Source organism: Hibiscus syriacus, unplaced genomic scaffold (assembly GCF_006381635.1).
Source record: "Hibiscus syriacus cultivar Baekdansim isolate YM2019G1 unplaced genomic scaffold, ASM638163v2 tig00109972_pilon, whole genome shotgun sequence".
Taxonomy (NCBI): domain Eukaryota; kingdom Viridiplantae; phylum Streptophyta; class Magnoliopsida; order Malvales; family Malvaceae; genus Hibiscus; species Hibiscus syriacus.
Window position 1 is genome coordinate 2,452,506 of NW_024062543.1, and position 72,089 is coordinate 2,524,594.

Genomic DNA, 72,089 nt, shown 5'->3' on the forward strand with positions numbered 1-72,089 from the left:
AATCGCGTTGCGATTTTTGTTTCGCATTGCGATTTTGTTGGTCATTTTGGCAAATCCAAAAAAAGTTGATTAAAATCGTATATTATAAGGCATTTTTGGTCACTGAGGCGATTTTCTCTAAAATTTATTGGGCCTTAATATTTTTAATAGATCTAAAGATATTGGGTAAACATAAATGAACGAACATAACGAACAGAAGTAAACGAACATAAATGAACGAACATATTATCGAATATTCACAAACGTAAATGAACAAACGAGCACTATGTCTGTATTCATTCATTTAATTAAAAGAAAAAAAAACTTATTCATGTTCATTCGTTTAATAAATAAATGAACATAATAAACATCACGGGACCGTTCATTAAACGTTCGGTTCGTATAGAGGATTAGCTGGAATTATATTAAATCATAATATAATAAAATAACTAATGTTCTGACTGCAAGTCAGCGGGCGCGAATTAAATCCTTCCAGCACCAAACAAAAAAGAAAAGAAGAATTTTCTAATGTACGAATCAGAGAACTAAAAATTAATCCACTGAACGGACAAAGCTGCACTAATCAATTAGATGCAAAAGATGAATATATATATATATATTACGCCAGAATCAACCTTTTGCAAAACGAAAACCAAATGGATTAGTCGAGGAACTGAATATTCAGTTCAGAGGAGAGTCACAGGTTCGAATTGTGAAAGGAACTAAGTATGAATTGAACGAAGAATATGATCTTCCATTTCTGTTGTCTTTCTTTTCTTCCTCTTTTTTTTGTATAAGAGAAGAATAACCGTCTGAGTTAGGGCTGTAAATGAGACGAGAGATCGTGAGTCATTCGAGATCGACTCTATCAAGGCTCGATAATACTCAGATCAAATGGACTCGACTCGAGCTCGAGCTCGACTTAAGTTCTTAACGAGCTGAAACGAGCTACTCGATATTCGACTCGAAAAGCTCGTGAACAGCTCGAAAATATAATATTAGATTTTATTTAAAAAATAATTATATTAATATTTATGTATTGATTTTTTTTTAAATACAGTAAGATTTTCATGTATTAAGGTTTAGTTCGAGTTTGAGTTTGAGGTTTCAATTGAGTAAGTTTAAGATTTTTTTTTTCATTTTGAGCATTTTGAGTTACTCACGAGCTTCAGTTCAGGATTTCGAGTTCGATTCGAGCTTGAAAATTTAAGCTCGCGAGTTTTCAAGTCGAATCGGACTCCATTTTTAGAGTTTTTAAATTGAGTCGAGTTCAGCAATACTCAAACTCGACTCAACTCGTTTACGCTCCTAATCTGAGATTCGGAGAAGGGGTTTGGTAATCGCGTGCAATGTACGTATTGGCGGGTTGATTGCGTGAGGTTGCGCCACTTTTCTATTTTAGATTTACTTATTATAAAATAAGTGTTTAAATTTTATTTTTAAAAAATAATGTCTAAAGATTTTTTTTATTAAATTTGGCTAACGTTATCTCAATTATATTTTTAGGCACATTCATTATATTTTTTAATTTAAATATTATTATTTTAATTAAAAAGAATAATATTTAAAAAACTTAATTTATTTATAAAAGAATCCCAAAATTTAATGAAATTATAAAAAAAATCCTAAAAAACTAAAACCTTTCATTTCAACCCATTACCAACAGTGGAACGTCGGAGGAACACCGACAAAGCGACAAAGAGGATGGGTTTTGAGCGGAACTACATGTCGGTTCAAATGATGGTGACGGCGTGGCTTATGAACGTCAGGATCGGTAGGAATCGACGAAAAACATGACGATTGCGACAAACCTCCGAACGCTTATCCACGGCAAATGATGATAGCTTACGAACAAAGGCAAACGGGGTTGATCGGGAGTCGACGCCGGCACTAATGGCGGTGACGGTTACGAACGGTCGGCCGACGACCATTGAAGGGGGAAAGTTGGGAAGGGAGAAGGAGGGAAATCGGGTAGGGGCGCAGCACACATGTTTTTTAATTAAAAATAATTTTTAAATTTTTAAAATTTAAAATAATTCTTAAAATTACCAAGCTCAACAAATTCACTTAACGGTCAAATTTAACGACCGTTACGGTTCATGCACCTAAAAGTATTCTGATAAAACGTTAAACACTAAAATTCGGGCACATATTTTTGTATTAAGCCTTTTTAGATTTATTGCACGTCGTTCTCGCGAAAAAATAAAATTATTAATCTAATAATTGTAGTAATTATCATCTTAAACATAGATGGTTTCATTTTCGGAATATATGTTTTTAAAATTATTTATTAATAGGACATGCATAAGATTGTTTACGAAAATAATTCTTATTTTTATCACGAGAGTAAAGGTATATTTTATAATTGTATCATTATTCGATGTAATGTCTCAATTAATTGATGTTTTGATTCACATAAAAAAATAGATTTTGTCATTTAAATTTTAAAATACATGCATTTGGGACAGGCTAATGAAGGATTGGATATTAAAGCAAATATCTAGGAAAATTTCACGTGCGTCAGTCTTAATATACAAACTAAGAAAATATACTATCGGTTTTGTTTATTTTTTTTTAACAAAATTGGTAAAAAATTACCAGAAACATTATTATTTCTTCCGGTTTGTTATTATTGGGCGCTTTATAGGGTTTGTAAAACGCTACCTAAAACATTATTTTTTCTACCGATTTTGTTATTATTGGGCATTTTACCGAAATGTTTAAAACATTAATGTTTAGGTATTTTTACCGGAAATATTAAAAAAATAATAACAAAACCGATAACTACCAGAAACATTATTATTTCTTCCGGTTTGTTATTATTGGGCGCTTTATCGGGTTTGTAAAACGTACCTAAAACATTATTTTTTCTACCGATTTTGTTATTATTGGGCATTTTACCGTAAATGTTTAAAACATTAATGTTTAGGTATTTTTTACCGGAAATATTAAAAAAATAATAACAAACCGATAACACATTTCCTTAACCATATATTAAGCCGCCGCACGATAGAATTTCCCCAAATATTGATGGAGTTATCTGGAATAGAGATAGTACGACTACTATGAGAGAGGTGTGTTTCGGGATATTTCAAGGAGAATAGTTATTTGGTTCTAAATACTCTCAACTATTTAACAATAAACACTCAATCACTCTACTACTGCGACTGGTGTTCGAATCCACGACATCTAAGAACTTTAACGTTTTCATTAATTACTGAGGTAAGTTGATTCGTGCAAAAATATTTTTAAATATTAAAAATATAGATATTAATATAATAAATTAAATATATATTCATTAGAATCATTTCTATTATAATTTATAAAGACATCTCTCACAACCTAATTTATTTTATTCATAATATTATAATTTAAGCTCTAAATATTATTCAAAGAACCAAATTATTTATTTTATTAAACCAATTAAAAAATTTATGACGAATTTGAAACAACTATTTTTATCTCAGTATATTCTCAGTATATCTAATAGATATTTCTTCACACATCTACTAAAAATTATAAATAATAAGATAATATTATTTAGCTCTAAAACTAATAATAACAAATTTAACTTTTAAATTTTATACGTTGCTCTCCCAGACATATAAGTTATAAAATTTGGGTAAACTACAGATTTGGTCATTTTTGTTTCAGTTTTTATAAATGTATAACCACTCGATTCAAAAACTATAATATATGATCACTTTCGTTTCATTTTAATTAAGATGTGTCACTGTAACGTAGTTACCATGAGTGGATGATGGACATGTTAGTAAAAATGTTTAACTTTTATTGAACACTTGAATTTTGAATAATTACTAATCATGAGTCTTTTTGTAGTCCCAAAATAGTTCAGGGATAAAATCTCAATTTACCCGATTTTTTCCATATTTTCTCCTCCAAACCGATCTTCTCCGCCGCTTTTCCTGCTTCATCTCCGTATGCCGTGACCTTTACCTGTCCTACCACCATTAAATGGTGTCGGTTAAACCAGAGCCTAAATCTAAAGCAACCGGGCTTTCCTTTCTCCTCTAACTGTGTTCATAGAACTAATGTGTTCATAGAAAAAGCTTCGACAAAATCTAATCCAACGTGTTTTGCTACTTCAAACTATTAAACCTATTCCTGTGTGTGTAGTTGCTGCAACTTCGAAAGACAAATGGAGTGGAATGAAGTTTATAAAAACAGATGAGATATCCTATCAATAAATGTTCTATTGGAACAAGGGGAAATTACCATTTGTAGGATCTCGGACTGGTATGTTGGAGGAGAACCAATCATGTAAACCTAAGAAAAACCCATCTCCTAGCATCCTATCACCGCACAATTATACACAAAGCTATCCAATGGCTTTCTGGTTAGTAAGTCCCGTTGTGGAGTCCCTTCGCTCAGAACCCATGGATTGAGCTCCGTAAAATTTCCACCTGAGGCGGTAGGACCACCGATCACTATAAGGCGATCACCGCATGCTCTGAATGCAAGACCCCAACCACCATTAATGGTGGTCGGAGAGTTAAAGGTCACCGGCGTATGGAGATGAAGCAGGGGAAGCGGCGGAGAAGATGGGTTTGTAGGAGAGCATATTGAAAAAAGGGGGGTAAATTTAGATTTTATCCCTAAACTATTTTGGATTTACAAAAAGACCCATGATTAGTAATTTATCTAAAATTTAAGGATTCAAATAATAATTAAACCTTTTTACTAATGTGCCACATCATCCAACTCACGACAACTAACGTCTCTGTGACCACTCTTAATTAAAATGAAACAAAAGTGACTATATATTATTATAGTTTTTAAATCGAGTGACCATACATTTATAGAACTGAAACAAAAGTGACCAACTCTGTAGTTTACCCTAAAAATTTATTCTAATACTTAAAATTCAAATATCTTATTTACAAAATTTGGTCAAAGATGTCTCTTATGAGGTGATAATTTAAGGACTATGATCAAATTGTTTCATTGTGTAAAGATCAAAGGAAAACTTTTAAAAATCACTAGAATCAAATTGATATAATATCTAAAAATTGAATAATATTTATGTCAATTTTATGACCAATTATGATAATTTATGTTAGAAGTTAAAAAATCGATAATTAAAATAAAAAGATAAAATAGTTAAATGATCAAATAAAAAAAATATTTATAGTTAGATTAAAAAATTTCCATATAGTTAGGTGATCCAATGATGGATTTATACGGCGATCTGATTCTCATTATAAATTTAAAATTATTATATATTTTAGATTTTTTATATATTATTATTAAAAATATATTTTTATCTCTTTAAATTTTTATAAGTTTAAATTTATTCTTTAAAATTTTATAAATTTAAATTTATCCCTTTAATATAAAATCATGTTTCCATATATGGGATGACGCTGATGTAGTCTACACGAAATATTAATGTTTCATGTACAGGCTACAAAGATAACAAGCAGCTACGACATCGTTTCCTTGGTATCTAAAGGCTTAGCCAGCATATTCATAGTGTCCCGCACCACGTCTGAACCCACCTGATCTAGTTGGCTCATGACGAGCCTAAGTTAGCTATTGGGATAGGGAATAAATTATTGATAATTATGCTAAATTATCATAATGTTAAAATTCATTCTTCATATTTGACAAATAATAAAGGTAAAATTTAATATTATACATTTTTAATTTTATAAATATATTATATTTTTTATATATAATTTTACTTTTAGTTAACTATAATATTTTTGGGGTAAAGTATACAAATGGTCCCCGATTATAGGATAATCCTTTATTAAGTCTCTCAACTATTAAAATTGACAAAATGATCTTTTGACTATAGATTGTTACTTTGTTGAGTCCATCGACTATTAAAAGTTACAAAAATGGTCAGCCTGCTATTAATATGTTTCAAATTGGTCATTTCCCGTTAAAAATTGATGACATTCTGAGCTGAACGTTAACATACTAAGTGTGATATGATAGTTGTTTGAGATCTTGGGATCTGATTTTATCACATCACTATTTAATAGGTTAATGTTCAGCTCATGCTGCCGTCAATTACTTAACGAAATTAACTAATTTGGAACATATAAATAGTCAGGTGATCATTTTGTAACTTTTAATAGTTGAGGGTCTCAATAAACTAATACTATACAATTTAAGTATCATTTTATAACTTTTAATAATTGAGGGACTTGATAAAATAGTATCCAATAGTTAGGGGACCATTTGTATACTTTACCCATATTTTTATTGGAATAAGAATACTTTTCCAAGTTTAAAGAAGAAAATAAAATTCAAACTCATTAGTACAAATCCACTAAAGTCTCAATCCCTTCATTCTCTCTCTTGGAAAATTTGATTGCACGAATTCAATGGGTTGAATCATTTATTGACCCCTCGTATTTTCTTCGCACACACACAATACATATCAACATGAGGTGTTAACCATGTGAATATAAATATGATAAGTTTTATACAATTAGGAAATGTGTTTGAGAAGGTGATTGTTGAATCATATTATTAATTGGTGTGGATTTTCTTCGTAAATTAATGAATACTAATTTAAAATAGACCACATATATATATATATATATATATATATATATATGAGTTATGATCTATTTATACTATGTAAAATTAATAAATTTTACATCATTTTATAGTCATTAGATTTAATTAAAATATATAACTCATAAATAAATATTTTTTAACTCACAATAATATTTTTTTTCTTTTTAGGTTAGAGTTTTCGGTTTAGGGTTTAAGATCTAAGCTTTAAGGTTTAGGGTTTAGAATTTATAATATGAGGTTTAAGGTTAAAGGTCTAAGCTTTAGGATATGAGGTTTAGAGTAATGGTATTATGTTTAGGATTTTAGGATTTAGGGTTTAGGATTTAGGATTAAAAAATATATTATTTTACTGTAAGTTAAAAGATATTCATTTGTGTGTTATAAATTTTAATTATTTATTTATTTGAATCTAGTAACGTGTTTTTTTTACACGTAGTAGACATGTAAATAATAACTTTAGTAAAACGTCATATGTTCTTACAATATGAAATCGTCCTCGTGTCTTTGTTTTGTGTTTTTACGCTACTTCGCTCTTGGGATTTCAAGTCAAAGAGCAGATCACATGCAATAGTTGCAGCAATGCCTTTCAGACTTTTCTACATCCATTTAATCAAATCCCATAAAAGGGAAGAAACAACGATGAAGGTATCAAAATAATATGGTTTTTTAATTATATTTGCTCGATTTTAAATATATATCGTATTTTTTTAATAATTTGAGTTATTATAATGTAATATATGTACATAATTTTTATTAGCGGTTGACATTACACGCATACTCAAAAATATAATAGTTTTAATTCAAATTCTTTGATTAGAATAACATTTTTTTTACTATTAAAGTCATTTGATACGTTCCAAATTTAAAGTTCTACTTTTATAATTTATTTCATTATACAGAGTTATCTTTTTAATAGTATTATATAGAGTTATTATTATTGTTTGTTGTCTTCCAGTTTCAAGATTTTGCCCTGACTAATCTTAATCGATATGAGTCGCACACTTGATTTTGGTGAGTGAGTCTCCCAATGGAATTTTTTTGCATACACAAGAACACGAATTTGAGACCTTAGTTAAACGATATCAAGTTGCTTACCACTTCAACAACTCCACTGATATTATATAGAGTTATTTAAACCCTAGAAAATGGTCTGATAGATTTGTACGTTTAAAAAAAAAAAAAAAACGCATATGCTGACCGGTAAAATGTTTGACTGTAAATACTATTTTTCTCTATAATAAGTGGTACATTACCATTAACAACAAACAATTTTCTCATGTAAAAGAGTCATCCTTTACGAAATCGAAGCCCAGTCAAAACCAAGGGAGATATTTTCGTGTATAAATATATATTAAAATATTAAATCTATATTTTATACGAATACATTAAAACATTAAAAGGTATATTTAAAAATCATATAAAATAAATCTCAATATGTCTAACATTATGTTTTAAACTTTATGTAGGTAGAAAATCTTCGTTGAAAGACTCACTCATCAAAATTAAGTATACAATCTGGATCGATTCAGATTAATCAGGACGAAACTTTGTAACTCGGGTGAAAACAAAAAATAATTAACCCAAGTAACAAATTTATATATACGTGCCCTTCACGATACCAGACATAGGATAAGGAATATGACTGCCATATAGCTAGCCATCGGGCCGCCTTCCTATTTTAAACTCTCTCTCACGACCATTTTTCACACTTAATAAATTCCCTCTTCTTCTTTAAATATACTTTCCTTTTCCGTTTCTTCGTCAATCTTGTGCCCCCTTATAACATGGAAAATTTTCATGGATTTTTCACTGGCTCGTCGACATTAGCGGCGGCTGCGGCGCTCGGTCACGGCGGATTTCATGGTGGAAAGGGTAATGGATTATCGGGATTAATGGACGTTCCGGCAAGCTTGAACGTGCATGGCGGCGTCCTTTCTCAGAACGAAAGCTTCGTTGACGAGATCGGCAACTTGGCGAGGACTGAAACGAAATCGGAGAAGAAGAAGGGAGATAAAAAGATCAGAAAGCCGAGGCATGCTTTTCAGACAAGAAGCCAGGTCGATATACTTGATGACGGCTATAGATGGAGAAAATATGGCCAGAAAGCTGTCAAGAACAACAAATTTCCAAGGTATACATACAAGTTTATTCTTTATGATCCTACCAAATCGTTTTATTTTTCAGTCACTGGATTTATCATATAATTACATTAACGTATATTCGATACATTAATAATTTATGGTTGTGTAAATCACATGTTTAATACTTAAATTATTAGTTTTGATCAATTTTAATACTTAAAATTTTATTTTTTTCAGAAGTATACTTAATATTTAGGTTTTTGTTTCATTTTAGTACATAACTATTAAAAATTTAACACGTGATTTGCTCGTGACACTTTTTATGGGTAATTTGCATCATTCATCACTCAATTATCTTCTCACTCCTATTTTAGTGAGTAAAGTTTAATTATTTTAATTTAATATTTAACTTTCAAATTACTCCTAATTTAATCACTCTAACTTTCAAATTGATTTATTTTTAATTATATATTAATAAAATAATAATAACAACAAATGTCATGTCACAAAAATTATTAATAAATTAAATTAGAGTGATTAAAATAGGAGTAATTTGAAAGTTAAATAGTTAAATTGATTTTTTTTAAAATTTAGTACTAAAATAAGAGTGAGAAAATAGTTGAGTGATGAATGATATAATTTATTCATAAAAAATGTAGCGCCGTTAAGTTGTTAAGTTTTTAATGGCGATGTACTAAACTGAAACAAAAACTAAATGGCAGGTATGACTGTGTGATGAATGACATAATTTATTCATAAAAAGTGCAGTGTCGTTAATTTTTTTTATAGCAAAGTACTAAACTGAAACAAAAATTAAACGTTAGGTATAGTTTTGAAAAAATTAAAAATTTAATTATTAAAATAGACTAAAATTAATAGTTTATGTACTAAACACGTAATTTACCCTATATAATTTTATGAATTTTTTTGATATACCATTCTTAATTCATTGATAGTATATATTACATCAAATATAAACTCTTATTTTGTTTGGTAAATTGTTTATCGAATTGAATCGTTTTAGGTTTTTGTAGGGCTTGAAAATAATTATAAAATTTAATAACATTTTATAACTCCCGAGAATTCAGTGATCAAAACCATCATTTCATTAAGTAATCTCTATATACTTTACTAAGTGGCTGTTTGTTTACTTCAGAATGATTAAGCGTTGAATGATTCAAATGCGGAATGATTCAGAGGCTCTGTATGAATTAGCTCTGAATGTGACATGATGTTTGATAATGGCTCTGAATCATTCAGAATGTACTTCTGTGCCGAATCATTCAGCACTGTTTTGCTGAACCAGTCAGCACTGAATCATTTAGAGGTGCGAAACAAACGCGTTGAATGTGAACGATTCAGCATTCAACGCTGAATGATTCCATTAAGAGACAAACAAACAATCCCTAATTCTTGAAACTAGTAAGCTTCATGGAGCAATTATTATCATTAATTGAATTATTCTATTTTTCTGCAGAAGTTATTATCGGTGTACCCACCAAGGATGCAATGTGAAGAAACAAGTTCAAAGGTTAACAGAAGACGAAGGCATGGTGGTGACGACTTACGAAGGCACGCACTCACATACCATCCAAAAGTCTAATGACAACTTTGAGCATATCTTAAGCCAGATGCAAATCTATACTTCTTCCTTTTAGATCATATCTCGCACTGAGGAGAAGAAAACTTTGTTTTGTTTATTTTCTCAAAATTTGTTGGAATTTTGGACGTAAATTTCTATAAATAAGAGTAGGGACGGATGCAGGATTTTATGTTGAGGGTGAATATGAACTTTTAAGATCTTAATGGACGAATTTAAACTTATAAAATTTCAGGAGAGCGAAAATATTTTTAATAAAAATACATAAAATATAAATAAATATATATATATAGTAATTTTATATTTTTAGGGACAATTGTCCCTCCTGATCCTTTTAATTCATCCTTGAATAACATAATCAAAATGTGAGAAATGAGCTTTTTTTAATGAAATTTGAGTTGGGTAAGGAGTCAAGTTATTCGGTTAAATTTAAGTTATAAAAATATTTTTATATATCTATATAGACTTAAAAATAAAATTGAATGCATTTAACTATTTCAATAATAAAAAATATTATTCTATTTAAATTTGTAATTGTTATAGGATTCATTACTAACATATATATATTTATACACGAATAACATGCTGAATATAATGGATAATTTTAAATTGGATAATTTTAAAAATTAAAAGATACATATTTAGCCTGAAAAACAAAGGAGTATTAAATTAGAACTGGTATAATAATTTAATTAAGAAATGATTAAAATAATTTTTAATAATAAATTGATATTATTACAATAATGATTTTGTATTTTCATACTTTTATACGACATTTACAATTAAAAATCACATATTCAAGTTTTTTTTGAATTAATCACTGGTATCTGATCTATTGACCGACTAATCTAGATCTAATACTGTAGAGGCGAGGGCGACCCTCCCAACCCAGTTTGCTCCATTCACAAACGCCAGTATTCGAACCCCTGACATTGCTTAAGGGATCTATTGTCTCATCTTACTAGATCAACTGGTTGTTAGTTACATATTCAAGTATTAAAATTACTATATTCTATAATAACAGTCATTTGGCATGTATAAATGCAAGAATAAACTATTTACGCTCATTTTATTTTTCTATAAAATCATAAAAAATGTATATTCCTAGTCATTTAAAAATAAAAAATATCATATGTTTTTCGGTATGTTTTTCACTTGTTTGACAGTTTTTTCATTTACCTTTTAAGTGTTGCTTTGCAGAGGCTACCTCTGGTCAAAACAGAGGAATGACGGGTCATCCAAATCTTCTCAGTAGCCGAAGAGAGCAAGAGATTCTTAGGGGTCTTGGAGAGGTCCAGCAGGTCAGTGATAACTCCGTAAAAATGTCATATTTGAGACATTCTCACTTAAGTTATTGACTGTCTAAAAGCCCATTTAGGATAATATAGATACATTTAGGAGCATATAGTTGCATGTGGTGAAATTATGTTTGCCACGACATTTTATTTTGTAATCAGTGATGCATTATGGGGAATGTGTTTTCTTTAATGATGTGCACGATTTGGGAGCAAGGAAAAACAAAAGGGAAATGCCATGACATAAGGAGACTGTTGAGCAGAATGCAAATGCCGAACCAGTTTTCGAGAATGATCAGAACGAAAGAAAAATATTTTTAGTAAGAGTCAGCTGTCATGGCATAAAAAGTGATTTCTGCAATCAACATTAAAGGAGGGGTTAGTTACCATCTTTGCACCAACTCTCACATAAAAGGAATGAGCTTTAGGGTGCAAGTGTAATTTTAACACAAAACTCTAGGTTCATTCTCCCCTATAAATAGAAGATGAAGTCTGACTTTTTAAGGAGACTTTGAACTTTTAGACAGCTGCCAAGAGCCTAAAATTTCGGAGAAAAAGATCTCTATTTTTTTCGTCAATCGTTTTTGCCGCGGCATTCCTCCGCTGACAAGTTAGAGGAGTGGCGAACTAGGCATCCAAGAGGAGCTAGATCGCTGGGACAGTTCGTGGTGGCCGAGAGAAGCTCCGACAGTGCACGTCGAAGGCTTTTCCTCATTCCCTTTGCTCTTTGCTTTCATATTTTATTAATTGGGTTGTAAGGAACGGATTAACTTGCTTTGTGCTTGTTTATTTTGAATCCCACCATGAACTAATCCTATTTGGTGGGAGTTTATTTTGGATATTTAAGTTTTGCTTTAATGAATGGTTGTTTTTCTATGTTATTATATGTTTTGTTTATGAAGCTTAGTGCCTTAAGGTTGTAGGAGCTATGAGAGTAGCATTTCCTTAAGTGAGTACTTAGTGTTCGAGAGAATGTCTAAGTAGCACATCCTTAGTATTCGAGAGAAACTAGGGAGGAACCACATAAGCAAGGGGTTCTAGATAGTAACTAGGCCTAATCTACCTTAGAGATAATGCTAGAATTTCATTCGACTAAAAGGAGTTGTGCATGAGCGATAGGTTAGATGTTAATGCTGACACAAAAAAGTATTGTCGAGACATATCCTGTTATCTGGACCAATAGGATCCCTGCAGTAGCTAACGCCAATCGATTTTGCCAAGGCATCTTCAATCTGTCGAGTCCCTTAACTAGAGATAGCATAGAGCACCCTTAGTAAACTCTGTCGGGCAGATAAGACATAGAAGTAAGACCATTCTGAGAAGTAAACTTAGATTTTCCTAAGTAACTCCTATCACTCATTCCCATAGTAGTTTGTCGTGTGAGGAAGTTAAAGTCCCATAAATCAAATCCTATATTTACATTTTATTTTGCTTTTACATTTTCATTTGTTTGCACTGAACACAATATAATTTGCCACGACATCTTTATTTATTATCATATTACCTATCGCTCATGCACAACTTCTTTTAGTCGAATGAAATCCTAGCCTTATCTCTAAGGTGGATTAGGCCTAGTTACTATCTAGAACCTCTTGCTTATGTGGTTCCTCCCTAGTTTCTCTCGAATACTAAGGATGTGCTACTTAGACATTCTCTCGAACACTAAGTAATCACCTAAGGAATGACTACTCTCATAGCTCCTATAACCTTAAGACACTAAGCTTCATAAACAAAACATAATAACATAGAAAAACAACCATTCATTATAGCAAAACTTAAATATCCAAAACTCCCACCAAATAGGATTAGTTCATGGTGGGGTTCAAAATAAACAAGCACAAAGCAAGTTAATCCGTTCCTTACAACCCAATTAATAAAATATGAAAGCAAAGAGCAAAGGGAATGAGAAAAAGCCTTCGACGTGCATTGCCGGAGCTTCCCTCGGCCACCACGAACTATCCCAGCGATTTAGCTCTTCTCAGATGCCTAGTTTGCTACTCCCTCTAGCTTGTCAGTGGAGGAATACCACGACAAAAACGATTGACAAAAAAAGAGAGATATTTTTCTCCAAAATTTTAGGCTCTTGGCGGCTGTCTAAAAGTTCAAAGTCTCCTTAAAAAGTCAGGCTTCATCTTCTATTTATAGGGGAGAATGAACCTAGGGTTTTGTGTTAAAATTACACTTGCACCCTAAAGTTCATTCCTTTTATGTGAGAGTTGGTGCAAAGATGGTAATTGGCCCCTCCTTTAATGTTGATTGCAGAAATCACTTTTTATGCCATGACAGCTGGCTCTTACTAAAAATATATTTCTTTCATTTTTATCGTTCTCGAAATGCCAACTGGTTCGGCATTTGCATTCTGCTCAGCAGTCTCCTTGTGTCATGGAATTTCCCTTTTGCTTTTCCTTGCTCCCAAATCCTTCCCATCATTAAACAAAACACTTTTCCCATAATGCAGCACTGATTACAAAATAAAATGCCGCGACAAACATAATTTCACCACATGCAACCATATGCTCCTAAATGCATCTATATGATCCTAAATGGGCTTTTAGACAGTCAATAACTTAAGTGAAAATGTCTCAAATATGACCTTTTTACGGAGTTATCAGTCAGTCTAGCAGATCTGTTCATAGTGCGAATAGAGGTGGTGGCCTATCAAGCCAACGCAGGAGACCATTGGCCACTGCATCAGTTGCGAGTTCGGGAGGTTCTTTGAGGTCGCAGTCTCACCCTAACTGTCCCACCTGCGACAAGAGGCATTCTAGGGTTTGTCGACAGGGGTCCAGGGGTTGTTATCGTTGTGGTTCCCTGAACTATTTCGTTAGAGATTACCCTGAGGCACAGGAGGTGACCTTAGCTTTGACCCAAAGATCATCACCACCGATTCAGAGGGGTAGAGGACCCCCAGAGAGGTGGGAGTTCCTCATTCGGTCCGTTTGGTAGGGGTGCAACCCGATCTGGGGCCAGTACTGAGCCTGGAGTTGTTGCTCGCCAGTATGCAGTCTGAGCGTAAGAGGATTGTGATATCACTGACATGATTTCATGTAACTTTATTGTACCTTTACTGTGTTTTCCCTTCCGATTACTTCTTTGATCGACCTCGGATCTACTCAGTCTTATATTTGCTAACCTAGTCCAAGAAAGAAATATCCTAGTTGAGAACTTTAAGATAGGAGTCCAAGTGTCTAACCCTCTAGGGTTAGATGTCATAGTAGATAAAATTCATCGTAGATGCCCTGTTGAAATTCAAGGTGAAACCTTCCCTGTCAATCTTATGGAGCTGCCCTTAAGAGAATTTGATATGATTTTGGGTATGGACTGGTTATCGGAGTACTATGCGAGTTTGAGATGTAAGCTTCGACGGCTTAAACTTTGGAAGGAGGATAGGACTAGGATCATCATGTTTGGCGAGAAAACTAAAGGTGCAAAGGTTGTGTCGACCCTTAAGGTACAATGAATGTTGGATCAGGGTTGTGAAGCCTTCTTGGTTCACATAGTCAATACCATAACTGCAGTTCCTAGGATTGAGGACATTTGAGCCGTTAAATACTTTCTAAACGTATTTCCATAAGAGTTACTGTGTTTACCGTCAGATCGAGAGCTAGAGTATGGCATAGAAGTAATACTTGGGTCCGATTCAGTGTCCATTACTCCTTATCGCATATCACCGATAGAGTTGAAGTCACAACTTCAAGAGTTGCTCGAGAAGAGGTTTATCCGGCCAAGTATTTTTCTTGGGGGCGACGATCCTCTTTGTTAAAAAGGAGGTCGAGTTGATGAGGTTCTACATCGACTACCGTCAATTAAATAAGTTGACAATCAAGAACAGTTATCCCCTTCCTAGAATCAATGACCTCTTTGATCAGCTTAAAGGAACCTGCGTTTTCTCCAAGATAGATCTATGATCCGAGTATTACCAGCTAAAGGTTAAAGAGGTAAACATTGCAAAGACAACGTTCAGAACAATATACGGTCACTATGAGTTCCTTATAGATTCACTAACGTCCCGATGACATTCATGGATCTCATGAACCGAGTTTGATAAGCAAATGGTTAGGCGAAGGGTACCATGGAGCTTTGACAGAGACAATAGTTGTTACCTTACATTTGATATTCAACTTTGGGGAAAAACATGGGAAACTCTACTTTTTTTACTTGTATATTTGGCCGTTAGATTTCAATCAAACGGCGCACCTTTGGTCCCCTGTACTCACAGTGAAAGCTCATAAATCCTCAACCAAGTCACAGTTATTTATTTATTTATTTAAAGTAAGAACAAGATAATATTCGTTTAAAAATAATTCTCAATCATTTTATATTAAACGTTTACACCTTTGACAATCTTAGTGCTTGAACTAGAAGTCCCAAAAAAATAACAATAATTCTTATACTATCGAGATCATTTGATTCGTGCAACTAAGTCTCAATTACTTGTTAGTTTTGGGGTCTAGCCATCATTTCTGGTTTGGGGTTTCAACTCACTGCCCTTTACCATTCAACTTTTTCCACTCACACCCTCTATTATAACCACATTATGTACTTTTGATTTGTTCCCACAGTTGATGAATTCAAAGAATAATTCATAAGGGTAAATTACAATTTTTGACACTGAACTTTCTTCTCGTTTTTATTTTAGTCATTGAAATATTTTTCATAATTTATTCACTAAAATTTTTATTTGCCCATATTTTAGTCACTTCGTTGTTAAATATTTAACAGTATTATGATTGTATATTTTTCTTTAAAAAATTATGTCATAGCCCCAAAATGTTCTTTATTTCTTTTTTGAAAAACATTGGTTTTGAATTTCTTTTGATTCTCGATGATGAAGAATCTTCTTCAAGATTTCAATGATGGGGAAATGAAGGAGGAAGTGAATTGTAAATCTTGATTTCATGTTGATCGATCGATGAATATTATAGATTAGAATGGTATAGTGTTTCATGAGGTTTGGGTTTAGGGTTAGATTTCGTGAGTTTTAAAGTGATTTAAAATCTAAATCAATAAAGTAGCAGGAGATGATGAGACAAGTTCGTCGATATCTTGAATTGTCAGAAAACACGCCGGAGAGTAGGAATTGCAACATCAACATGAGATAAAGATGAATTTATAAAACCTTCATCTTTGGGGAAAAAGATTTAAAAAAAAAATAGAACAAAGGGGAAATGGCATAATGCCATGTCAATAAAATCAGTCCACATCTGCACACATCAATGCCATGTTACCCTTTCATTAATGATCAACATCATAGTGATCAAAATAGGAGCAAAACAAAAGTTTAATGAATAAATTGAAAATTTTAAATTTTAATGACCAAAATAAGAATAAAAAAGAAATTGAGTGATAAATTTATAATTTACCCTTTGTTTAAAAGATAATTATAAGCTTCACCTTTAAAGAATTAAAATAGTGCAAACGAAAAAAATCATAATTTATTAAATAAATTGATTTAACATCTCTTGCATAAAAGAATTTTATTCTTATTTTAAAGTTTAATTCGACTTCAGATATAATAGTGATACTTAAATGTCTCATACCAAGGAAATATATAACCATAAGTTTAGATATGGTCATTATAATCCCATACAGATGCAATAAAAAATTTATTTTCGCCTCTTTCAGATTTTATAAATTCAAGTTTGTTCCCTTAAGTTTAAATTCGTCCCTAATATAAAATCTCGTGTTTGCCTCTGGATCCAATACTATCATTGAACTTTTAAGTATTATACACATAATGTATGTAGTCAGTAAATTTCATTATGATTCGTGATCATTTGAAGAAGAATTCATGTTATATATGTAAGGAAATTATTTAACTGTTCATAATATTTCTTAACTATTAAAATAGTATGTATTGTACAAACGTAATTGTTCGAACCCATATTATATACCATTTTTTTTAACATTGAGGCTACTCAATGAATTCTTCTATGATACAAAGTATCGGTTTCTCGTAAATAATATAGATCCAAGCCCCAAACGTAATTCTTTTCTTAAAATAGTACTAATTTTTGTTTAAACCTTAAAATTTTAAAATATTTTTAAACCTTAAAATAAATTACTCGAATTTGAATACTTTATATATATATATATGACATGATATAACTAAATATTTTTAAACCTTATCATGTATTTAGAATATATTTAAAAAATTTATTTTTGCATGTTATCCTACACGAATATTTTTAAAAAATAAAGGTTTTGAATAATGTAGTCTGTTATACATTAACAAAGATCTGTTTGACCAACAACCAATTAGTCTAGTGGGATGAGACACTAGATCCCTTAAGTAAGGTCAAGAGTTTGAATCATTGCCATTTCGAATGGAGTAAACTGGGTTGGGAGGGTTGTCTTTGCTTATATAGATACTAGTGGTTATACCCAACAAAAATCTACTTGTATATGTGCAAGTTTAGGGTGGGGGGGGGGGAAATTGAACATGCTATTTTGTTTCTCACGTTGTTTGTAATGAAGATTGGATCATTCGTTGTTCTTTTATAGACTCAATATATGCTGGACCAGCTAGCTGATCACCGACGGAAGGTATGCATCAAAGTATCATCTAAACTTAGATGAATTAAATTTCAAACTCGAGTTCTTCTCGTTTCTTAGACTAATGCAATATTTTCCCTTTACATCTCATCAATGTAGGAGCAACTACTCAATGAAGCCAATAGGAACCTGAAACAAAGGGTATGCCATCTGTCACAACTTAGTTTTCAGTTTAAGAAATTTGATTCCGATTCGGGTTCGTTTCGAAACGCCATATTCATTGAGGATCGATTCTTTTACAGTTGATCGAAATCTACCAAATAGATTCACTCCAGTTGAATCCAAATGATGCAGAGGGTGTCGGCTACGGCCGACAACCTGCTCATCACCATCTTCATGATGACGGCTTCTTTAACCCGTTGGAGTGTGAACCGACATTACAAATTGGGCGAGGCCTCTTGAATTTACTCTCAGATCTGTATTGAAACATTGCAGACATAAACTATAGGTTACGTCTTTTACCCACAGGTACCCGACAGGTCCGATATCGGTCGTCGATGCCGGTCCGAGTGTGAATAACTACATGGCGGGATGGCTACCGTGACAAATTACACTAGAAGAAGAAAGCAAGCATACATGCAAGCAGCTGCGTTCACTCATAAGAGAATCAGCACAATTTAATAATCTGTTTGAATGTTACATTGATGAAACAGAAAAGTAATTGCAATGCCATGGATTTTAGTTTCATTACTGTTATAACTTTTAATTAGGAGGATGAACTGTAAGTAAACTCCTTAGTCTGAAATAATGTGATTTTGTTTGCTTGCTATATTGATTGGATATAATAATTTTTTAGTAAATATACACTTTTGGTACCTGAAATTTGATTTTGAAGTACTTTGACCACCGATTTCAAGGGGGAAACAGTCAAAATGGAGTAATAGAAGAATTTCATGGCAAAGTTTTTTTGATACCAATGAACAAATCCATCTTTAAACCCGTATTTAAAAAGTACCAAAATGGAGCTACAAACACCCCAAAATTTCAAGCCAAAGAAGCAATGCATAATCGGGTCAATCTCTAGAGAGAGTAAATTATGAGGGCGGATGCACTAAGCACTAGCCCTAGGGAGCTAAGTACATACCATTACTTAGGAAAAAAATGTGAAATTTAGTTTAATATGTTAAGGGAAAAAAAATTACACACCCATTATTTTTAAGAAAAAATATTAAAATTTTGACCTCATTTTTAAATTTCTAAATCCGCCACGAGTAAATTATGAAATCAAAATACGCAAACTGCAAATATCTCTGATTTATTGATTGAAAATCTGTTTCAGAAAGCCATTAGCTTTGATTAAAAAAAGAAAGATCTTTGATAAAACATCCAATTCATACGACATCGTCCTTAACCAACTCAACCAATCACAACAGAAGATTCAAAGAAATATGGTGACTGGAAATGAAAACCATAATGGAACATGATACCAACATAATCAAGACCCAAAAAAATATTTCCAAAGGGAGGGCTAACCAGATTGATTTATAAATCCTTGAGAGATTTTGTTTTCCCATTGCTTGATTAACCGTAGTGAATTGTGTCTCTTCACGCGTAGTTTAACCTGAATATGTCATTCGAAACATAGAAGCTTCCTTGTGGTGTTGGCATCAAATGAAACATCTGGGAGAAGAAAGCAAAAAGCCAAAATGTCTAGGTTAGTAAAGCTGATAACCAAAAGATGTCAAAATATTATCATAAACAATTCAGTGGTTCATTAGCAGTGTTTAAATGATAAAAACGAGCCCTTAACTTTGGAACTTGTATCCAAATAAACCCTAAGCCTCAAATTATAACTAAAGAATCCTTTGACATAAATCAGTCCCACATTTGAATTTAGGCAAAAATCATACGATAGGTTCTTACTTTGGTTTGATAAAAGTATAGGGGCTTCATTAAGAAAGAGAGATTATTTTCATAATTTTATAAAAGAAGGTAAGCACATGCTCTTATTACTCAATATCAAACAGAACGGCTAACCATAGATACGTATCAAACTATATGAGTTTGCTCTACGAGAAAGCAAGGGATAAGCCACGAGGAAGTCAACAATGCATCTGGGTTTGGGTAAGTGTTGCTGATGTTTCTTTTATATGATGCACACGGCAAAGTGATGTTTGATAACCTTTCAGAGTATGCAATGAAAGAACACAACACCAATTTATTAAGTGAAAAATGCAATTAGGCAAGCATAGAAGATTAAAATATACATCCAAAGGCTTGTCTAAGATGAAAGAAGACATCGGGCACTGAAGAAAGCTCTAGATTGCTGTCTATAGTAATCTTACAGATATTAATTACTTCGCAACCTAAAGCAGGAGAATAGGAAGAGTTAAAAGCCCACAGAGTCTAATTAATCACGACAAATAATGAATAAGAAAATGTAAATATGCAGAACCACATAGATCATAGCAAAATAAGATATAGAAAGCTCTTTTACAAGATCATGGATCCATCCATATCTTTCAAAATGCAATCATGACATAGTTTAAAGAAATCGAAAATGTTCATCAAATCAATTATCTTATAATCGTTTCACTTCATAATTCAGTTATCAAAATAAAATAAAAAGATGCAATCACTAGGGACGGCAAACGGATACAATATCGTGGATTCCACACCGTACCCGCTCCAATTGGAGCGGGTGTGGATTTAGAAAGTGGTACCCATCCTGGTTAGCGGGCGGGTGATGGGTTTGAGACCTTACCCGCCCCACATCCGCTCGCCCACTAAATACCCATTAAATTTTGGATTATTATGAATTTAAGTATAATTTTAGAGACTAATTTATAAATCTTAATATTAAGATATATGTTGTTAGGCGGGTCTAGCCGGATATATCAACAGTTGGGTAGTGGGTGTGGGGATGAATTTGAAAATGTAAAGGCGTGACAGGTGTGGATTTGAAAAAATTTAACTGAGTGGTGGGCTGACGGTGGATTTGAAAATATTAGGTAGCGTAGAGGTGGGGATGGCGAGGGGTATCCGCACCTGACTCGTCCGTTTGTCTCGCTAGCAATCACCATTGATTCATGCAATACCGTTAATTCGATTCTTAAAATCCTGACAACTAAATAAAAATCCTATTGATTCAATCCACGCTTAGAGCAGATAGAAAACTAACCTAAAAGATAGATTACTAAGAAATCGAATCGCGAGATTAACACAATCGATATCAACGACGAAATCAACAGTGACAAATAGATAAGACTCCGATCCATCACTGAAGAAAGCGTATAAATCCTACAAAAAAAAGGCAGAGATAGAGCTACCTAGCTGAACTTGATAGCATGTTGTTCGCCAGCCAGTTGTAGCGTGCCAGAGACGAATACGAGCACGCCGGCGCCGGATGGCTGACAATCGACAGTGGTGAAATTATGCTTGCACTGCTGGAAAGGAAGGCTGGTTAGCTTAGCGATAATGCTCTGAGAGCCTTGGATCTTTTGGCCTTCGAAGGTCAACATGGAACCTTCCTGGTGGAGATTTCCTAAACCAGCTCGGTTCGCATCGAATGTCGAGTAGTAGTGATCGACGAACGCCTTCGTTACAGCGTCTGGATCCATCGAAATTCTCTTTTCTTCACCAGAACTTGAGCCGTCGCTTCGAGAAGAACTGTGACGCGGCAGTGAAAGGGAAACGATGATCTAGGCGAGCGAAGGTGGATGGATTTAACGGCTGAGTTTGAATCATGAAAATCAAACGACAGTTGGCTCTGCCAGCGTTTTATTTTATTTTATTTCTGGCTAAATTACGTGTTTATCTATTTTAATACCTAAACTTTTAATTTTTTAAAATCATACCTAGCGTTTAGTTTTTATTTTATTTTAGTACTTCGTCATTAAAAACTTAATGGACAGGCTGACGAGGTATAACTCCGGTGGACATACAACCAATTGGAATGGAAGGTCATGAGAAAATGACGAGCTGACCAACATAGTCTAATTTCATGTCTATCAGACAGTTGACAGTGGAGGCCAGATTCGAATGATAAAGAAGTCGAAGATTTAATCATCGATTTGGGGAGATTGATGTATTTTCTTGTAAAACGGAGTTTGGAATCACGTTCAGGGGTCGAAAAGGTGCGTACTGAAAAGTTTGGGCTTCATCGACCGACAAATGCGATGACTGGAGAATGTAGACGTGGCAACCAACGAGCTCGTCCATTAAGTTTTTAACAACATGTACTAAAATGAAACAAAAACTAAATATTAAGAATGATTTTGAAAGTTTAGATGTTAAAACAAATTAAAACTAATAGTTTAGGTATTAAATGCATAATTTACCCTTTATTTTTGATCAAATACTGTAGAGCTCAGACTCTCTTCGTCTATCGGCTAGAGATCCCTCTCTGCGTCATTCCAACGCCGCCAACAACCGATTTCTTTTTTCCCTTTTTTTTTTACTAATTTTATTATATAGAGTAAACAAATATTTTGATATTTGAATTTTGTTCAAAGTCATAATTTATATTTAATTAAAAATTAAAAATTAAATTTAGTTTAAATAATATTTAAATTTGTATAATAATACTCGTAGATAAATCATATACAATTCTCATTTCGTTATCGTTATCCTTGTGACTTGTGAGAGTTATAATTGCGAGTACTGGGCCCTCCGACTCTCACCAACTTAGACGTGTGAATTCGGGGGAAGTAACAAAAAATATATAAATAAATAAAAGGAAAAGCAAAATCGTCGACAGCAGGGTTCGAACCTGCGCGGGCAAAGCCCAACAGATTTCAAGTCTGTCTCCTTAACCACTCGGACATATCGACCTTGTTGGCTAAAGCATATGAAAGATTTATTATTTCGTTTTTCACAATTTCTGCCGCTAGTACCTCTCTCTTAACCCACAAACAATGCCCAACTTCTGCTAGAGATTTTTACAATACATATAAGCATGACATTGATTTGGTAGAGCACAAGGTTCTTAACCTTGAGGTCGTGGGATCGAGTCCCACGGAAGGTATTTCATAATTCGGAGATCTCTTACGGAAACTGCTCTCAATCTGGTGTTGGGGGTAGCCTACTATCTTACCTCCCCCTTACTCCATATATATGGGAAAAAAGAACAACCATTTTTTTATATAAGCATGACATTGATTTGGAAATTAATTATATAATTTAGAATCATTAAAAGGTAGTATATGTTTAAAAAAATTAACCAATTGACAGCACATATTCTCTAATACAATCACTCGAACTTAAAACCTCTAAAAAAAATATTCTATTTTACATACTCATATACTGTATATCGTATGATTTTCCATATTTAAATGCATATGGATATTTTCTTTGTATATTATATTGTCTTTTTTATATAATTTGATAATAAAAGCAGTTACCTAGACAGATTTACATGGCTCAGTAAATCCATAAAAATCACACAAACCGATACATTGTTGTCACCGTACAAGGATTCCTAGTTTAAACAATCTCTTTATAAAAAACCCTAATACAAAAATACCACGTCTAGCATTTTTATTGCAGCTAAAATATACAAAGGAACGATCCCCTCTTCTATTGCTGGGATAGCAAGCAAATCCTCAATTCTTTGAACTCGGACTTTGCCAGCAAAAAAATATATCAAAAGGTTTTTGATGTACACTCCTGCAATGAAGCATATGTTTCCCTGCAAAAACATCAGGCATGGCAATATGTCAACATACTGGTAAATTAAACAAAGTGGTTCGAGACCAATCGCGTCGTTTTCAGAGGCTTGCGAAGAAACTTGATCCTCGTGAGACTAAAGGAACTTACTTGCGAAAGAATCGGAATTTATTATGGTATCCCGAAGTAATGTCGGAGCAGGGGCAGTCCTATATTTTGATGCCATCGGCATGTCATGAGCAGAAATCTTCCAGAAAGATTGTGATCTGATGCTTACTGAAAAAAACGTGAAACTTCGCGGTATAATTGCTCCGCTTCGAATGGTTTTGATACGTATCCATCCATTCCACACCTTAGGCATTCCTCATGCGTAGCCTGGATAACATCTGCAGTCATAGCTAAGATGGCTACATGCCAGTTTGAAACATTGTTATAAGCTTCCACTGATACTTCGCCAAAGTGAATGTGATTATTGATATTCTTTTCGATTTCCCGAATTCTCCTTGTAGCTTCAAACCTGTACAAGTAGAACGAAAACGCTATTGGGGTTAAATACCGATGGTCAGGATATAATCAATTGCGAACTCTTCAATGCTCATTGCACCAACTAGAGAGGTTTTTGTTTTTCTCATATTTTCTAAGGTTTCAAGACTTAATTTCGGAATCAGAATTTCAAAGGTAAGTTCTAAATACAACAATGGATTACATACCCGTCAATTTCTGGCATTTGGATATCCATGAAACAGGCATCAAACTGGTGAGGTGGTGTGAGCAGTTCAATGGCTTTTATTCCTCTTGCAGCAGTAACCACATCGGCTCCATATTTTTTCAATGCACCAGCAGCTACTTTTAGATTCACATTATTGTCATCTACGATTAGAATATTTCTCCCAATAAGAAGGTTTTGAAGAGGCGCTCGAGGTAACTCCCCATTACATGGATTTCCTTTGTTCCCATCACCCATTGCTTGTTGTAGAGATGCGGCTAACATGCTAGCCCTCAAGGGCTTTGGGACCACGGTCAAGTTACGAACACCAGTAGTAGTAGTATTTGCTCTGGAAGAGCTTATAGAATTAGACAGAAGAAATACCTTTGGAGGAGTACCACGATTCATCTTGTCCAAGTTATCGAAAAAGTGAGCTGAACCATTCAGACCCTTATCCCAAACTTCTTGTTCGATGAGAACCATGTTTATACTCCCCTTTCTTATGAAGAATAAACCTTGTTCCCATTTACAAACTATTTTAACATCGATTCCTAGCCGTTGTATATGATATTTTGCCACCTTGGCCCGGACAGGCCGAGGATCCATAACTAATGCTCTCATCCCATCAAACTGGGAAGAAACAGAGTTAGAATAGATGTTGATTTGCTGGCTCTTGTTCTTCTTTGAACTAGAGGAGCTGCTGGTGAAAACAGCAGTAAATGTAAAGGTGGACCCAATCTTCGGAATGCTAACGAAACCAATTTCTCCTTTCATCAGATTAACCAAACACTTGCTTATGCTAAGTCCAATACCCGTGCCGCCATGTGTCCGGAAAATAGAAGGGTCAACTTGCATAAAAGGGGTGAAAACACCAGACTGTGCTTCTAAAGGGATCCCTTCTCCTGTATCTTCAACTGACACGATAAGATTAATGCTGTCGGAGAAAGGATGCATGGATCCTTCTAGACTGAAAGTTCTAAATCCTTTCCAGCTCTGGCGTCTTTCTGCAACAGGAAAACCACTCAAGGTGTTCTTTGATGAAGATTCTGTCTTGCCTTCTATCGAACCAATCACCTCTTCCACAAGATGAACTGTGACCAGGATGTGTCCTTTCTCCGTGAACTGCACCAAATAAGTAAATTATAAGCTTATTGCTACTAAGCGTAATTCAGATAAAACTGAACTCAAGCTGAAGCTTCTAGTAACCAACTTTATATACATTAAAAGGAGAACCAACAACATACTTTAATGGAGTTCCCCATGAGATTGATGATGATTTGTCTGAATCTCCCGGGATCACCAGTTAGCACTTCGGGCACTTGATCAGAAATGTAAACTGCCAACTGAAAAATAGAATATATGTTAGACACTTAGACTCGTGGCTGAAAAACATATAAAGGGTCCAAGAGAGAAGAAAGAAAGGGCCGGACAGATAGGGTGAGTCATTGTGATGCAGATTTCTTACCTCTACTCCTTTGTCTTGAACTTTCCCAGAAAACAGTGACAACACATCATCCAAGACTGCTCGTAGATCAAACCGCACTTCCTCGAGCTCTAGCTTACCAGATTCGATTTTAGCCTGATCCAAAACCTCATTTATAAGTGTAACCAGAGCCTTTCCACTAGCTTGAGCAGTTCTGACATAATCTAGTTGTGTAACATCTAGATCCGTGTCCATAAGCATATGCAACATTCCTGAAAAAATTGTCCCCCTGGCTCATGGCTAAGAAAATGGTATCCTCTACAAGTTATATTAATTTAATTTTTTGAGCATGATTATACAACGCACAGAAATAAGCTTCGTAGGAATAAATTAAAGCTTCTAGACTCACCTAGAACACCATTCATTGGGGTTCTGATCTCATGGGAAACAGTTGCAAGGAACTACAGAACGGTTACAATTAATTAGGAACAAATGTTTGTAACATATCAGAATGCTTAAGAGTATGAATGAAACGTCATATACCTGAGATTTGGCAACACCAGCTGCCTCGGCCTGTTTTTTGAGTTTCATCATCTTATGGCAGTCATCTTCCACCTTGGCAATTCGATTAACAGTTGCGCTGAATATATGGCCAACAAGTAATGCAATCATGAGGATGCCAATTGAAGTGGTTATTGCTAACCATGGATATGGTGGCTTTTGCTTAAACCTATAGGAACAAAAAAATCAGTCCACGAATTCAAGTGCTTTATTAATGTAAATAACAGTGAACAATATATAAAGGCTGTCATGCTCTTGCAAAAGGCCAGGTAACGATACTGGTCAAAAACCAACAATAGAGATCCAGATCGAGGAGAAGGTGAAATCCAAATCTAAAGGTAATCAACGATCTATGCACTACCTGCAGCGCATCTCATGCTTTCTGAAAGGATCTCCGAAATTAAGGTGGCTGACGTGCTCCAGGCCGTCATCTGAAGCATTTGAGCCATACATACTTATAGGGTAAGACTGATTAGTTGTATCCAATACATTCACGAGGATAGTTTGTTTACTCGCAAGCTGTTGTAGTAATTTCTCCACAAGTGACTCAATATCGAACACTCCACCGAGATACCTGATTTCAAGAGATGAGAAGGCTAAGAAATCCATCTTCCTACTCATTTTCATAAAACAAGGATATATTGATTGAACATTCCTATTTTTTTTTGTTCGTACTGAAAACATACCCATCAGTTGCTTGAATCCTCTCATTAGGAGTTGCATTTGAGGGAAGACCCCTCTTGTAGACTGCAAATGTCAAAATAACTCCAAGACGATTTGTTTTTAGTAACCTAAAAGGAGCTGTTAGCACCCCTTTTCCCGATTTCCTCGCACGCAATACATTCTTGCTATCTTCCTGTTGGTAAACAAGAAATTCAAGGTTCACACCCAAAGATCATAATGAACGAACTCAAAATTCTTTCTTCAACTAGGGCCAAAGCTCTTCAGAGATTGAAAATTCTTAATAGTCTTCCAAATGATTAAAGTCATAAAATTAACTCCACGGTCCAGTTAAGTTCAATACAAGCTATCCAAGGAACCATTCAGAATAAATAAGGCACCAACCTTTCCCGACAGCATATCAATAGAAACCACATGTGATACGACATCCTGCGCAAAGATAACAGGAGCATATTCTTCCTGAATTGGTGACGGTTCGAAGAGGTCGGGATTGTAGTCATCCTTATGAACTGGATCTTGTTCAAGAGTATCCATCCTCTTAATAGTCCAGCCCTGTTGCTTCTCAAATTGTTCCCTTTCCGAGTGGAACACCCTCACAGCATATGCCACACCACTTGTAAGGGGCCTCTCAAAAGCAGTTCGTTCGGCGTACTTCGCAAAAGTTCTCTACATGTTCTTAAAGTGAGTTCCCTTGGTTAACCAGAAGAAATATCATAATTCCTAAGAACAAACAATCAGACCTGGTTTTGCTATCAAGTTCACAAGAATCTTATTTGATCTAGATTTCAGTAGCAACAGATTAGGTACAAATGGATAATCATCTAACTTACCTGATCAATAGCAGAGATACTTTTGCCATGGTGGAAAGTTGAGATCAAAATGGAGATAGCCTGGATATGGTTCATGCTTATATTAAACTGATCCTGCAGCATCCTAGCTCTCTCGTCACACATGCTAGCCAGTGTCTCCTTCCTCTTCTCAGTAGCTTGAGAGCTCATATAAAGGAAGATGAAAACAGAAGCCAAAACCCAAACAATCACCCATGAAAACAAGAGTTTCCTCCACCAAGTCTTGCTGATTCTCTTGGAACCCACATACTGATAGTATTGATGGTGGATCTTGAAGCTGTAGTTTGGGAATTTGAACCACATCTTGCTGCTACTATCATCGAGGAGACTCGCCTTGGCACCCTTATATTCACCATTAATGAACCAGTTCATGGAAACCATAGATGCTGCTACCCAGCAACATAACACCCAGAGCAGATGCCCCACTTTCAAACCAAATCCAAATACATGGAGCAAACTCCATCAGGAAGTGACTTGTTACCAGCTGAATAAGGGAAAAACAGTAACCCCTTTAGGCCAAAAGTGGGTCTTACTTCCTCGTTAATTCCAGCTATAGAGAGAGACCCACTGTCAAATCTAGAAAACCCAGAAATGAGGAAGATAAAAAGGGGGGGTATTCACAGTAACCACAGAAAAGAATCAATGAAACCCCCCCTCAAGATTCTTGAGCTTGTAACTCCAGACATAACAATCTTTTCATTTTTCCAATTACAAGAAATGGGCCCAGATAAACAAATATTCCAAATTTAGAAATCAAATCAATGAAACACTAGCTAGTAGCTAAGCACTGAAAGAGAATAATTATCAAACAATGTCAGGTGTTAAAGTTTTTTCACCTGTAACACAACCTGTAGCGATCTATCAACAGGGATTTACAGCTACAATACATATGATTTACTGCCCTTACAAAAACAAAACAAGAGTTGATTCATGCACAATTTAAGACTTGAGAATCTACAGAGGAAAGATGAAACGGAATATGGTGGTAGGAAAATGAATTATGATTTCAAGGCTTACTTATATAACTTTTTTTCATACAACTACACGGTAGCACTGCTACTAGTACATGTATTTTTCATACAATTATTGTCTTTTTTTTCGTTTTTTCTATTTTTTTTGTTGAGTAGACGAATTCTACACGCTTTAACTCCTCTGCGTTTGGATTGGCTGTATGTACTTTATGATAGCAAAAGTGCTGCTATGCATGAAAACAATATTTTCTAATCTATTAGCATTTAACTTTTCTTTTTTCCCTTTTCTACCCATTCTATAGATTTTTACTTCGAAAATACATCTTCAAAACTTATTTTTCAATCTAACCTCTTCTTAATTAATTTTTGAAATGACATTTTATTAAGGTTTTTCAAAAATACTTGACTCGAACTACTCGATCCTTTAATTTCTCAGATCTAGTATAAATTTATTGGGTATTTTAGAGGTAAATACTCAATTTTATGGGTCGAATACTTGATCCGTTATTTTTTGTGGGTTTTCTAGTCGAACTCGGGTCACAAAATTACCCTTAATCGGATACCAACTAATCCGGTTCTTTTTTTTTATTTTATATATTTTTCATTTATAATTCTAAAATTATTTCATCAAAATGTTTTAAATCTCTATTTTTTTCAAATTATTCCACCTTAACATTTAAATTATTTATTTTAATTTAAAATTTTAAATTTAATTGTAATTTAAAATAAAAGGAAAACTAATTTAGTTATGACTTGAAAAAATAAAAGGAGTATATATAATTCACATGGGATAAGATTTGAAGGATAAGATTTAGGTACATAATGGGTGCTTAGAAACAAAATGAAAGATAGAGGGACAATGATGTGAAAAGGCCGAGCTTATGATTGCTGGCGACGGTGGCAAAAACCGTAAATAAGGGGGGAAGCGGTGGTGAAAATCAGGAGGGCACTTTAGTCAAGGCAATGTCACATATTAGGGGTTTGTCGGACCATCACTCAATCTCTAATTTCACCACCCCACTTACCTTTTTTTTGGGGGTCCTCTTTCCAGTAGCTACGTCCCACGTCAGCGCACTTATTTTATCTCTTTCTCCTACCAATGAAATTCCCACACGTGCAACCCAAGCATTGGGTCTTCGTTCTATTACGTGGCACCCGTTAGGATTTCATTTATTAAAGCTATCTATCTGCCACGTGGGGATGAGGAGGCTGCCTTTAGTTAATTATTGGGATAAATTACAAGTTTTTACCACTCAATTTTACTCTTACTCTTATTTAAATCACTATAGTTTAAAAATATTCAATTTCACTCTCACTTTATTTACAAATTTTCATTTTATTTAATTTTCATCTTGGGTCAAGTTTAAACTTAACAATCTAACAATTTATCATACCGAAGTGATATTCTAATAATATATCACATGACACGTAATTTGGATTAAAAATAAGAAAAAAGTAAAAGAAAAAAAATGAAAATATATTTTTCAACTTTTAAAGACTTTTACAAAATAAATATATTTTAACAAATTAATGACTTATATTTTATCAATTTTAGTATATCTGTATCTTTTAAATTTACTCTTATATTGTAAGTATTTTATTTTATATTTTCATATTATGTTTTAGTCTTTCTCTAAAGTATCTATAAAATACAATTATTAGGATCACTTAACAACTTTCTTGTTAGATTTGTATAATGTTTGACTTTGTTGAATTTTTATATTTGAATTTCTGCTTTCATAATTCATACACTTCTGTGCCTTCATATTATAGCCTTGAATAATCGTGTTTTATAAAAGTGTAATGTGGTTATTGTTTTATTTATTTTTCAATTTGGTGATATAAGTGAATATTGTTTTTTAATTTGAGTTTAAGTAATTATATCATTATATATATATTTATATTAATGATTAAAAAAATATTATTTTATAATCATTTACGGCTATTTAAAATAAAAATTAAATATTATTTATTATTTTGACGGTGCTACCATCTTTTTTAAATTGCTCGATCATTTTTAAAGGTGTAGTAAGTTAAAACATTATTTTTTTAATTCATTTAAAACATTTAAAATTATTTTTATTAAACGGGCAGCGGGTAAGCCCGTTTAGCTCGCGGGTTAAATAGACGGGTCGCGGGCCTTAAAATTTAAAACCGTTTATGAATACAGATTTATTAGTCCGCTCCATTTAAACCCGCTCCGTCAAAACTCACGGGTTAAACGGGCGGCAACCCGTATACCTACCTCTGGTCACATATTAGGGGTTTGATTAGACCATCACTCAATCTCTAATTTCACCACGCCACTTACCTTTTTTTGGGGGGTCCTCTTTCCAGTAGCTACGTCCCACGTCAGCGCACTTATTTTATCTCTTTCTCCTACCAATGAAATCCCACACATGCAACCCAAGCATTGGGTCTTCGTTCTATTACGTGGCACCCGTTAGGATTTCATTTAATAAAGCTATCTATCTGCCACGTGGGGATGAGGAGGCTGCCTTTAGTTAATTATTGGGATAAATTACAAGTTTTTACCACTCAATTTTACTCTTACTCTTATTTAAATCACTATAGTTTAAAAATATTCAATTTCACTCTCACTTTATTTACAAATTTTCATTTTATTTAATTTTCATCTTGGGTCAAGTTTAAACTTAACAAATCTAACAATTTGTCATACCGAATCAAGTTTCTTACAACTTGAAAACATGATTTACATAGTTAATATATTATAAATTCTCATTATCACATCTTAATAAAATAATTTAAGCTTTCAGGCTTAGTCATGATCATTATAATTGTTAAAATATACTATTAGAACATATTGGTCACGACACATTCTTTTTACATAAATTTGGAGCGAATATAATGTAGTAAATATTTAAAACAATTCACGTGTTGTTTCTGCATACGTCGTGTTTGAATCTAAGATTTTAGAAGATAACAGTGTATCACTTAACCTTTAAGATCGTTTGATTTGTGCTTACGACAAATATAAACCATATGATAAAGGGTGAAGTTATCGTTCAATCAGAATACTTAATTATTAAATACCAAAAAAATTAAGACAAAAAAGTTATTAGGTATAAAAAATGATTAGATTAATAAGCTAGCACCATATATTCATTAACGTGTGATGTTTGTTTGCAGAACATTTGCATGGTGGATTTCTACCATTAATTCTGTCTATGATAGCGATGCCTCCACGAGACAGATCGGTGGGAATTTGCCAACCTTGTTTGATCTACGTAAATTTGATTATTCGTATCATGTTTGTATATTTTTATTTAATCAAATAATTTTAATATATCTATATACTGTTTTTATTACGTTATCGTTTCTACTTCGTATTTTTTTTTCGTCTTCACCCAATATAAAGCGGGCTCGTGAAAAGCTAGAGGAGCACAGCGGATCTTTCGTGTAAAACTCATGAGTAGGAGATGAAAATCTGAAGGAAAAAACAAAACGTGAAGAGTAGAGCATGTGTTCATTTTTTTAATATTAATTGTTTATTTTATTAAAGATATTTATCTTAAAATTTTATCTTTATCTATCTTTAAATTAAAATTTATTTATATTAGTTATTTATTTTATTAAATGTACCTATTCTGAAATTTTATTTTTATTTATTTCGTATTGCTTTTTTTATTATTGATACATATATGTTTATTATGAAAATATTTTTAGATATGTTACTAACTGTACGACTTCCCCTTGTACACATGTCACTGTGGTAAAATAATTGCAGTGTGATATTTGTTCGCAGAACATTTGCGTGGTGGATCTGTTCTCTTAAGAAGCGGTTAAATGTAGTTTCAAATTTAACCATTGTTAAAAAAAAAAAAGACAAGTAAACGACAACACGCTGAGAATAATTAGGCATAAAAATTACATTAATATGCTTATTTTAGAATTTATATTTCAAAATCGGGTAGGTATCGATTATTTAAAATTATAAAATGATCGTCTGGATTATTTATTGTAACCCCTTAGACCCGGCCTATGCGTTTCGACTAAGTCTAGTGGATCACATTATGATTCTTTAAGACATTTTTCCGAAACTGTTATTCAAACAATGTAAAATCACATTATAAATGACATGAAATTATAATAAATCATACTATCAAAACCTAACTTGTAAATATAATACCAATAAGTAATAAATTAATTTAAAACATATCTAAAAAATCAAATCACGATAAACCGAATAGTAATAGTAAAAATGTCATCATATTAAAATCACATACTTTAAAATAAGGTACATGTCAACAAAATAAAGTCAACTTGCAAGGTAAAAACATTACAATCAGATATACTTCAAGAGATATGTTGATCCTCCAAGTGCTCAATCCAGGGTATCTAACCAACAGTATCTGAAAGGGGAAAACATTTTCGAAAAGTGAGCTAGGCTCAGTGTGTCCCAATATTACCATAAAATCACTATAGTACAAAACCGTGGGGCCTACCTAAGAACACATCTTAGGGCCGCAGGGCCTACCCGAGAATAATCTCAGGGCCGCAGAGCCTACCTAGAGTCACATTAGGTCTGTAAAATTTTCCAGCTTGATCAGAGCTGTACTTTATAAATTCGTATTCCAAAAATTCAATTGCACCGTGTTATAAATTCCATAAATCCATAAACATGGTAATCATATACCATTTCAAAACAATTATCAGATAACATCATAATCCATAAATCATCACATTAAATCGGTGCATCAACAATACGAAAACCAAAGAATTCAGTGTACCACATATTAAAACAAATAAAAACAGTTCAGTAATAAATAGGGAACACACCTCGATAATATGTTCAAATCTGGATCTACTGATTGCTGGTTTCACCACGCTCTGCTACAGTTTCGAACCTAATTTATAATATCACTATATTACTAATGGGTAACATAAATAAATCTCTAAAATCATAAAATTTACGAGTCTTACGTGAATACTGGTATACGTGGTTTACTGATCTAGAAGAGTTGGGTCGAGCTATCGAACGATCCGGAGAGTCTCTTGTACCTTCAAAATAATAATTAATCAGCCCCAAATCTTACTTAATTGTTCCAGCTAGAATTCTTAAGTATATAACATTTTTCGGTTTGACTATCATTTTGGGGTATTTCGAGTCTGAATTTGGCCAAACGAACTGCGGAATCGGAATCAGGGACGTCGAAAAACATAAGTATGACTTTTCGAAAATTCAGATTCTTGGTCAAAGTCAAAGTCAACCACTTTGACCGTAGATTTGGAGACCTTCGGATTCGAATTTGACAAAACAGACCACGGAAACGGATTCGGCACGTCAAAACTATCAGGACGGTCGGGTCGGGTCAACGGTCGGGTCGGTCAGACCGGTCAAACCGATTCAGACCGGTCAAACCGGTTCGAACCGGTTGAAAACCGGTCAAACCGGTTTCCAGCAGCCACTCGCCCTGCGGGCGCGTGTGGCGCGTGAGGCGTCCTCCGGGGCCCTAAAATCCCGGAAAAATTTCTAAAAATTATTTTGAGCGATTTCAAGATACTTACAACGATCGTTCAAATTTTGAACGGCGGAGAGCTCGATTTCAAATCGGCCGAATCTTTGACTGCACCACCTCCTCACGCGCCGCCGTCTACGGCGGACAAGATTGACACCGGTTTAGAGCGATAACAAACTCGTCAAACCGTCGTACTTTGACTGGAAATTCCCGACGTTTGGCCGCGTTTCGCTTCAATTAATTTGAAGATTTTGCTCCTCGCTCGATGATGAACACAACGGTGGTTTCAAAACAACGATCGGAATTCGGACGGCGTCGGAATCGAGTTTGGAAGTTGTGTGCGTGAGGAAGGATTTGTGAAATTGATTTCTGTTTTTCAAAACAGAAATCACGCATATATCAATTGTCTGCCGACACTCCATGGTTAAATTCAGGGCTTGGTCCCTGAATTTTCTTTAACTTTAAAACAAGCTCCAAGTTTTAAAATCTTTCAATTCAGTCCCAAATTTTCACAATTAAACCTCAAATTTTAATTAAATATTATTTTGAAATCGGGTTGTTACAATTCTCCCCCTCTACAAGAAATTTCATCCTCGAAATTTACCTTATGAGAATAGTTGAGGAACTGAGCCTCCATTGACTCCAATGTCTCCCAAGTAGCTTCTGAGGGCCTCGATTCCTCCACTGAACTTTGACCATTGGAATTCGTCTATTCCGAAGAAACTCGTTCATCTCTCTCCAAGATCTGAATGGGCTCCTCTTCATATGACAAATCAGGTCTCAGCTCTACTTCTTCAACCTGAATAATGTGACCTGGATCTGGACGGTGTCTCCTCAACATTGATACATGAAAGACATCATGAATACGACTTAGCTCAGAAGGCAACTCAAGCTGATATGCAACAGGTCCTACCCTCTTCAGATACGAAATGGTCCAATAAATCTTGGACTCAATTACCCTTACGCCCGAATCTTAATACTTTCTTCTAGGGTGAAACTTTCAAAAAGACCCGATCTCCCACTTCAAACTGTATATCCTTCCTTCTTTGATCTGCATAAGATTTCTGCCTATCAAATGCCTCTTCAGACGGTCACGGATTAATCTGACTGTGTCCTCCGTCTCTCGCACTAACTCAGGTCCCAACGTTTTCCTATCACGCAACTCAGTCCAACAGATCGGAGTGCGACATTACGCCCATAGAGTGCTTCATAGGGTGCCATACGAATACTGGTCTGATAACTGTTATTGTAAGCAAATTCAGCCAACGGCAAAAAGTTCTCCCAACTACCATGAAAATCGATTACGCAACCCCGCAACATATCCTCCAGAATCTGAATTACTCTCTCAGATTGACCATCAGTTTGTGGATGAAAGGATGTACTATAATCCAATCTTGTTCCCAAAGCCGTATGTAACGCCTTCCAAAATCTCGAAGTAAATCTCGGATCTCGATCAGAAATAATAGACAATGGAACACCATGCAATCTGACAATCTCTGAAATATACAATCTTGCCAGCTTATCCAAAGTATAATTTACTCGCACAAGAATGAAGTGAGCTGACTTTGTAAGTCTGTCAACAATCACCCAAACAGAATCTTTTTTCAAAGGAGTCATAGGCAAGCCAGTAACAAAATCCATAGTAATACGCTCCCATTTCCATTCAGGAATCTTGATAGGCTGTAACAAACCTGATGGATGTTGATGTTCTGCCTTAACTTGCTGACAAGTCAAACACCTAGCCACAAAGTCAGATATGTCTTTCTTCATACCAGTCCAATAATACATCTCTCTCAAATTCCGATACATCTTATCTCCTCCGGGGTGCATAGCATATGGACTACTATGAGCCTTAGTAAGGATAGTCTGTCTCAATTCAGCGTCATCAGGCACACAATATCTACCTTTAAAGCATAAAACTTCATCCTGATCAATTGCGTAATCTGTGTTTGTCCCCTGCTCTACTTGCTCAAAGATGGAAAGCAAGGAGCTATCAAGGGGCTGCTTAGCTTTGATCTCATCAACCAAGGTCGGCTTAACTTGCAATTCTGCTAACAAAGTGCCATCGTCATATAAATTCATCTTGGTCATTAAAGACCTCAACTCCGATACCGTCTTTCGACTCAAAGCATCTGCTACAATGTTAGCTTTACCAGGGTGGTAATCAATCACGCAATCATAATCCTTTAGAAGCTCTAACCAGCGACGCTGTCTCAAATTAAGTTCCTTCTGGGTCAGAAGATACTTTAAGCTCTTATGATCTGTGAAGATGTAACACTTCTCTCCATAAAGATAGTGTCTCCAAATCTTCAAGGCAAAAATTACTGCTGCCAACTCTAAATCGTGAGTAGGATAATTACTCTCATGCGGCCGCAGCTGACGGGATGCATAAGCCACCACCTTACTTTCCTGCATTAAAACACAACCAAGTCCTGAATGTGAAGCATCACTATACACTGTAAAATCCTTCCCGGACTCCGGTTGAATCAACACCGGTGCTTGAGTCAAAACCACCTTTAATTTCTCAAAGCTCTCCTATTGTGCCTCGCCCCAATCAAATGGCACATTCTTCCTTAACAACTTTGTCAAAGGAGAAGCAATGATCGAGAAGCCCTCAACAAAACGTCGATAATAACCAGCCAAGCCCAAGAAACTGCGGATCTCAGATACGTTCTTAGGTCGTTTCCAATTCATAATAGCCTATATCTTGCTGGGATCAACCTGAACACCTCGCGCAGAAATAATATGCCCCAGAAATGACACTTCTTGAAGCCAAAACTCACACTTGCTTAGTTTGGCATATAGACGATGCTCTCTCAAAGTCCGCAGAACGATCTTCAAATGCTCGTCATGCTCTGCCTCAGTACGAGAATAGATTAGAATATCGTCAATGAAGACCACCACAAATTGATCCAAAAATGGTCGGAACACCCGATTCATCAAATCCATAAAAGCTGCAGGAGCGTTCGTCAAACCAAAAGGCATCACTAAAAATTCATAATGACCATATCTAGTGCGAATGGCCATTTTTGCAACATCAGATCCTTTAACTTTCAATTGATATACCCGAACGAAGATCAATCTTAGAGAATACAATAGCTCCTTGCAGTTGATCAATAAGTCATCAATCCTAGGTAGTGGGTATTTATTCTTGACCGTCATCTTGTTCAACTTCCGATAATCAATGCATAGCCTTAAAGACCCATCATTCTTTTTCACGAACAAAACTGGAGCTCCCCATGGTGAAGTACTATGTCGGATAAATCCTCGATTGAATAATTCTTGCAATTGGACCTTCAACTCCTTAAGTTCCTTTGGAGCCATGCGATAAGGTGCCATAGAAATAGGTGAAGATCCCGGATAAGTCTCAATCTCGAACTCTACCTCTCTATCAGGAGGTAACCCAGGCAACTCCTCAGGAAAAACATCAAGAAACTCGCTAACTGTACGAATCTCCTCGATTGTGGACAATGCACCTTTAGTGTTCAAAATACAGGCAATGAACGTCTCATATCCCTTTCGGATCATACGATCAATTTCCATCGCTGAAACTATTGGAGAGATAGCCACGCCGTTCACCAATTAACACAACAGTCCGACCATCTGAAGTCTTCAGGGTAGCTCGCTTGTACTCGCAATCCAGTTTTACCTTGTGTTTATTCAACCAATCCATCCCAAGAATTAGATCAAACTCCTCTAGAGGAAGCTCCATAAGATCAGCGAGAAAAATTTCTCCCTGCACCTCCAAAGGACAACGCCGAAATACCTTATTCACTAATACCGCTTGTCCTACTGGACTTGTAACTGTAACAGTATTTTTAGTGTTCTCGATCGGAATCTGAAGGTTTCGAGATACTGAGCTCGATACATAGGAGTGGGTGGAGCCATTGTCCAGTAATGCAAAGTATGGGATAGAATAAATAGTAAATGTACCTGCAATAACCTCTGGCTCATCTCTGTCATCACGTCGTCTAGTGGCATAAACCAAAGCTGGCTGTCTAGCCTCAGAAACTGTTGGCCCTCTATTTTGCTGAGGTCGAGCTCTACTGTCTGTCCTGGACGCTGAACCATGAGCCTTTACTTGGCTACGATCTCTAATTGGAGTCTGTATTGTAGTCTGAGAACGCACAGGAGTCTGGGTAGCGATCCGCTCAGACGAAGCTAGCTGAGGACAATCCCTCCGAAAAAGTCCACTAGATCCACAATGAAAACATGCTCCGGTCTTCCTATAACACTCTCCTCTGTGTCGTTTCCCACAAGAGTCACACTGAGGCACTAGAATCGGAACCGAAGAACCACCTCTACTAACAGCTGAAGGTGATGATGTTGTAGGCCTGAAGCGTGTATTGCTCCTCTGAGGGGCTGAGGTACGAGTCCTCTTACCAGACTGTCCGGACGATTCAGTAGGGCCAAAAGATTTCCTAGATCGCTCCTGATCAACACGCTCTCTACCAGAAGCTAACGCCTCCATCTCCTTAGCATCCTTGGCTCTGCTTACCAGCACATCAAAAATCTCATCTTGAAGGGCTACCACCTGCCTACGTAGCTCGTATCTGAGTCCGAGGGCAAATTTACGGCATCGATCTCTCTCGGTAGGCACCATACTGATTCCATACTTTAACAATTTCAAGAACTCTATCTCATACTCTGAAACAGTCATGTCACCCTGAACCAAGTCCTGAAACTGCTGTCGTCTCTGGACTAAGTAGCGCTCACCCAAGAATCAGCTCCGAAAGCGCTCCTTGAAGAAATCCCATGTCAACCGATCAGTAGAAACACTACTGGTCACTGACTCCCACCATGTGTGGGCATTTCCATCTAACATCGCTACTGCCCCCAAATATCTCTTTGCTGAGTCCAAACCCAACTGATCCATGCGTCTTTATGTATCCTGTAGCCAATCTTCTGCTTCAGTAGGAATTCCTCCAAGCTGTCCTCCAAAAGTCCTGACCCCATTAGCAATTAGAGTCTGCGAAATAGGAACCTCAGATACAACACCAGCCGCTCTGACTGCTCCCTGTATCAACTGCAGAAATTGTCTACCAAAAGTCTCATCCAAAGCAACTCCGGTAGATTCTGACTCAATATCTGTCGCTCCTATGATCGGTGTAGTCATACCAATACCATCGGTAGGAGGCAGATTCGTTGGGGTCGTAGGAGCAGGATCACCTATCGGAGGTGGGGGATCTACTCGTATCTCATCGATCGGATCTGCAAATCTAGCCACTCGACCTCGTCCACGGCTAGTTCGACGACCACGTCTAGTACTCATTTTGATGGATCTCAAGTTTACTACAGAAGATAAAACTTAGGGTTAGATAAGCACTTGGAGTCTCGAACACAGTTAAAAATTTTAATAACTTTGTGATATGACCTTTGTATCCTGTTTTGTAAAATATTTCAAAATCATATCTTCCATGTGGACTCATACACAGTCCGAGGGTTAAAAACCAAAAGCTCTGATACCAATAAATGTAACCCCCTAGACCCGGCCTATGCGTTTCGACTAAGTCTAGTGGATCACATTATGATTCTTTAAGACATTTTTCCGAAACTGTTATTCAAACAATGTAAAATCACATTATAAATGACATGAAATTATAATAAATCATACTATCAAAACCTAACTTGTAAATATAATACCAATAAGTAATAAATTAATTTAAAACATATCTAAAAAATCAAATCACGATAAACCGAATAGTAATAGTAAAAATGTCATCATATTAAAATCCCATACTTTAAAATAAGGTCCATGTCAACAAAATAAAGTCAACTTGCAAGGTAAAAACATTACAATCAGATATACTTCAAGAGATATGTTGATCCTCCAAGTGCTCAATCCAGGGTATCTAACCAACAGTATCTGAAAGGGGAAAAACATTTTCGAAAAGTGAGCTAGGCTCAGTGTGTCCCAATATTACCATAAAATCACTATAGGTACACTAAACATATCATAGTCCAAAAAGTCTCATAAAATTATACTGCAGTAAATCTCTTTACAAAGCGTTACCCTAAGGGAACATCTTAGGGCCTGAGAGCCTACCCAAGATAGATTTCGGGGCCGTGGGGCCTACCTAAGAACACATCTTAGGGCCGTAGGGCCTACCCGAGAATAATCTCAGGGCCGCAGAGCCTACCTAAGAGTCACATTAGGTCTGTAAAATTTTCCAGCTTGATCAGAGCTGTACTTTATAAATTCGTATTCCAAAAATTCAATTGCACCGTGTTATAAATTCCATAAATCCATAAACATGGTAATCATATACCATTTCAAAACAATTATCAGATAACAGTCATAATCCATAAAATCATCACATTAAATCGGTGCATCAACAATACGAAAACCAAAGAATTCAGTGTACCACATATTAAAACAAATAAAACAGTTCAGTAATAAATAGGGAACACACCTCGATAATATGTTCAAATCGTGGATCTACTGATTGCTGGTTTCACCACGCTCTGCTACAGTTTTCGAACCTAATTTATAATATCACTATATTACTAATGGGTAACATAAATAAATCTCTAAAATCATAAAATTTACGAGTCTTACGAGTGAATACTGGTATACATGGTTTAACTGATCTAGAAGAGTTGGGTCGAGCTATCGAACGATCCGGAGAGTCTCTTGTACCTTCAAACAATAATAATTAATCAGCCCCAAATCTTACTTAATTGTTCCAAGCTAGAATTCTTAAGTATATAAAGCATTTTTCAGGTTTGACTATCATTTTGGGGTATTTCGAGTCTAAATTTGGCCAAACGGACTGCGGAATCGGAATCAGGACATCGAAAAACATAAAGTATGACTTTTCGAAAATTCAGATTCTTGGTCAAAGTCAAAGTCAACCACTTTGACCGTAGATTTGGAGACCTTCGGATTCGAATTTGACAAAACAGACCACGGAAACGGATTCGGCACGTCGAAAACTATCAGGATAGGTATACTCGGGAAAGATTAACGGTCGTTTAATGCTCGGTCAAAGCCATTTTAAGTTTTGGTCAAAGAAAGTCAACGGTCAACGGTCAACAGTCAACGGTCAACGGTCGGGTCGGGTCGGGCCAACGGTCGGGTCGGGTCGGGTCAACGGTCGGGTCGGGTCAGACCGGTCAAACCGATTCAGACCGGTCAAACCGGTTCGAACCGGTTGAAAACCGGTCGAACCGGTTTCCAGCAGCCACTCGCCATGCGGCTGCGCGTGTGGCGCGTGAGGCGTCCTCCGGGGCCCTAAAAATCCCAGAAAAATTTCTAAAAATTATTTTGAGCGATTTCAAGATACTTACAACGATCGCTTCAAATTTTTGAACGGCGGAGAGCTCGATTTCAAATCGACCGAATCTTTGACTGCACCACCTCCTCACGCGCCGCCGTCTACGGCGGACAAGATTGACACCGATGAACTCGGAACGGCACAAGGAACACGATGGTGCGGGAGGTGTCGTAAACAGAGCAACGATCAGCGGTGAATTTAAGATTTTCTCGGCGATAGAGCTAACAAAACCGTCGCTACTTTGACTGGAAATTCCCGACGTTTGGCCGCGTTTCGCTTCAATTAATTTGAAGGTTTTGCTCCTCGCTCGATGATGAACACAACGGTGGTTTCAAAACAACGATCGGAATTCGGACGGCGTCGGAATCGAGTTTGGAAGTTGTGTGCGTGAGGAAGGATTTGTGAAATTGATTTCTGTTTTTCAAAACAGAAATCACGCATATATCAATTGTCTGCCGACACTCCATGGTTAAATTCAGGGCTTGGTCCCTGAATTTTCTTTAACTTCAAAAAAAGCTCCAAGTTTTAAAATCTTTCAATTCAGTCCCAAATTTTCACAATTAAACCCTCAAATTTTAATTAAATATTATTTTGAAAATCGGGTTGTTACATTTATTATGTTTCAAATTTAAATTTTCTTTTGAAATATTGATGATCGTTTGAGTTGGACGTTAATATACTGACTGAGATATAATAGTCTTTTAAGATTCTAAAATAAGATTTTATCATATATAATTCAGTAGATTAACATCCAACTTAGACTATCATCAAATTTTTAACGAAAAATTGTTAGGATTTTGAAGAGACTCAATTAGATCAACCGAAAATGTAAAAGGGGGTTAATTGAAAATAATTTAATTAGGGAGTAAGGAGAGCAAAAGATAGAGAAATTTGACACAAAGATTTAGAGTGGTTCGACTTATCAACCAAGCCTACATTAATTACCTTAGCTCATCACTAAGGATTTTCTAACAAATTCACTAATTTGTTATTTTTTTTAAGGACAAAGAGATAACCTTTACACTCCATGTCTTTTTCACTTGGTTAAGATAGAACAAACTCCTTTACAAAAAGGATAAAAAGAAGCAAAAAGGATAAAAAGAAGTAAACAAATAAACCTCTACAAGGTAGGGTGTTTACAAAAATTAGCTCACAACAACAAATATTTACGAGAGAGAATTAAAATAAGATTGAAAAACCTTCTTCAAGTGTCCTCAACTTGTATTTATATGTTGGAATGTTGTTGTGGCCGTTTCTAGCTATTAGAGGTGGTTTGGAGCCGTTGGGTATCAATTTTCGTGCAAAATAAAGCAGCCCAGAACAGAGGGTATCGATACTCATAAAAGGAGTATCAGTACTACCTTTGTTATATTTAAATCAACTAGTCATTACTATCCTTTGGGGCCTAATGGTATCGATACTATGTCTATGGTATCAATACTACTATACGAAATAGTATCGGTACCATTTTGAGTATCGATACCATTTTTACATTCTGGAATTTGAGCAATGCTGGTAGTATCGGTACTACCTAGTGAGTATCGATACTTCCCTTACCTTTGGTATCGGTACCATATGGATTGTATCGGTATTGTTCATTACGTATCGATACTGTAAGAACAATATCAATACTTCTTGTCCAGAAAATCATTTTATGCTCAATTCCACTTTTAAATGGACTTTGAATTATTTTTGAAAACTTTGAAAAACTTTGAATAAATTCAATTCAAGTTAAAAAATATTTTGCCTTAATTGTTATATTAAAATATAGTTCAACAAAAAATAATGAGATTATAACATAATGAATAATATGTGATCATTTTACAACTTTTAAAAGTTGAAGGACTCAACAAAGTCATATCCTATAGTTTAATTATCATTTTATGACTTTTAATAATAGCAAACATAATAAAACAATGTCATATAATTAAACGACTATTTGTATATTTTACCCTTTAAAATTTAAGGTTGATAAAGTTTATTCTTTTAAAAGATATACATTTAAACGTGTACATACGGGCAAATAATATAATTTGAATTCTAACTATTTAAAAAAATATTATTAATGAGACCATTTAATTTAAGATTTAGAAGTTCAAAAACAAGTTGTATAAATTTTAGTCAGTTAGTTAATTAAATTCAATTAAATTACATATAACTAATATTTGGAAAAAAATTACGTAATAATTAGAAAAAGGATAGATTATAAGATTGATAATTTTGTACACTTTTTTTTAAATTCAAAAAATATAAAATTTAATTATTTTCGTTTTTGTTTAACTAAGACATAATAACTTTTATTTAATTTCTCACTTTTCCTCACTAACAATAATTAAAATTTAAGCGACTAAACATTTACAAGTAGATAAGATAAATATCATATTTTGATTAAATAAAATGAATATGAACATAATTTAATTAAATAAAAATAATGAAATATTTTTAATTCACTTAAGAAAAATATATAAAATTTAAATAAAAATGATTAATCTTATATTCTTATAGCTTGTTCATTAAAAATTAATATATTTAATTAAAAAATTTAATTTTGTATATGTGTATTGTAATGATTTTATTTTATTTTAATTATATATATTCCAGTTGGTCCGAATTTGTTCTCTTCGTGTATGCAAAAGCACTATGTACATAGTCTTCTCGTGTCTGCCCGGGCTATTAAGGGTGTACTCTCAGCAATTGCTCTTGGACCATCTTTTACGAGTCTCTAATTTTTTATTTTTTATAATTAAGTAATTTAATTTTTTATTTTTATAATCGAGGTCCTTAATTTTTATAATTATACTTTTTATCTTTATAATTGAGGTTCTAATTTTTTAACCCCATTTTTTATATTTATAATTGATAATCCTAATTTTTCAATTATATTTTGCACATTTATAATTAAGTTCTTAAATTTTTTCATCTTACTTTCTACCTTTATAATTGAAGCCTCTAATTTTTTAAATTTTATTTTTTAGCTTTACAATTGAGGCCTTAATTTTTTCAGTATCATTTTTTACTTATATAATTTATGCATATAAATTTTTCAATTTTACTTTTTATCTTTAAAATTGAAATCCCTAATTTTTAATCTCATTTTTTATTTTGGGTCGCTATTTTTTCAATCATACTTTTTACTTTTATATATTAAGCCTCTAATTTAATTATTTTTCTGCTATTTATTGATATAATATTAAATTAATTATCCAAAGTAATAAAATATTATTTGCCCATTGTTGGATGGTTTTTGAATGAAAAACAAAACAACATCGAGAGACGGTTGACCACACATATTCAAATAAAAGCAGACACGTCTTCGTGTACAGAATCAACCAATTAAATCGCGCCACGTTTGCATTATTGCGTCACCCAACCAATCAGGGCAAAGTCAATCACCCCTTTTTTAGCGCAAAGCGCGGATGAATTAGTTAGCCCAACGTGATTTAAAAACAAGCCCCGGTTTCGAGGCGAGGACTGAAAAAAAGAGCTCCGTCGCCGTAAAGGGAAGAGAGGAGAATTTCGCCGGAAATTTCATTCACTTTCTCGATCGGCTACCTTATCGCTTCGTTATCATGGTAAACCTCTTCATTATCTCTGTCCTTTACTCTATGTGATATTCGATTTTCATGCCGATCTCTGTTTTTTTATCTGATTATATCTGAATCAGATCTGATCTATGCTTTCTTTCCCGTCTTAGTAATTTTTCCGAGTATAATCGATTCTATAGTTTTATAGATCTTCTGTTTTAGGATATTCATATGCCTAATGATTTAATCATGTATGTGTGTGTTTTTTTTAATAATTTAGCTAGACAGACCTTGATTTAGCCGTTTTTGAATGGGAAATTTAATGCTATCGGCTCCTGTACTATATGCTTATGAGCAAATTAGTTTGATCTACTATAAAATTGAGCGATTTGGTGTTTGTAAATTTAACTTTGGAAGGAAGTAAATGAATAAAACTGTAATCGGTTGACTTGTGTACTTTTAAAACATTGATTTGCTCTTCAGCCAAATGTATAAGGGATCCATTTATATATATAAAGTATAATTTTAAACGGGATTCCTTTATTCTGGTTTGGGCAGACAACATCAAGGCGCCTTGCAGACAGGAAAGTGGGGAAGTTCGAGAGGAACATAACAAAAAGAGGATCTGTGCCTGAAACAACGACAAAGAAGGGGAATGATTATCCCGTTGGTCCCATGTTGCTTGGTTTCTTCATATTCGTCGTCATTGGATCATGTAAGATTCTTGGCTACAAATCTTTTCGCCTTCATATTTCCTTAGATATTCACCATTGACTTTCGGTATAGTGAATCCATTTCATTATTTTTGCTTCTGATATGATCAGCACCTTCATGTTCGTCGACATTGGATCTGTGTAATTGCGTAGGGATAATGTCTTGTTTCATCAATGAAAAATGCTAATTTTGGCATTTGTACCTTCTTGAGTTTTCTTGTATTGTAAACTATCTTCGATGTTGCGATCGGAACCTCGGGTTTCAATTGTTTTAGTTGTGTGATCAAATTCTTTTTCGTCGTTGTTTCAGCTCTCTTCCAGATTATCAGGACGGCAACAAGCGGAGGCATGGCGTAAGTCTGGCCTATAACCCATGTTAAGGAATTGCAGAGAAGACATGTTCTTGTTCTTTTTGTAGTGAACTGATGTTATATTTACTAGATATGTTTTAACTCGTGCTGTGACACATTCGGAATTTGAATAAAGCCTCCCTTTCTCGTCTTTTGTTTTATTTGCTTTATCCTGCTTTTTTCCTGTTTCATTTCTGAATAAAAAGTGTGAAATAGACCAAAAGCATACCATAAAAGAACCTCTTATTCCCACTTGATGTTAAAACAAACCCGATTCACCGTCAATGGTGTCTAATTCATCGTAGCTCTGTCAATGTCTCACCGAGTTATGTACGCTAAAATATCTCATTGAGATATATGCATATGTATCTCATAAGAGAGGCATTAAGCCGCCTGCACGCCGTTTTTCTCATCAACAATGTATGATTAATAGCCTAATGCCTCAGCTTTTGCGGCTGGTTTGATCGGATAAGCCACGAAGTTCGTAGCCTGCGGAGGAGCAGTTTGGGTGGGGGATTCCAAGGGCTGTTCGATTAGCTGCTGACACAAAAGGAAAATGCATCGCTGCAAATACTTTGAAACGGTACATTAAAACACTTTGATACTAATACCGGAACAAAAATTATATAACCATTCATATGAAAACAGTACATTAACACACTTTGATACTAATACCAGAACAAAAATTATATAACCATTCATATGATATTTATCACATATACGGACGTAGAAATTTTTGTTAGGGGTGTAAATTTGAGAAGTAGAAAATTTTGTTTGGGGTGTAAACTTGAGAAGTAGAAATTTTTGTTTGGGTGGGAACTTAAGAAATTATATCGAAATTTTATAGGTGTAATATTATTAAATTGCCCGTCCATCTCAGTTGGTAAGAGCGCAAGGCTCTTAACCTTGTGGTCGTGGGATCGAGTCCCACGGTGGGCAATTCATAATTTTGACTGCCTCTCAACCTGGCGTTGGGGGCAGCCTACTATCCTACTTCCCCCTTATCCCATTACATATGGGAATAGGGTAAGCTAATTTTAGTAGTGCAAAATAAGCTAATCCATAAAAAATAAAGAAAATACCTAAAATATAAGGGGATTTGAAATTTCTTGGGGGTTCAACTACACCCCTTCGGTCTATCCTCGACTTATAATCTATTCTAATGTTTGGAAGCTTTGATTTTAAAGATTAAATATCGTTAGTAGAGTTTGTGCTCAAATTTGGTCCGATTTGATGTAAAAGTTTATGATATAATCCGCTTAATGAAGGAGTAAATTGAAATAAAAATGAAGATTTATAATGAATATGAAGTTTTCCCGGTTAATATCATTGGGGATGCAGGGACTCCGTCCTTGTAGCTTGATACAGTCTTATTTAACTAGGATCACTATATTTGTATAAACCGTCTATATATATACCTTAAATTTATGTGTTTATCTTTATTCCTTACTGTTTTATGATCGTTTATTCATTATAGTCCCTAACAATCATAAAATCTTGAAATGTGCCAATTGACGTCAATATTTTCACGTTAGGTCATTTGACTCTTAAGGCTGAATGAGGCGTTCAGTTTTCACAATATTTTACAAACACCGCCAGGCCAACCATATAATATAACTAAACTTCCTGTCAATATATAATTATACCCATCAAGAGGCCATTGACCATTCAATTCTCCGTGTAAATATTATATCAATTCAGCATAATTGAACATTTAAACAGTCTAAACATATTTCACTTGGGACAGGGTCTCCGGGGAAACTAAAGTTATTCACCCACGTGTTTGTACAAGAAAAACAAAAGGGAAAATGGCCAATCTTGTTTAACCCCTTTAAAACGACAACGAAAATCCAACCGGAGAGGAACCGGCAGCAAAAGCTCGTTACCAGCCGGAAAAATAGGAAGAAAAAAACTTTCTTTGAGATGCTGTTGCTGCTAGAAACAGAGAGAAGGGGATGGATATCAAGCAGTAGCAGTCAGGCAGGGGTGAAAGGCTGTGCCACATGCTATCCACTGTCGCTTTCTTCCTCTTGGTAGAATACATCCAGGAACCTTCAGCCACTCCCTGCTTATCACATTATACGTAACCAACCGGTTCATTTGTCTCGATCTCAATGACAACATGAGCAAACCTTTGTTGCCCAGGCAACTCATTCGAACGTGCTTCCCGTAAAACTCTAAGCACCATATATTTGGCATTCTGTCCACCTCCTTCCACAAAAGCGTCATCTTCTGCAGCTCCCATATGCACACACACGTAGCAGCATTTTTTGTCAGCAGTCCCACAAGCATGATCTTGCCGTTGCACTCGGCAAGTGTGTGGTCACTCAGATGTACCGGGGCCGGGATTATATATTGCTTCCATACCCCAGTAACCATATTGTAGGACACAATCCCTTCAGGGTCTGACTGCATGAAGTAAAGTGTGTTATCAATGGAAATTGCTTGTGACCGAAAGTTCAGCGATAGTGGTAGCTTGATGTTCAAGGGCATGCTTCCTGGTCGGCTCCACGAATTCATAACCGAGTCATAAATTTCATACTCCCCATCACACCCCACCCACAGGATCTTATAGCCTTCACTGGTTGAATTTGCATTCAGAGTCATTCCCACAGCAACACGCGACCACACTTTAACTGACCTTGCCGGCAACTCTTTAAATGATTGAGTCAAAGGGTTGCAGACATAGAAGTTCCTATGACCAATATCAAGAAAGCAAACTAGACCACCTACAGAAGCAACCGGCAGAGCAATCATCTTTGCTGGCAGAAAACAGATCGTGGGGTGGTGCCACTTCCTTGTGGAAGGGTCGTACATGGCTCCAACATTCATATTTTCATGAGTAATGGTATAGAACCAGGGATTGGACTGCGGGATTCCCTCACAATGCTGAGAGAAACTTTGAGATTCCAGTAAGGAATTCCATTTATGGCAGACAGAGCGAAAGCGGAAAAATGTGGCAATGGGTAGTCTAGCAATAACAGCTTCAAAGAGGTCTTCGGGGAATTCTTTCCAAATTTCTTGCACCATAACTACTGGTGTAGGGGTATTTCCATTCAATTTCCCCCGGTTCCGCTCCTTGCGCGATTTCTTGCTTGGTGGAGGCTTGAAAGGTTCCAACATCTCACAGTTTCCAGATTTCCCTGCAGCCATCACAAAACTGTAGCAATCCTCGGAAGAAGAATCATCGATATTGGGAAAACACCACCTGTATGAAAGCTAACATCAGTTATCAAGTTTGCAACTTTCTAATTACATTAGGAACAACTTGAATGATTAGTAGATAACTATCAACAAATTCTAGATCAGTCAGATTAAACACGTCTAAATCAATAGCAACAATAATTCTGAACTGTTCAATTTACTAAGGCATAATGAGATAATTCATCAACTATTCTCACATCCTATCAATAAATTCCTGCAGCAAATGTTCCTGACCGCCAGTCTTTCCTATTTTTTTTGGTAAAATCTATAATTTACCCATTCAAATATTATTAGGTTGTTACATGATCCCAAACCATACAAAACACAGTTAAACGAAACTCCAACGCCCTTAACGCATAATGCAAACATTGTCAACATCTTGATAATCATGAACCATGATCTTAAGAGTGAACAGATTCTAAAATGTTTACAGCAATCTCATTCATGGTTGGCTTTCAGCAATCTCGGATTATCTTTTGCAATGTATGATGGTAGTTTAATTAAGATTGCCACTCACCTGAGAGAAACAGGGGGGGGGAATAAAAAGACATGTACAATATCCTCCCATTACTCAAAATTCCACACACACAAAATAAGTTGCCAAAGAAGCCTTATGTGCCCAGAGCAACATGATTCACATAACCAATTTATAAATGCTACAGATTATAATAAAACATCGTATGTGATCATGCAAGTAACTAGCAACCCATCAGGTGTTCAATTTCAATATTCACATCATCTTTGAACTTGGTCCAACCTGTCACATGATTTCAGTTAAGGCTATACTGCTGGCCTTCGCAAGATAAGCATTTTTATGGTCATTAAAATAAAGCTAAACCCAAGCATGACTATCATGCCACAAGATATTGCACTCTCCAGCCATGATAAAACATCTTCATATTTATGTGATTTTCATTAAAAATGAATCTCAAATGCACCTTAGTGAGTTTGACGTTGACCGCCTAACTTTTATGTTAGAAAAAACCTTAACAATAACCTTTGCAAAAAATGACTCTCACAGGATGAGCTCATTTTCAGAGAAAAAATAAAGCTCACAATTTCTGTTTGGATGAAGATAAAAAACATCTATTGTTTGGTTATTTTGTAGAAAATATATGGGCATACTAATGTCCAAACCCAAGCTGCCGAATGACCATGGGTTCATATGGTGGCATTAATGCCCTAACGTTTTCAAGTTCATTTTCTCGTGATCAAGCTATTTTGTCATGAAATGTCTATATATATAAGGTAAATCATTATTCGGATGGCATTTTCCACAAAACAAATAAACCTTAACTTTCGCTAATGTTTCATGATTAATATATGAAAGAAGATAAATTAACCGTAGATATATTGATCTTGATCAACACCAGGAATTGCCTCGTATTTGGATTATGTGGATACGAGATGCCTATGGAAGCTATAGCATACCCTAATTTTTTATGGCTACCAAAATGAAAGAAGATATACTTGAAATATAACAGGTATTGAGCTGTTAAGTCCTTTGGATTTGAAGAAGAAATGCCTTGTTAAGTCCTTTTTGAAGAAGACATGCCTGATAAGTCTATTGCAATCTCTAGTAACTAATCTCCGTATAAATTTAAGTTCCTTTATGCATTTGATGCTCAAATTTGGACCATCAAGGACATGAATGCAAGGTTTAGACCTTCATCTCAGTTGCAACAGAGTAGAATTGTACAACTGGAAAGTGATCATCACAATTCATTGTGATTGCTTTCACCAGTCGGTCAGTTCTTTTGGTCATTTTTATGGATTCGCCTTTAACGTACCGTTTGAAAAGAACCCAAAAGCTCAATTCACTGCACAGCCAAAGACCCCATGCATCTAGCCATACATACCATAGTATGTTGACAGCAATATCAACTAAATGCACTACAAAAAGAAGCTTTCAACTATGTGCTCTGTGAAATTGCCATGAATGTTTTTGCGCAAAACATGCCTATGCAGGAACATTGAGAGAGAGAGAGAGAGACGACACCAACGGTATAAATATTAACAATGGGGCAGCAGTAATTACAAATGAAATGAGCACAGGCAAGCTACACGTCATGATTGAAAAGAATTCTAAGAAGACCTTCACATGAGTAGTCCAACAACTCTTTGTTACATGAAAACCCCAGGGTTTTGTAGAATTAGTAATTTAACTTCCCGTTTCGTTCGGTTATAGGAAGGAAAAAGAAATTTGAAAATAGTTGATTGTCACTTGCCAGTGGACTAATAATTAATCAAGAATTATGGGTGTAAGTCCATGTTTTTTCTTTTCCTCAGGAACAAATGTAAAGGAGATTCCATCTTCATGGTCAACCATAATCACTTGCTAATCAACCAAGATGAAAGATATTCAAGCATCAATTACCAAAAGGTATGCCCAGCAAGTTCAAAATTGACCATCACGAGACGTAAAAAAGCAGAGCGCCAACCCTTAATAAAGAGGAGGTGGATAAAGCAAACAGAAAACTGCAAAAGGGGAAAGGAACACAAATGCAAAAAAGGGTAAAAAAGAATCTACATGATTCACAACGATGAAAGAATAATTTGAAAACTCAAATTTAGTGTAAACTCACCAAAATATATGCCCAAAAATAATGCAATAAACACGCGAAATCCCCTAAAAATCGACAGTGGCATAGCAGAAAACAAAATAAAATCTAAAGAACGAGAAATGCAAGGGGAGAAACTAACACCGTCGCATAAAAAATGAACACAATATAATCTACGACTACTAATTCACCAAAAACAAAAAAAGAATCGAGAAATTGCAGAACCCGAGTGGACAAATCTAACGAGATTTCAAAATAAACGCATGAAAAAACGCAAGGTGAGGGAGACGAAACGAAAATTGAAGAGATCTATCAACAGAAAGACACGAAGCGAAACGGAAAGAACCTGCGGTGGTTGTCGTCGGACGGAAGAGGCAGTTGGTGAAAGTGAAGAAGGTGGAAAGTAGGCGACGGCGGAGGAGGAGAGCCGTAGATATGCTAGAGGTCTTGAAGCTGACCGATTACCTGCCTAAGCATGGCTCCGTTCCATGCCCCAATAACCCCCTCTCTACTCCAACAACAAAAATGCTTCTTCTTCTCTCTCCTTTTCTCTTTCTCGTGAGTTAGCCAGTCACATATCGCCACGTAGGCTGGAATTATTACCATCCTTTTGTAATAATTCTGCATAATTCCTTTTGTAATAATTCCGACCCGCACGCAACTTCGTTATTGTAATGAATGATCCCACCTGATTTTTCACTCATGTATCTCTCTACCCTCTTTTCCACTTTTCTCCTTCCTTGTTTCCTTTCTTTCATTTTGCCCTCCTCTTTTAAATTATTTGAATTTAAAATTAAAAAGTTAATTTTTTTTCTAAAAATAAAAGATGTTTTATAAGAATTCCCCATAAAAATAAAAACTTGTTTTTTTTATGTTTCATAAGAATTCCTCATAAAGAAGTTACATAGCTGAAGAATTTTTTTAACAAATATAATATATTAATTTTAAATAATTATAAAATTCATTGAATAGACTATCAATAATTAAAAATGATTTTGAATTATTATTATTATTATATCATTTAATACTATTTGTCGTAACCTTTTTCGTCCGGGCACGAAATTTTTACTTGGCAGGAAAAGTGATATGAATAAATGGTTTTTAAAATAATTTGGGAGTCGCCATTGGCCTTTTGGGTTAAGTAGGTCGAATACCTAAAAATCATCATTTAAAAGAGTTTTTAAGAAAACATCGATTAAAAGATAAACTGATCTGCGTTTTAACCAAAAATTCGTTCTTTTTAATAATAAAAATGTATTCGTGGTCGGTTACGTTTAGGGAAGGATTAGCACCCCTACAACGCCCAAAATTGATACTTATTAATTATAAATTGTCTCTATTATTAGAAATTTAAAAATTCGAAGATATATTTAATTTATAATCCTATTTAATTTAAATTTATTACTATAATTTTAAGAAAATTTATTAATTTATATATATAAATAAGATATTTATTTATTTAAAAATATCAGAAAAGGGCTTCTAGGTGCTTTAAGACAGTTCTTTCCTTTGATATTAAAAAATAAATAAATATTAAATCATTTATCTAATAATAAAAAAATAGATTAATATATACAATTTTATAAAAGTAAAATATTTATTTATTTAAAAATATCAGAAAACGGACATCTAGTTGCTTTAAACTGCCCCTTTCTTTGATATATAAAAAAATAAATAAATACTATTATAAATTTTTTTATAAAATTAATCAAATAATATATATTAAAATGATTAAAATAATAATAATAATTACTAATTTAAATATATAACAATAAAATTGCAATGTATTAAAAACAAATAAAATTAAAATTATATGATCAAAATATAAAGTATTGAAAATAAAAGATCAAATTTGAAATATTAAGAAATCTATATCCTAATAGTTTAATTTAACTTTAATTATTTATTCAGGGCTAAAATAAAATTTATAAAATTATGAGGGACTAAATGCGATATTTATCCTAAATGGTTATCCCTTTTTTCCCATATGTATGGGGTAAGGGGAGGTAAGATAGTAGGCTGCCCCCAACACTAAATTGAGAGCAGCTTCCGTAGGAGACCTCCGAATTATGAAATGCCCTCCATGGGATTCGATCCCACGACCTCAAAGTTAAGAACCTTGTGCTCTACCAACTGAGCTGGATGGTCATTTCAATATTTATCCTAAATATATTATTTAATATAAAAGACTAAAATAAATAAAATTAAAATTAAAGAACCGAATTATAAAGATCTAAAATTGGATTCAATGACTAAAATATAAAGTTATAAAATTATAATGGCTGCGGAAAGGGTTTTACCCTTATCAAATTACACACAGGTCCTCCCTTAAACGACGCCGTTTAAGAGAGGGTATAAATACCCTATTATGGCTGGCCCGAAGGGCCATCTTCTCATTTCATTCATTTCTTCTCTCTCTCTAGAACTGAGAGAGATTTCTCTCTCGCCTCTCTCTAGATTCCTCCAACCGGAGGACGACCGGCCACCGGTCGGCAGTCGTCTGCCACTGTTAACTCTGTCGCCGGCCACCGCCTTCGGTGGCCGGAAAATTTTTTTCCACTAAAATACAACCCTGATTTTCCCAAGGTCGAGTCCGGCCTTAGTTTCCCCTAAAAGAACCTTAATCGGAGTAGATCTATGAAAATACCTTCGGTATTTTCTGTTCTCCGGCGATGTTTAGTGCCTCCGGCGATGGTCAAGGCTCCAAGGGTAAGTTTCTTTCTTCTTTCTTTGTTTTCTGTTTTGGTTTACTGCTTGTAGTGGGTTCTCCCTTCCCGTCCGTGGCTCTCTGTTCTTTCTTTTTCTGTTCCTCCTCCCTATTTTTTTGTTTGCAGGGAACTAGTGGCTTTTACAGGCCTCGTCGGAGCTTGTCTCGGACCGGTCATAAGAGCGGATTTCGGTGAGTCACCGAACTATATGGTGACTCACCCTGGGGCATCAACGTGTGGGGGGCAGCTAGCTTCTGGAATCCTCGTTTGGTGTCGTGGCAACGACAGAACGACGTATAGGTTTCTGGCGAGGCGGCTGGAAGATGAATAGTCAACGTGGAGCGGCTGGGGTCTTCTGAAAGCTTGGAGAGGCGGCTGTTGGTGATGACACAAACCCTAGATGGGTTTAGGGTTACTGTTGGGTCATCAAATATGGGCTTCCGTGTTTGGGCTTCAGTTTTTTTGGGCTCCGATTGTAATCGGGTTGGGCTATTTGTAAATTAGGCTTGTATATATATATATTTATTTAATAATAATAATATATATAGTAATATAAATAATAATATAATAATAATAATAGAATGAAAAATTAATGTCTACAACTGCCCCTCTTTGTTCATTCTTGTGTTAACAAGAATAGAGCAAAGACGAAAATGACAATAATTTTTCATTTGGCTTCTTTTGAGTACGATGGTAATGTTGAAAACATCATACACTAAAGGGCTTACAGATGACCCGAAGGCTTTTTGGAAACATCATGCACTGCAAGACTTACAGATGACCCTAAGGCTTTGAAAACATCAAAAAGCTCCCGAAGGCTTTTTGGAAACATCATGCACTACAGGACTTACAGATGACCCTAAGGCTTTGAAAACATCAAAAAGCTCCCGAAGGCTTTTTGGAAACATCATGCACTGCAGGACTTACAGATGACCCTAAGGCTTTGAAAACATCATGCACTGAAGGGCTTACAGATGACCCGAAGGCTTTGAAAACATCAAAAAGCTCCCGAAGGCTTTTTGGAAACATCATGCACTGCAGGACTTACAGATGACCCTAAGGCTTTGAAAACATCAAAAAGCTCCCGAAGGCTTTTTGGAAACATCATGCACTGCAGGACTTACAGATGACCCTAAGGCTTTGAAAACATCAAAAACTCCCGAAGGCTTTTTGGAAACATCATGCACTGTAAGACTTACAGATGACCCTAAGGCTTTGAAAACATCAAAAAGCTCCCGAAGGCTTTTTGGAAACATCATGCACTGTAGGACTTACAGATGACCCTAAGGCTTTGAAAACATCAAAAAGCTCCCGAAGACTTTTTGGAAACATCATGCACTCCAGGACTTACAGATGACCCTAAGGCTTTGAAAACATCAAAAAGCTCCCGAAGGCTTTTTGGAAACATCATGCACTGCAGGACTTACAGATGACCCTAAGGCTTTGAAAACATCAAAAAGCTCCCGAATGTTTTTTGGAAACATCATGCACTGCAGGACTTACATATGACCCTAAGGCTTTGAAAACATCAAAAAGCTCCCGAAGGCTTTTTGGAAACATCATGCACTGCAGGACTTACAGATGACCCTAAGGCTTTAAAACATCAAAAAGCTTCCGAAGGCTTTTTGGAAACATCATGCACTGCAGGACTTACAGATGACCCTAAGGCTTTGAAAACATCATGCACTGAAGGGCTTACAGATGACCCGAAGGTTTTTGAAAACATTATGCACTGAAAGATTTACAGATTACCCGAAGGTTTTGAAAACATCATGCACTGAAGGGCTTACAGATGACCCGAAGGTTTTTAAAAACATCAAAAAGCTCCCGAAGGCTTTTTGGAAACAACATGCACTGTAGGACTTACAGATGTGGGAAATAGTTTACTAAGTAAGAAACTATGAAAATCGTTTTCTTACTTTTCAACAATTTCATTTTTAGAAAAGATTGAATGAGAAACTATGGAAATCGTTTTCTCATTATTTTTCAAAATAACATGTTGATTGGGTAACATGACCCAATCTCAAGATAATGTTCATTCTTGTTGATTGCGTCCATCTATTCTTCAGATGTTGGCGTGATTCCTGTATTTGCGGTTTTGAATACCTTCTTCTTGTAAGGTATTTTTTACCATGAATCTTCTTGTTCATACAAAGATCTGTAAAACTTCATGTTTGAATGCAACCATATGTATCAATGTAATGCATTGTCTATTGTGTAAATGATATTCTTATGAATGCATGAATGTTGATGCAATCTTCATTTGACTTCAAAGTGGTGAACTAGGTCTTCCTTCACTTCATCATTTATTGTCAGGATTACCTTCGAATATCAGTGTAGCAACCTATGCCATAAAGCTGAAGAACCATCTAATTAATCTTGTATATTTGTGTCTTCTTCTTTTGCATTAAAGTCTCAGAAGAAATGTTTCATTTGTGGAACTCTTGCTGTAGTCAGAATTATGACTTTGATACCCCATTTTGTCTTGGATAAAACCAGCTTTCTTTGTCGGGACTTGTGTAGAAATTCAATAAAGCTTTCATCTTTGAAAAGAGAATCTATCATTTTTAAAAAGAGAATCTATCATCTTTGAAGAGAGAATCTATCATCTTTGAAAAATGTAGATGTAAATATGCCAAATTCAGCAGGGAAACGTCTGTTCTCATTTGACTCTTGAAACACATCATAAGGAGAATTTATCATAATTCCTTTCATGTCTCCACCTATAATTAGATCTCAAACAAGGCAACTTGGACCATATCATATCGAGATGCTTAACAACAACTTGTCGTTCAATCATAGTTGGCTCCACTAGTTTCGTGTTGTTAAAATTTCAGCTCTCCTTCTGTGGAAAGAAATCTTCATTATATCTCACTTTTAATCTTGGGGTTGAAGAAGACAAAATTTATCTTGGATCAATAAAGGAAAACCATATGATAACAACATTGGTTTAGCATCGGAATAACTGGTTCGTAAAACATTTGACAACACATTCATCATTTCCTGTGGTTTCTATTTAGATGTAAAACATTTGACAACACATTCATCTTTTCCTGTGGCTTCTTCCAAGATTTCTCAATCATTGAAACTCTTTGCATATTTGTTCAAAGCTTTTGTATGATGTCACAAGATCACTTGAGAACAAAACTCAATGGGAATACAAGTGAAATGTTGGTGTGTTTCATGACCAAAACTTGATCAAATTCATAAAATATGCTAATGTCGAACTGAATAAGAGACACTAACTGATCTTGATATCATCTCGGGCAAAGGCAAAAGTGATATTGATCACGCTTTCTTCTGTAATGAGCGTTGTAAGAAGTAGAAACACATCCACTATAAGAGCCATGTATGGAAAAAATATCCGTAGAATTCTTGACGGTGGGGATGAAACACACATGATAAACTAAATAGATGAAAACTCAGTCCAGTCTAGCTGGCAATGATAACCCCAGTAACATCGGGAAAGAGCAATATACATGAGTTTCTCTCTTAAATGTCATCAAGTAAACAAAACTGATGTGAAAAACAGCTTCGTAACCTCAACAGTATGGTTGAAACTAACTGACAAGAATCTCAAAGAAATATTTTTAATTATCACCGACACACAAAAGGCCAAATTCAGAGTTCGAGGTCTCAAGGAACTGATCCTTGGATCGAATGGTCTACAAGGAGACCATCTTTATTCATACAACCATGATGTAGCTTAACAAAGAACACACTGTCATGTGACACATGGTTTAAGAAGATTGGGTATTTGAAACCATACTTATTGAATAAATATTTGTTCAACAACAGGACCCTAATGCAACTGCCTGATGAACGAAGAAATTATGTGTAGTCAGATTGACTGTTATTGTTTCACCATTTTCATTCTTCATATTTTTCTGTCTCATTGGAAATATCTGCTCAAGTCAATGATTTTTAACACATGATGATGTGGGCCTTCAGCATGCCCCAGCATTTGCTGATACGAACGTTCAAAAATGCATCAACAGTCCTAATTCTTATTGAAATGGGCTTTCAGCATGCCCTGATATTTGCTTCTTGTTAATCTGAGCCTTCAAAATGCCCCACATGGATATGTCTGAAGGAACCTTTAAAATGCCCTAACATTTGTTGATACAGATGTTAAAAGTGTGCTCAACATTACTTCTTGTTGAGATGAGCCTCCAAGAATGCCCAAATATTCATATTATTGTGAGCCTTCAAAATGCCCCAATATTCTATTTCTGGTTGAAATGGGCCCTCAAGATGCCCCTCTAGATCTGTCTGATTCACTCTCAATGTCTGTTTGACTGAAATGTCATGATCCCCACGAGGTCCAATTTTGACAATGAACTGTTGTAGGTACTTGTAGCTTTATTTGTGCCCCAAATCTATTTATCTTGAATACTCTCATTCTGGTGTCACTAAACAGTAGTATTGTCAAGTAACTGGAGAAATTCTCTTCATATTGTCAGAAACTTAAGAAGTACTCAATCATTATGACAGAAACGTCTGAGATATGTGTCTTCTGAATGAGGTGACCATTTTTTATATCTGGAGGGATTTAGTCATACAGAGCAGTATAAATAGCTTGGTAATCTGTTCCAGACTGACACAGTGGCTTATCATCTTTCAGTGAAGGCCATCTCTGAAATATACTTTTATGTGGGAGAGAAACCAATTTATGCGAACAGTAATCTGATGTAATAGCAAGACTACATATACAGCGGTACAGGTTCATCAAAAATCCACACCCATGCAACATGTTGATTCTGATAACAACTCATCTGATTATGAAGGATCTTTCAGGATGATTTCACAGATATTGATAGTTCTTTCTGATACCGAGGAAATCCTGAATTCTGATTCTGATGAGGAGAATAAATTGTTATACTTGACGAAAATGGGGTACTCAGAGGTGGAGGCTTCAATAGCCATAGAGAGATGTGGTCTGAATTCATCAATTACAGAGTTGACAGATTTCATATATGCTGCTCAAATGGCTAAGGCTGCTGACGTACTTCTTCCAGTAGAAGGTAGGAATTCATTATGCAATGACCCCAATTACAAGAAAATGCAAAACTCGGGTTATGATTTTTTATTTTTTATTAAAAGGAAGAAACAGAGGAAGCTTGAAAAGAAGCTTCTTAATAAGGACAATCATCAAATTCATCTTTCAAATCCAATGATTGGTTTTGAGGTTTCTATCGAACCAAATCAGATAACTCAAAGAACACTTCCAGAAGATGTTATTGGACCTTCTTATTTATACTATGAGAATATGGCACTTGCTCCAGTTGGTGTTTGGGCCGAAATGTCACAGTACTTACACGATGTAGAGCCAGAATTTGTAGATTCGAAGTATTTTTGTGCTGTTGTATGGAAAAGGGCTATATTCATAATCTGCCAATTGAGAACAGATTTCCTCTTATTCTGCTTTCTCATCGCACCATACATGATGCTTTTCCATTGACAACAAACTGGTGACCTTCATGGGATCCAAAAACAAAGTTGAACTATTTACAAACATGTACAGGAAGTGCCAAATTGACAGAAAGGATCTGTAAGGCTCTTGAAGCTTATGACGATGAGCCACCTTCGAGTGTCCAGAAGTATGTTCTTGATGAGTGCTAAAAATGGAACCTGGTATGGGTTGGAAGGCATAAAGTTACTCCACTTGAACCTGATGAGGTGGAAATACTTCTAGGTTTCCCTAAAAACTATACATGAGGAGCTGTTAGAGACAAGTTCCCCAATGATATCAATGTCCTGTCTCTTTTCTCTGGAATCAGTGATGCAGAGATTACCTTCTACTGTCTTGGCATACTTTTGAAAACAAATGTGTAAGAACTGAATTATGATCGGTTGGAGTAATTGATGAGTAGATTTGGAAATTTCGACCTTGTTGCCGGTAGTATCCAGTGTAATAACCTTACTGGGACAAATAAATATCATCGGGATGACTAGAAGACTTTTGTTGGTGTCTTTTCTTGCAATGACTATTATAGTGACTGCCTCTTCTGTTGCTTCAATATATCCCACTCTTTTCAAATCATGGAACGGTTTAGTTGACAGTAAAACTGGTCATCTTCAACTTTTGGAATCCTATAACCAATGATACCCTATATAAAATGCCTATAAGGGTAGATTTTGTTCCAATGTCTTATTCTGTGACATAATTCCTCAAATTCAAATTCAGCAATCTTCTGAAGGACATAATGGATATCATCTTGACAAAGAAAATGATTGGCATAGAAGAAGTAGCAATGATGTATCAAGACTTGAGCCAGCATCACGGTATAACCAGAGTGCAGGTAGTGACTTGTTCATGGCTCTATGATGTAATCTTCTAGAGAACATGAATTGATGGTTGGGGAAAATAATCTGTCTGGTGATGCTTATCGCCCTCAGTATGAAATAAACGATAATCTTTCCTGATGGATTGCTAATGATGTCACAGGAGAGTGTCACAAGTTCAATTCTCCAGACTTTCTGGCTTCTTGGACCACTTGCCTTCAAAAATGTGAAGTGCTTCATCATTCTGGCGTTACTTTTTCTACAATAGAGGTAGAATAGGCAACAACTTGCTTCAAAGACCTTCCTCATTTGAGACTGTCCTGTTTGAAAATGTTTTTTCTCCTTTCTTTATTGAAGAATGAAAGAATTTTTTAAAGTATTACCCTTTCAGGTTCACAATATAATCAAATCATAAACAATGAGTTTAATGAATATCAAATAAATCAACTACATTTTTAAATCATTCAAAAATCATAGTCCTATGGCAAGTGTCAAAATTATTGACTGATTTGAGGTGTAGGTTGATTTTGGTAAAGTAGGTTCTTTCAATTTGGTTCAGTATGTCGCTTCGGGCTTCCACTAACTTGAAGAAATGGTTGTTATGCTCATCTTATAGAGATACTTCTTGATTCCAGAATCTCAGGAACGTCTTTTGGGATGTGCGGTGCTTCATTTAAGAGCTTAAGATCATCTCTTATGTCGTTTGTTGCATCATTCAATATTCGAGCCGCCTTTTTAGGTTTTCAACTCGAATCCTCCTTTGGTTTCAAGATGTTATTTAAAAATTTACATCTTGAACCCCCTTTATCATTTTTCATATCATGCATTAAAGATTTTAAAAACCAATTTTTGCAAATAAAAATCAATCTTGAGAGGCGGAATGAATTATGAAGATATTCTCTCTTAATTGGATGCCTTCAATCTTGCTTTGCTTGACTTTGATCTGCTTTGCTGGGGATTTTTCCATCATCTGGATCCCTCTAGACTGCCAAATTTTGGATTCATTTCCATTTTTTCATATCTTCATCATTTTTGCTCTTCTTGTTGAATATGAATATCTGAATTAATTGTACTTGATCCATCTTGTAACTTGAGGCTCCCTGGAGTCACCATCTTGATTCAATTTCTCCCATTTTTCTTTTTCTCATTTTTTCTTTTTTTTCTCATTTTTCTTTTTACATCTTTTTTCATCTTCTTCTTTCTTTGCTGGATGAGTATAAGACTTCAATTTCTTTGAGCGTCTCCTTTTCCTTTTGTCTTTTTTCTCTCAAGCATGATATCTATTGACAGAATCTGAGTTTATTTGGTTTCTCAGAACTTTCCCATCCATTTTTTTCAAGATCAACGCTTCTCGAGAAAAGGCCCATTTTTTACAACATAGGTCCCTTCCCAATTAGGCATTCATTTCCCACAGAAATTTTTATATAAAAGAAATACTAGATCACACTCTTAGAACTCTCTCGGATGTACTTTCTGTTCGTTACCTTTCATCATCCATTTCTTATGCATCTGCCCATGGCAAATAGCTTTCAATCTTCTCATCAATAAGGTTTAATTGATCAAATCGAGCTTGGATACATTCAGTCTTCTCCAATTTTTCCTCCTTTAGGATACAAATGATGGGATCTCAACTTCAATTGGTAATACTGCTTCCATCCCATAGACTAAACAATAAGGTGTTGCCCCAGTAGATATTCGCACAGTAATTCAATATGCATATAAGGCAAAAGGTAGCTTATCGTGCCAATCCTTGTAAGCTTCAGTGGTCTTTGTAATGATCCTCTTAAGGTTCTTATTTGCTCCTGCAAATGCCTCATTCATCTTTGGGCGATATGACACTGAGTTGGCGTGCTTGATCTGTGTGCAAAGTTTAGTCATCTCATACATAGAAGTCCTTGTAAAAAGATATATCTCCAGGGGGATGAATATTCAAGATTAACTTTATTTACATGAAAAAATGTAATTAATGCATGATATATTTATTTCAATCAATCACTTTTTCCTTCTTCTTTGAGTATGTCCCAATCACTCGAAATTATCTTCGATAAGTTGGTCCATGATGCCTCATCTCATCTCTTCTTGCAGGAAGATTCCCAGATAATTGAAAGTTTGGTTCTTTTGAGGTCTTTTGGTTTATGATGGTTTTGTATTTGGAAGGACAAATGTGTGACTTATGGTGGAATGTAGTGTCATCAATCAATTCTACCCGAGAAGATAAACATCTAGAGTGAGTGTCTCAAAAACAAGTAGATACATTTCTTTAGAGTCTCAGATAATGGTAGTGTCATAATTTGGTTTTGGTACGGGTCGAGTAATTGGCGTTGGATGGGATATGGAAGATATAATTTTACCACTTGCCAAAGATCTATAACTCTTGAAAAATTAAAAGAATATTTAATATACTTGAAACTCAATAATCTCAAGATTAAAACTTAATTACTTGTTCATAACCATAAAAGTAACACAAATTTATTTATTGCACAAAAAGCGGAGAAAGGAACAAAAAACATGTTCAAACAAGATGCTGAAAATAGAAATGTACTATAGTGGTAGGTAACACTTCCACTTATTTATCTATCATGCTTCATTACTCCTCTAATGTTGGGTGTGTAATAGGATCATGGTCATTGTCCTCATTTGTCCCCCATTTCTTGATCATTTCTTGTGTCAAAACCCCTTTGTCAACAAGCATCTCAATTTCTTTTAACAGTGGCCTACAATTGCCTGTAGAATGCCCCTTTACCCCCAAGTGGAAATTATAAACACTATCTTGATCATATCTATGATCAGAAGGGTTTGGTGTCACTTTAGTTGGTCTTGGTGTGATGTATTGACCTTTAACCAAGTAATGATACAAGTCTGAAATAGAGGTTTGGAACACCTCCAAAGTATTTCTTGATCGCATGACTTTCTTTGGTCGATCCGAATAACTATTTACTCTCTTTTTTTTTGCAGTTGCGGGGACTCTGGATGTGATACTCATTCACATTACCAACTTTAGCTCTCTGATCAATCGGGCTCTTGGATGTGACTTTTGAGTTTTCTTCACTGATTACATTCTCAATTAAATCTCCACTTGTCACAAGATTCTTGAATTCCTTCGTCGGGTTTGTCTGCATTAACTCGAAGAAAGGCGCTGAAAGGGAATCATGAAACATACGTGATATCTCTTCTTCTAACATGGGAGGTTGAACTTGTGCTGCCACTCCTCTCCATCTTAAGGCATATTCTTGAAATCTTTCATTGGTTTTCTTCTTTACTCTTCGAAGATCCATACGTGTTGGAGCTAAGCCTTTAACATACCGATATTGTCCCAAAAATGCATCAGCTAAATCAACCCATCTCTTGATTTGTTCTTGGGTCAACTGATTATACCAGACTACTGTTGGACCAATAAGGCTATCATGGAAAGAGTGAATTAACATATCATCATAACTTAAATATCCTTCCATTTTTCTGCAAAACATTCTCAAATGGATTAAGGGACAACTGGTGCCATCATATTTCTCAAAATCAGACATTTTGAAATCATGGGGAATAACTAAGTGTAGAACCAAACTGAGTTCTCTTGCTTCTAGTTCTTTGTGGGAAGTATCAACACATTTCATATTTTTGATTGCTTCATCCCTCCTCTTGAATATTTCCTCATATTGTGAATAATGAACAAGGCTATTCTTTGGGTTCAATTGGGATGCCCCAGAGGGTTTTACCATTTTCGACTCTTCAATCTGACAGCATGGTTGTTCTTTATCAATTATCTATTCTTTATCAGATGCCATGCACTGAATAATTTGATTTGATCCATTTGGCACTGAATCTGATGTTTCTTTCCTTATATCCTGAGGTAACCCTGTCAATTGTTCTGGCCATTGATCTTGTAGTCCCTCATAAGATTGCTCCATTATTTTCATGATGATGGTAAAGTAATATGAATGGATGATCTTGGTTTTACTGTTACAAAACCCTTCATAGATTATTAACATGTTTTTATAATTAATGTATATAACAATACTAAAAAAAATGTAATGTAAATGCGAAAAATGCATAAATGCAAAAATAAGAATGCAAACTGTGTAATGCAAAGATGTAAAAAGTAAGAATACAAAATGGAAATGCACAGATACAAAATGTAAATGCATGTATGAAAAGGTGTTACTCAAGAGTGATCATCATAGAACAGATTTCATTGAACACAAAAGTTTCGGTACATCAAACAAAACTTTTACATGTAAGGGACAACTTTCACTCCTAACTTCTCTATTTCCCTTAAAAGTCAAACTAACTTCCACTCATACTCAGGTGTGGAGTTATCCATCTGTTTTAATTCTCTCGCGAAGCCAGCTATGTCCACCAGCTTATGAGCTATATTGTTTGCTTGAGCAATAATTTCCTTCGTGACATTGTCTTTTTCCTTCATCTTCTGTGTCAACTCTCGGGTTTGTAAACAATGTTGTTCATTTTTTTTGTGAGAGATTCTTTATGTTCAAGAAGTTCTCGTACAAGATCTCCATAATCATCTAAACATTTCTTCAATGTTTTGTTCTTGGCTATAGTGGCTTTTAATTCAATATCGATCTCAAGCTGATGAATCTGATATGATGCTTCCATGTTGGTCATAGCATTATTCAACCTTTGATTTTCGACTTGATATTTTCTCGATTTATTAACAGACGTATTGCATCTTTCTTCTGCAACTCGTGAAATATGATAAAACTTCTTGGCTCGTCCTTCATGTATATTACAGTTCTTCTTCAATTTGGTGACCCCTGTTATCCACTCTTCTGGGGTGTTTCCTATGCCAGCATTTTGAAAGGCTTGACTGACCTTATGAAAATCTTCATGTATGGTTTCCATTTTGGTGCTCAATTTATCGTTTTCAATCTTTAAATGACGTATTTGAGCTTCAAACCTCAGCAAATCATCTTCTCTCTAGGCGCCCCTACTGATACTCTTACCTTTGAAGACTTTTGGTATTAATCTAGCAGGACCTTCGTTATCAAACTAGGTCAATCATTTACCATAAATTGTAAGGTTCCATGATTCAAAAGACTTTGGACTCGACGTTTGAAGGCAAGACAATTCTCAATAGTATGTCCTTGAGCTCCGGCATGATATTCACAATAAACGTTGATGTCTTACCAATTCGGATATGGAGGTTGGAACGGTTTTATGTAGTACGGGGTCACTTCTCGTGCTTCAAGTAGTTTTTCATACAACTCTTTATATGATATAGGGATAACATAAAAATGAGAACCGCCTTTTGCCTTGGATTGAACTTGAGTTTTAGACATCGGGATCAGACTAAACTTCGACGATTTCAAATTGCATGATTTCTTCTCATCTATGGGAATTTTTACAGTTGTCACCATTTCCTGAATATCTCCAGACAACTTGTGAATACAAATAATGATTGTCTGCAACTTCTCAAATTGGTTAGGATCAGAAGTCCCTTGCATATCTGAAATTGCAGGATTATCTTCATTAAGCTTTCTCTCTTTCTGTGCAGGAATCTCTTCTCTTTTGGCCAAAACAGATATTCTATCCATCATCTTGGACATCTGCTCTCTTATTTCTCGTATCTCCTTTTGCTCTTCAATGGGCATACGATCTTTAGGTGCATAGCTCTCCTCTATCTTCAGAGTTCCCTCAGGATGTCTTTTCTTGGCCGCATCATATTTTGTTTGATCATAAAACTTTTTGTCCATTTACGATTTCTTTTCCAATATGATGAACAGTCTTTCAAGTAAACACCTTTTGGTTATGCCATGATCATGTAATGTAAACAAAAGAAATCAATATGAACAGATTAGAGCAATGTAACATGCATGAAAAAAATAAGAAAAAATAGAATAGTTAGTACCAACTAATGGAAAAAAAATCTATCTATCAAGGTATAAATCTTAACCTCATGCTTTCTAGTTCCATGCTTTGTTTGGAAAAAAATAACCTAACCGCATGATTTCTAGTTCGCATGCATTTATTCAGGAAAAAGAAAAGGAAATAAAATAAATTAAAAGCTAGAGCTTATTTCTCCTTTGTGTATACCTACTGACAAAATTTCGGCATGGTTTCAGATCGGGAGAGTTTCTAGGGTTTATTATTGCAAGGTTTCAGTTCTAGGATTAAAGGTACTCAAATTGTCCTTGTTGATGCCCCATTGGGCTGTTAAACCCTCAATCCTAGTCCATTATAGACTTAAGCGGATCGAGTTCAATTCGAGGGGACACATTTCTTTATGTCTGACACGGAGAATAAATTCTCACGAAGACATAGAGCATATGAACCCCGAAAGTTACTTGCTAGGTCTGACACGGAGAATAAATTCTCACGAAGACGTCACTTTCACTCCCACTTAAAAGGGACAAGCTTGATTAAAAAGCTTATATTATGCAATGCAAGTGTTGTGTGTGAGGAGAAATATTCAAACCTTTGACAAATAATTAAATGAAAAATTTAATATCTGAAAATAAAGTAAAAATAAAAAATATAATAAATATTATGAAAATCATAAAAATTTGAAAGAAAAGAATTAAAAATTAAATAAATGAATTTTTAATTTCTAATTAATAGAGACAATTTATAATTAATTTTAAAGTTTGACAGTCCCCAGCGGAGTTGCCAAGCTGTCGTAAAATTTTTCGTCCGGGCACGAATTTTTTATTTGACGGGAAAAGTGATATGAATAAATGGTTTTTAAAATAATTTAGGAGTCGCCATCGACCTTTTGGGCCAGGTAGGTCGAATACCTAAAAATCATCCTTTAAAAGAGTTTTTAAGAAAAAATCGATTAAAAGATAAACTGATATGCGTTTTAACCAAAAATTCGTTCTTTTTAATAATAAAAAGGGATGCGTGGTCGGTTACGTTTAGGGAAGGATTAGAACCCCTACAACGCCCAAAATTGGTACTTATTAATTATAAATTCTCTCTATTATTAGAAATTTAAAAATTCGAAGATATATTTAATTTATAATCCTATTTAATTTAAATTTATTACTATAATTTTAAGAAAATTTATTAATTTATATATATATATATAAGATATTTATTTATTTAAAAATATCAGAAAATGGCTTCTAGGTGTTTTAAGACAGCTCTTTCCTTTGATATTAAAAAATAAATAAATATTAAAACATTTATCTAATAATAAAAAAATATATTAATATATACAATTTTATAAAAGTAAAATATTTATTTATTTAAAAATATCATAAAACGGACATCTAGTTGCTTCAAGATTGCCCCTTTCTTTGATATATATATAAAAAATACTATTATAAATTTTTTATAAAATTAATCAAATAATATATATTAATATGATTAAAATAATAATAATAATTACTAATTTAAATATATAACAATTAAATTCCAATGTAATAAAAACAAATAAAATTAAAATTATATGATCAAAATATAAAGTATTGAAAATAAAAGATCAAATTCGAAATATTAAGAAATCTATATCCTAATAGTTTAATTTAACTTTAATTATTTATTCAGGGCTAAAATAAAATTTATAAAATTATGAGAGACTAGATGCTATATTTATCCTAAATATATTATTTAATATAAATGACTAAAATAAATAAAATTAAAATTAAAGAACCGAATTATAAAGATCTAAAATTGGATTCAGTGACTAAAATATAAAGTTATAATGGCTACGGAAAGGGTTTTACCCTTATCAAATTACACACAGGTCCTCCCTTAAACGACACCGTTTAAGAGAGGGTATAAATACCCTATTATGGCTGGCCCGAAGGGCCATCTTCTCATTTCCTTCATTTATTCTCTCTCTCTAGAACTGAGAGAGATTTCTCTCTTGCCTCTCTCTAGATTCCTCCAACCGGAGGACGACCGGCCACCGATCGACAGTCGTCTGCCGCTGTTAATTCTGCCGCCGGCCACCGCCTTCGGTGGTCGAATTTTTTTTCCCACTAAAATACAACCCTGATTTTCCCAAGGTCGAGTTCGGCCTTAGTTTCCCCTAAAATAACCCTAATCAGAGTAGATATATGGAAATACCTTTGGTATTTTTTGTTCTCCGGCGATGTTTAGTGCCTCCGGCAATGGTCAAGGCTCCAAGGGTAAGTTTCTTTCTTCTTTCTTTGTTTTCTGTTTTGGTTTATTGCTTGTAGTGGGTTCTCCCTTCCCATCCGTGGCTCTCTGTTCTTTATTTTTATGTCCCTCCTCCCTATTTTTTTGTTTGCAGGGAACCAGTGGCTTTTATAGCCTCGTCGGAGCTTATCTCGGACCGGTCACAAGAGCGGATTTCGGTGAGTCATCGAACTATGTGGTGACTCACCCTGGGGCATCGACATGTGGGGGGGGAAGCTGGCTTCTGAAATCCTCGTTTGGTGTCGTGGCAACGACGGAACGACGTAGAGGTTTATGGCGAGGCGACTGGAAGCTGAATCGTCAACGTGGAGCGGCTGGGGTCTTCTGGAAGCTTGGAAAGGCGGCTGCTGGTGACGACATAAACCCTAGATGGGTTTAGGGTTACTGTTGGGTCATCAAATCTGGGCTTCCGTGTTTGGGCTTCAGTTTTTTTTGGGCCCGATTGTAATCGGGTTGGGCTATTTGTAAATTAGGCTTGTATATATATTTTTTATTTAATAATAATAATATGTATAGTAATATAAATAATAATAATATAATAATAATAATAATAGAATGAAAAATTAATGTCTACACTATTAAAAAATCCATTTGACTTTTATATGTTGATTTAAACCATATCCGACGTCGTAAGATTAAGTTTCTATGATTTTATAAAAGGTGACTTGATTTGAGTTTAGAGTGAATAATATTTGATTAATCATGAATATTAATATGATTTTCTTATATATATATATTATATATATATTAGGTTTAATACAAAAATAAGTGTCTAAATTATATTTAAAATTTACTTTTGCCGTCTAATTTTTTGTTTGTTAAAAATAGATGCATAATGTTTTCTCCAATACACTTTTAAGTGTCAACCGTTAAAAAAATCGTTAAGTGAAACATGTTATGTTTATATTTTTTAAAATAAAATTTTATTTAAAAATATTTATTTAAAATAATCTAAACTTGACATGTGTTACTTAAATGGTTTTTTAACGGTAATCACCTAAAAGTGTAATGGATAATACATTATGCACATATTTTTAACGAATTTTTTTTAAAAAACCAAAATTAATTTTGAGTATAATTTAAACACTTATTTTTATATTAAGCCTGATTATTATAATATTTATTCCTTTATATTTTTTTAATTAAATCCCTATTTATTGAATAAAATTGTTTTTTTATATATTTATGTTAAATTAGATGTAATTTTTTTATTTTAAAATTTAAGTTAAATTTTAAATTCAATAAAAGTTTTATAGAATTGAATCAAATCACCTTTTGGAATTGATTTTGACCAAAAATCAACCTAATCTAACCTATTGTCCTCCCTAATTAAAAGCCATGGAGCATCACCATACGTGTGAATCGTGAACGGTGGGGTTTTTTTTTAACAATGGTCAAAAAAAAAAACTCGGAAGATAAATGACATAATTTACGATTCTTTCTTTTTTTCCTCCTTTTTTCTTTTTTATTAGATAAATTATAAATTATAGAATTTTAATCTCTCTTATTTTACTTACTGAATCTTGAATATTTTTTTAAATTTCTCATTAAATTTAATATATTTTTTTTTGTTACTGAATTTTACTCTATCTCATATTTTGATCATTCTGTCATTAAAATTTAATGGCGTTAAAAATCGTTCTGAAAATTTTCACCAAAATAACGTCGTTTTGTATTTATATAACAACTCATTTTATCGAGTGACAAAAAACTTAATGTATTAAGATCAGTGAAAAAATTAAAAAAATTTAAAATACAGTGAGTGAATTAGGAGAGATAGTAAATTTTAATTATCAAATTTGTAATTTGCCTTTTTTTTTTAAAGATTTTCTAACGATCGTTGGGTTTAGGAAAGGGAGATCAACGGTTGAGATGAGATGTGTAATATTTTGAGGCACTTTCGCTCTGAGTCGGACTCACTGAGTTGTTTTGATTCCACGCAGATGGCATGATTGCTTTGTTCGAGTCCCCATCCGCACCCACCTGTTCTTTCATTTATCTCTCTCCATTTTAATGATGATTTTGTTAGATTTACGGAACTACCAACTCTCTATCATCATACAATGTGATTATATTGATGCCGCCCCCTCTCCTATCCCTCAAAATGACATATTTGCCCCTCCAAACCATAATTATTCATGAACACATCCCTAAAAATACATTGAGCAACACATAAAAATAATAATAAATTTATCAGCAGTTTAATTCAAGTGATAAGCAACTCGATATTGTTTAAATAAATTTTGAGTTCGAATCCTTGTATATGTAGAAAATTCCTATTAGGAGACTTACCTACTAAAATCAGGTGTACGATCGAGTCGATTCCGAATAGTCAAGGTAAAGCCTTGAAAACTAATATATAACTAATATATTTGTAAAATAAATAAAACTAATTTATTTAACAAAAGAAACATAGTTCTTGAAAAAGGCATATTAGTTTGGTGGGGGGAAACTGCCTACAGGTAAAATATTTTAGAATTGGTTTCATCGACACGTGGTAGATTTCTACTTGTCATTCTCAAACATTATTGTGACAGCTTGATCACCTAGAACCTTCCCAGTTCGCTGCGGCTCTAGACACGACCGCCCATGGTTTGCTTCAGCAATAGAACTCGAAACATTTAAAACATTAGCTTCGCCTAATTGTCACATTATTTGGAATAATGGGATAAAAAATAAAAATTAAAATTATAATTATAATTATAATATTATAAATAAACCAAATAAATTAAAAATGTTACTTTTGTTAGTACTAGTTTTCTTTCAAGGGTAAACTGGGAAAACAGAAAAGAAAGTCTCATGATGAAGGAGAGAGGGTAAAGTAAAGGCAAGAGAAGGGTATTTAGAAAATTGCTAATCATTAGGTTTACCAAATACAATGGCTATGGGAATTGAAATGAGATGGCCGACGAGGGTAATCATTTCAGCTCCAAGATAAAGTTTTTTTTTTTTAATTATTTGTGGGTTTTTTTCATAATAATTGTCTTTAATCATTAAATTACTTTAT

General features: G+C 34.7%; 4 protein-coding genes, 1 long non-coding RNA gene, 1 other non-coding gene and 1 pseudogene across 7 annotated transcripts; 3 read left to right on the top strand and 4 right to left on the bottom strand.

Annotated features, from left to right (window-relative positions):
• The first annotated feature begins 8,294 nt into the window (after positions 1-8,294).
• Positions 8,295-10,279, top strand: LOC120211266 (probable WRKY transcription factor 75). Of its 2 annotated transcripts, none has more exons than XM_039209850.1 (2): positions 8,295-8,665; positions 10,093-10,279. In XM_039209850.1, the coding sequence occupies exons 1-2, from the start codon at positions 8,319-8,321 to the stop codon at positions 10,271-10,273; spliced, it is 528 nt and encodes a 175-aa protein (XP_039065781.1). In that variant the 5' UTR covers positions 8,295-8,318; the 3' UTR covers positions 10,274-10,279. The 2 variants fall into 2 exon arrangements, with proteins under 2 accessions (XP_039065781.1, XP_039065782.1); XM_039209851.1 differs by having other exon boundaries at positions 8,295-8,662; positions 10,090-10,279.
• A 7,705-nt stretch (positions 10,280-17,984) lies between these two features.
• LOC120211280 lies at positions 17,985-18,418 on the top strand. The gene is made up of 3 exons (XR_005524590.1): positions 17,985-18,056; positions 18,165-18,206; positions 18,308-18,418. It is a non-coding gene; the product is annotated as an uncharacterized LOC120211280 (long non-coding RNA).
• A 1,157-nt stretch (positions 18,419-19,575) lies between these two features.
• LOC120211525 lies at positions 19,576-21,727 on the bottom strand (annotated as a pseudogene).
• Positions 21,728-22,755: 1,028 nt separating this feature from the next.
• TRNAS-UGA lies at positions 22,756-22,837 on the bottom strand. The gene has a single exon. It is a non-coding gene; the product is annotated as a tRNA-Ser (tRNA).
• A 606-nt stretch (positions 22,838-23,443) lies between these two features.
• Positions 23,444-28,354, bottom strand: LOC120211526 (histidine kinase 3-like). Its single transcript, XM_039210048.1, has 11 exons — positions 27,874-28,354; positions 27,428-27,709; positions 27,049-27,218; positions 26,724-26,936; positions 26,345-26,531; positions 26,211-26,262; positions 25,844-26,073; positions 25,623-25,721; positions 24,383-25,500; positions 23,823-24,189; positions 23,444-23,694 (listed from the first exon to the last, which is right to left on the bottom strand). The coding sequence occupies exons 1-10, from the start codon at positions 28,270-28,272 to the stop codon at positions 23,946-23,948; spliced, it is 2,994 nt and encodes a 997-aa protein (XP_039065979.1). The 5' UTR covers positions 28,273-28,354; the 3' UTR covers positions 23,444-23,694; positions 23,823-23,945.
• A 16,705-nt stretch (positions 28,355-45,059) lies between these two features.
• LOC120211529 (stress-associated endoplasmic reticulum protein 2-like) lies at positions 45,060-46,367 on the top strand. The gene is made up of 3 exons (XM_039210049.1): positions 45,060-45,191; positions 45,702-45,858; positions 46,167-46,367. Exons 1-3 carry the CDS (start codon positions 45,189-45,191, stop codon positions 46,211-46,213), a joined length of 207 nt encoding a protein of 68 aa, XP_039065980.1. The 5' UTR covers positions 45,060-45,188; the 3' UTR covers positions 46,214-46,367.
• Positions 46,368-47,810: 1,443 nt separating this feature from the next.
• On the bottom strand, positions 47,811-52,514 carry LOC120211530 (F-box only protein 6-like). The gene is made up of 2 exons (XM_039210050.1): positions 52,318-52,514; positions 47,811-49,414 (listed from the first exon to the last, which is right to left on the bottom strand). The coding sequence occupies exon 2, from the start codon at positions 49,357-49,359 to the stop codon at positions 48,169-48,171; it is 1,191 nt and encodes a 396-aa protein (XP_039065981.1). The 5' UTR covers positions 49,360-49,414; positions 52,318-52,514; the 3' UTR covers positions 47,811-48,168.
• Between the last annotated feature and the right edge of the window lie 19,575 nt (positions 52,515-72,089).

Excerpts from the sequence above, each read along its gene's own strand:
- LOC120211530 (XM_039210050.1), bottom strand. The coding sequence starts at position 49,359 with ATGGCTGCAGGGAAATCTGGAAACTGTGAGATGTTGGAACCTTTCAAG.
- LOC120211529 (XM_039210049.1), top strand. Across the intron at positions 45,859-46,166 it reads ATTCGTCGTCATTGGATCAT|CTCTCTTCCAGATTATCAGG; the intron begins GTAAGATTCTTG and ends TCGTTGTTTCAG.
- LOC120211526 (XM_039210048.1), bottom strand. The coding sequence starts at position 28,272 with ATGGTTTCCATGAACTGGTTCATTAATGGTGAATATAAGGGTGCCAAG. Across the intron at positions 26,937-27,048 it reads AGGATTCAAGCAACTGATGG|GTATCTCGGTGGAGTGTTCG; the intron begins GTATGTTTTCAG and ends TCTTGAAATCAG. Across the intron at positions 26,263-26,344 it reads CTGGTGTTGCCAAATCTCAG|TTCCTTGCAACTGTTTCCCA; the intron begins GTATATGACGTT and ends ACCGTTCTGTAG.
- LOC120211266 (XM_039209850.1), top strand. The coding sequence starts at position 8,319 with ATGGAAAATTTTCATGGATTTTTCACTGGCTCGTCGACATTAGCGGCG. Across the intron at positions 8,666-10,092 it reads AAGAACAACAAATTTCCAAG|AAGTTATTATCGGTGTACCC; the intron begins GTATACATACAA and ends ATTTTTCTGCAG.